The sequence below is a fragment of the Lathyrus oleraceus genome, chromosome 1 (genome assembly GCF_024323335.1).
Source record: "Lathyrus oleraceus cultivar Zhongwan6 chromosome 1, CAAS_Psat_ZW6_1.0, whole genome shotgun sequence".
NCBI lineage: Eukaryota > Viridiplantae > Streptophyta > Magnoliopsida > Fabales > Fabaceae > Lathyrus > Lathyrus oleraceus.
Genome location: NC_066579.1, coordinates 185,901,588 through 185,973,676, shown reverse-complemented (window position 1 = coordinate 185,973,676; position 72,089 = coordinate 185,901,588). Strand labels below are relative to the sequence as shown.

General features: G+C 38.2%; 3 protein-coding genes across 3 annotated transcripts; 2 read left to right on the top strand and 1 right to left on the bottom strand.

Moving 5' to 3' along the window:
- Positions 1-32,715: 32,715 nt before the first annotated feature.
- On the top strand, positions 32,716-35,079 carry LOC127126654 (uncharacterized). Its single transcript, XM_051055617.1, has 2 exons — positions 32,716-33,086; positions 34,816-35,079. The coding sequence occupies exons 1-2, from the start codon at positions 32,837-32,839 to the stop codon at positions 34,833-34,835; spliced, it is 270 nt and encodes an 89-aa protein (XP_050911574.1). The 5' UTR covers positions 32,716-32,836; the 3' UTR covers positions 34,836-35,079.
- Positions 35,080-39,238: 4,159 nt separating this feature from the next.
- Positions 39,239-41,224, top strand: LOC127126638 (pentatricopeptide repeat-containing protein At3g42630). Its single transcript, XM_051055597.1, has one exon. The coding sequence runs from the start codon at positions 39,366-39,368 to the stop codon at positions 40,572-40,574; it is 1,209 nt and encodes a 402-aa protein (XP_050911554.1). The 5' UTR covers positions 39,239-39,365; the 3' UTR covers positions 40,575-41,224.
- A 1,756-nt stretch (positions 41,225-42,980) lies between these two features.
- LOC127126645 (low temperature-induced protein lt101.2) lies at positions 42,981-43,600 on the bottom strand. Its single transcript, XM_051055609.1, has 2 exons — positions 43,412-43,600; positions 42,981-43,197 (listed from the first exon to the last, which is right to left on the bottom strand). Exons 1-2 carry the CDS (start codon positions 43,490-43,492, stop codon positions 43,114-43,116), a joined length of 165 nt encoding a protein of 54 aa, XP_050911566.1. The 5' UTR covers positions 43,493-43,600; the 3' UTR covers positions 42,981-43,113.
- Between the last annotated feature and the right edge of the window lie 28,489 nt (positions 43,601-72,089).

Here is a 72,089-nt window from a genome sequence, read left to right as displayed (position 1 = left end):
AAATGATGTCTCTCTTGAGAAATCTGGCCACAACCTGCTTCGTCACGTTCGTATAAGAGGCTGCTTCTACCCACTTAGTGAAGTAATCAATAGCCACTAATATGAACCGGTGCCCGTTCGAAGCCGTAGGCTCTATCTTTCCAATCATATCAATGCCCCACATAGCAAACGGCCACGGAGACGACATTAAGCTCAATGGATTTGGAGGCACGTGCACCTTATCAGCATAAATCTGGCATTTATGACACTTCCGCACGAAATTAAAACATTGGGCCTCCATTGTCATCCAATAATAACCTGCTCTCAGCAGCTTCTTTACCATGGCATTCCCACTGGCATGGGTACCGAACGATCCCTCATGAACCTCTTTCATCAATTGGCTTGCTTCTGCATCATCAACACATCTGAGCAAGACCCAATCAAAATTCCGCTTATACAAAACCCCATCCTTATTCAGGTAGAATACCATGGCTAACCTCCGCAGAGTCTTTCGATCTTTCTTTGATGCTCCCTCAGGATATTCTTGGGTCTCAAGATAGCGTTTGATATCATAATACCACGGCTTCTCATCATCAGGCGCTGCATCAACAGCAAACACATAAGCCGGTCTATCCAGACGTCCAACCTCCACACTGGGGACCTGATTCCACCTCTGCACCTTAATCAAGGCAGCCAGAGTAGCCAAAGCATCTGCCAAAGGATTCTCCTCTCTGGGCACATGATGCATCTTCACCTTGGTGAAAAACGTCAACAATCTCCTCGTATAATCTCGATACGGAACCAAATGAGATTGATGCGTATACCATTTTCCGTTAACCTGATTCACAACTAGAGCTGAATCTCCATATATAACAAGGTTCTTGATCCTCAAATCAATCGCCTCTTCAATACCCAAGATACAAGCTTCATATTCAGCTACGTTGTTGGTACATTCGAATGTTAGCCGGGCAGCAAAAGGAATGTGAGATCCTTTCGGCGTAACCAAAACAGCACCAACACCGCTTCCATTCACGTTAACGGCCCCATCAAACATCAGAATCCATTCGGATTCAGGGTCAGGCCCCTCCTCCGGGATTGGTTCCTCGCAATCTTTCGATTTGAGAAACATGATGTCCTCATCAGGGAATTCAAACTTCATCGGTTGATAATCATCAATGGGTTGCTGGGCGAGGTAATCAGACAATACACTCCCCTTGATCGCTTTCTGAGAGGTATACTGTATATCATATTCTGTCAAAATCATTTGCCACCTCGCAACCCGCCCGGTCAATGCTGGCTTCTCAAAAATGTACTTGATCGGATCCATCTTGGAAATCAATAAAGTGGTATGAACCAACATGTACTGCCTTAGTCGGCGAGCAGCCCAGACCAAAGCACAGCAAGTTTTCTCGAGCAGTGAATATCTTGTTTCACAGTCGGTAAACTTTTTGCTAAGGTAGTATATGGCATGCTCTTTTCGACCAGACTCGTCATGCTGCCCCAATACACACCCCATAGACCCCTCGAGGACTGTCAGGTACAGAATTAACGGTCTTCCCTCCACAGGAGGCATCAGAATCGGAGGCTCCTGCAAATACTCTTTTATTTTTCAAACGCCGCTTGGCAATCATCATTCCACCTAACCGTTTGATCTTTTCTCAACAATTTGAATATCGGTTCGCACGTGGCTGTTAAGTGAGATATGAACCGTGAAATGTAGTTCAATCTACCTAAGAAACCACGAACCTCCTTCTCTGTTCTCGGTTCAGGCATTTCTTTTATTGCTTTTACTTTTGCAGGATCAACCTCAATTCCTTTCTCACTTACAATGAACCCCAGCAGTTTACCGGACCGCACTCCGAACGTGCACTTATTCGGATTCAACCTCAGTCTGAATTGTCTCAGCCGGTCAAACAACTTAGCCAAATCAACCAAATGCCCCTCTTCTGTTTGGGACTTTGCTATCATGTCATCAACATAGCATTCAATTTCATGATGAATCATATCATGAAACAAAGTCACCATAGCTCTCTGATAAGTAGCACCGGCGTTCTTGAGACCGAATGGCATCACCTTGTAACAAAAGGTGCCCCATGGTGTGATGAACGTTGTTTTCTCCATATCATCTGGCGACATCTTGATCTGATTATAGCCAGAAAAGCCATCCATGAAGGAAAACACCGAGAATTGAGCTGTATTGTCTACCAACACGTCAATGTGAGGTAATGGAAAATCATCTTTCGGACTAGCTCTATTCAGATCCCGGTAGTCCACACACATTCTTACTTTCCCATCTTTCTTCGGGACTGGCACAATGTTCGCAACCCATGGCGGATAGTTAGTGACAGCAAGGAAACCAGCATCCCACTGCTTCTGCACTTCCTCTTTAATTTTCATTGCCATGTCAGGTCGAGTTCTGCGCAACTTCTGCTTCACTGGAGGACAATCTGTTCTCAACGGTAGCTTGTGCACAACGATATCGGTATCCAACCCTGGCATATCTTGATAAGACCAGGCAAAGATATCGACATACTCTTTCAATAGCACACCAATCTGCCTTAACACTTTCCTCCAAAGCAGCCCCGATTTTCACCTCTCTTTTGACCTCGTCGGTACCCAAGTTCACGACCTCAATCGGCTCTTCATGCGGCTGAATCACCTTCTCCTCTTGTCTTAACAACCTGGCTAATTCCTCCGGCAATTCACAATCTTCTTCGTCTTTTTCTTCAGCAAGATAGATCGGATTGTCGAAATCATATAGAGGCGTAACAGGATTGTTATCAATGAGATCCGGAGAGGAATCGCATCTGCATGAATGTTGATTCATGCATTGCTTTAGAACCGGTGTGAGAAATTTAAAAAAAGGAAAAATGAAAACATTGCCATTTTTATTTGTTTTTATTTTTAAACTGCAAAAATAAATGAAAAACAGGGAACACCGCTTTTGACTGAAAAACATCCTTTTATTAATGATGCAGATTTTGCAAATTATGACATGAGGTGGCCCTTACAATGAACCATTACGTGTCGGGCAACACGTAAGGTTTGCATGCAAATAAGAAAGAAACAAGAAAAATATTACTCTTCGAGGAGAGTGACCCGGATGATTTCTCCGGCCTTCCAGTTGTGGATTTCCATCCCTGGTTCGCACGACGTTATCCATCGGTCCATGTCACAGTCGCTGTCAATATCTTCACCCATCATGCAGATGTGGTCCGGATCCAGCATTCCGGCACTCGTGAAAGTTACAGACGTACGACCCCCCTCTTCCTCGTCCCAAGCCTCGGCTTGGTTGATATCCAACCCCAAAACGGTCCTTCTTCTCAGGGACCTCCATCATTTTGCCCCAACCAGGAGCCTCACCGCTCTTGACCACCTCAGCAGCCTGCTTGTAGGAAGCGATGGATGGTTTCTCCTCTTCTTGCTTAGCGAACAGAGCATTCTCCACCTTAACGGTTTCAAATGCCTGGCTAGGCGTTTCCCATATTTCACCATCCATCTCCACGTACTTAAACGAGGACAGGTGGCTGACGAAGATATCCTCCTCTCCGCAGACGGTGACGACCTGACCTTCCCAGACATACTTCAGCTTCTGGTGCAAAGTCGAAGTAACTGCTCCCGCAGCATGAATCCAGGGCCTACCCAACAAACAACTGTAGGCTGGCTGGATGTCCATGACGTAGAAAGTCGACTTGAACACCTCTGGTCCGATCTTCACCGGCAATTCAACTTCCCCGAACACGGCCCTTTTAGACCCATCAAATGCCCGCACAATCAGATCAGTCGGGGTCAAAATCAGCCCATCACAGTTCAGCTTTGCCAAAGGCTTTCTTGGGCAACACATTCAATGAGGAGCCGGTATCAACCAGCACATGCGAAAGCACGGCTCCTTTGCACTCCATTGCAATGTGTAAAGCCCGGTTATGATTCCTTCCATCTACGGTCAAATCCATATCAGTAAAGCCCAACCCATGGCTAGCATGCACGTTGGATACGACCGTCTCCAATTGGTTGATTGTGATTTCCTGAGGCACATAGGCTTTCTTCAGAATTTTCAATAAAGCCTCCCTATGACCCTCAGAACTCAACAGCAGTGAAAGAATCGAGATCTTAGAAGGTGTTTGCTGCAAGTGATCCACCAATTTATACTCCGACTTTTTGATGATTCTCAGAAACTCTTCAGCCTCATCATCAAATTTGTTATCCGACCCCGCAGGCGCCGGTGTCATCACAGGAGTATTACCGCTATCTGCCACAGCCTTCCCTTTTCCCTGGCTAAAGCCTCGGCCTTTTCCTTTTTATCTTTTTCTTCCTCCCCCTCCTCAAAGCATCGGGAGCAAATAACCTTCCACTGCGAGTGAAACCGCTGGGACCGGCATTATCCACCTTTAGCACGGTGGTTTCACTAGCAGATTGTTCTTCCACCTCTCACCATTACAATATACCTCTCCCCCATAATGCCATGGCACGGCATCCTCTTTGTCGTATGGAATCGGCCCAGGTACCGTGATGGTAACTGGAGCCTCCTCCACCAGGTTAGACAAATCAACCGGGTCATAGAAAATGGTTATGGTGGAGACCTCCTCCTTCTTCCCTTCAGACTTCTCGATCACAATCTCCCCATCGTCCATCAGCCCCTGGACATGCTTCCTCAGAAGCTCACAACCATTTGCAGAAATAGTGCACTCAGCACACTCAAACCCGCAGCCCGGGTAAACCCCATTTCTTAACAACTGCCTCTTGACCTCAGCCAAAGGCGTCTTCAGCTGATCAACATCAAATAGCCCAACTCGACTTTCCTCAGAAATTGCATTCACCCCCTCTGACCATGCGCAGGCATGGGATTTGCGTTGACATTGGGAGATGGCGCAAAATTAATGGCTTTGGAATCCACCAGGTCTTGAACTGTGTGCTTAAAAGCTTTACAGTTCTCAATGTTGTGCCCGGGCGCACCCGAGTGGAATTCACATTTAGCATTCTCATCATAACTGGCTGGCCTTTGATCAGGTCTCAAAGGTGCCAGAGTTCTGGTCTGCACAAGGCCCAAATCCTGCAGCTTCTTAAACAAGAAAGCATAACTCACTGGAGGCCTATCAAATTGACGATCCTGCGCTCTGCCTCGGATCTGATAACCAGCCCTTTGTTGTCTCTGTTGAAAGGGTTGTTGTCTTTGTTGCTGTTGCTGCTGTTGTTGTTGTTGTTGCGGTTGTGCTGAATGAGACTCAGCAGGAATTGTTACTGCAGCATTGTGCTGGAAGTAACGGTCCCTACTGGGTCCGCGTTGAGCGTACACTGCACTGGTATCTCCCTCTTTCTTCCTCTGTCCACCATTGTTACCAAACGGCTTTTTCGACCCTGAAGAAGAAGAAGACGCACCCTGAATTTTGCCCAGCTTTAACCAACTCTCTATTCTTTCTCCAGCTACCACGATATCAGAGAAGTTGGTAACAGGACACCCCACCATTCGTTCTGCAAACGGCCCCTGCAGGGTCCCCATAAACAAATCCGACATCTCCCTGTCCACCAGAGGAGGTTGCACCCTCGCAGCCAGTTCTCTCCATCGCTGAGCATACTCCTTGAATCCTTCGTTATGCTTTTGAGACATACCCTGCAGCTGGGTACGACTCGGAGCCATATCAGCATTAAATTGGTATTGCTTAAAGAAAGCATCTCCCAAATCTTGCCAGCTTTTGATATCGGACGATCTCAACTTGGTGTACCATTCCAAGGAGCCTCCAGACAGGCTGTCCTGGAAAAAGTACATCCACAGTTTTTGATCCGCGGTGTATGCTGAGATTTTGCGGACAAATGCCTGGAGATGAGTTTCCGGGCAGGAACTACCGTTGTATTTATCGAACGCAGGCGCCTTGAACTTCTGAGGAATCACAATTCCCTCCACCAATCCCATGTTGGACATGTTTACCACCCCAGGCGTGGCATAGCTCTCAAGCACTTTTATCTTCTCAGCCAGCAGCTGAATTTCCTTGTTCTGAGGAGGAATGTCATAAGGCACAAAAGGCTCATTTCGCATAGAGAACTGGTCAGCCTCTCTATCTTCCTCCTGATCTTCGTCAAAACCATAAAACGGAGGCACAAAGTTGTCTTTCGTATTCTGACTAGGCCCAGGTTGACCAGCAGCACCAGCATTATTCACCAGACCAACTGTTGTCCTCTTCCCGCCGTCTCTGGATCCCTGCCCCTGGTTGGAGACTCCATCCAGGTTGACCCCACTGTTCTGAGCAGAAACCCGCTCGAGTTTCTCAACTTTGTCCGCCAGAGCCTTCTGACCAATTGCAAAGCCTTGCATTATATTGATCAGCTCGGTCATCTTTTCCTTCAATTCAAGCATATCAGCACTGGGAAGCTCCATGAGTCTGGGAGTATTCCTTCTGGTATAATATCTGTGAGGGCGTGTTGAGCGCAAAGGTACTGTCCTTCGAGCGCGAGCAATGATTCCTGTCACAAGCAAGCACGTTAATAACAAACACCTGCAAAATAAAGCACAGTCATTATGATCAATGCATGGATGCAGTGTCTATTCATATGAAGGACACTTTGTCTCTCGATCCTGGCATCACTGAGACAAATAATAATCCGGCATCAATATTCTGATATTCAGCGTCTGATTTCATCGTGCAGATCGGAGATATGTGATTTAGCATGATACCCCCAACCATGTGTGTGCCTGTGTGAGTGCATACGGCAAAGCAAATAAAGCTTGAAGATTAATCACTGACTGAAAATAACCATCACATAACCAAAGAGTGCACAAACAGTGCCATAGTCATACATCAACCAGATAAAATCAAATACAATCCTCCAGAATAGGAAAGAAATACAGACAAGTGAATTCCGTCAACAAGCCTGACGGTAATCCAACACAAATGAAAGATCTAGCTAGATGAGGGTCCCACAGATGGCCCTATCTCATCTTCCATCCTCGCGAACTCTGCGGCGAACCTGAGCTCGGTGTTCTCCTGTTGTAGTCTCCCAACTTCCTTCTGATGAATCTTCATCTGCCTGAAGTAGTAGTCTCTCTCTGCCATATAGTGGTCTCTCTCTGCAATGATCTTTAGCTTCTCTGACTCCTTGACTTACAGCTTTGCCTCCCACTCAGCAATGAGACCCCTGACTCTGTCATCTCTCTGATCCCGGACAATGATCTGCCTCCTCTTTTCATCTTCAATCACCTTCGATGCTCTGAACAGCTTCTCCTTGGTGATATCGTGCTCCCTGTTGGACGATGCTAAAGCTTGGCTGATCTTCCCATAGTAGGCTGTATCCATCTCGAAGCGTTTGGCCTCCAGAGCATGTCGCTTGTCTTGATCTTCCATCTTCACTTTGATTTCCTGATTAGCTGCCTGAAAATGAGCAACACTTCTCTCCAACTCCGCTTTCTCTGCAAGTAACCGATCTCTGGCCCTCTTCATCTCAAGGAACTCCTCCATGCTGACAGAAGAACTTGGACCCTCAATCCTAGGACACACTGAGTCACCTCCAGGGAACGGTAGAAATGTAGACTCAATCCTCTTCCGCAACCAATCCTCAAATAGTGGAAAATACCGGCAGTTGACTTTGCCATAAGGAACCTTACCCCTCCTCTGGATATCTCGCCATTCGTCCAATACCTGCCTCAGCTTGGTCTGGTTACCATCAATCGGGAAATAGAAGGACTCCTGAATCTCTCGCCCGAGAGGAGGACCCTCTATAGCAAACCCCATCTGTCTCCGGAGAAGCATCGGGTTGTAATTAATGCAACCCTGAACTCCCACCAAAGGCACATTAGGTAAACTCCCACAACTGCATATGAAGTCCTGACCAGCTAAACCATTATGAGTCCAAGCAATGTCATCAGCCCGCAGACCCATCAATCGGAAGGACCACTTGACACTAGGGTCAATCTGAACAAAAGCACCTCGGGAAGGCAAATACCCCATGAACCATCTAAAGAGCAACTGAGAGCAGCATCTGACCAGACCCCCACGCCTCTTCTCATTCCTGTTATGCACTGAATAGTAAACATCTCCAATCAGGGTAGGAATAGGGTTTCTCTGCATAAACAATCTGATAGCATTATGGTCCACAAAATTCTTCTGGTTAGGAAACAGCACAATCCCATAAATGCTCACAGCAATCAGAGCACAGACCATCTTCCAGTTACCCACAGCAGCATGTTCCTTGGCATTGGCCTCCAAGAAACTCAAATGAAACCCGGGTAGCTTTCCTTTTTCCTTTAAACCTTCCTTGACCATTTCCGGACTCAAATAAAGAGCACGTGAAATTCCAAGGACATCTGGCTCTGCTCTGGTGACATGAAAAGGAATCTGATCACGGATCTGAATACCCAGGATGCTGACATAATCCTCCATCAGAGGTCCCAACAGATAGTCTGGAAAAACGAAACACCTCAACCCAGGGTCATAGAACTGAAGAAGAGTGTGGATGGCGCTCCTGTCGCAGTCAGTGAGTCTGAAAACCATCTTCAGAATACCGCCGTATGACTCTCTAAACATTCCCACATGGTCAGGAGTAATCAATGCTATCATATCCTTGAGCACACCAATCTCTGGATCAAAGAAACTGTAAGCAATGTTGTTCTTCAAACCGGTCCTCATATTGGAGCAGAAAATCTCTCAACCAAATCTCGATCAAAAGTGTCCCTGCATATGGGTAAACATGGGTTAGATGCAATTAATGCAAAATGTAATGATGCTGATGAATGAATGCAATGCGTTGCCATCCTCCAAGCCATCTGATCATTTGCACTGAATCTGGGCTCTGAACTGATCATAACCATCTGAGGAATGTACAATCCCAATTCTGACCCACGGGTTCCGAAATAAACGGAAGACAGATACATCATCATCACCATCATCACCAAACCATATCCGAGTAGACACATCACCCTTATCTGAATCGGCCCGGGGAACCCGAAATAAACGGATCCCCACTGATAAAATATCTCGGCCCGGGGAATCCGAAATAAACGGATCCCCACTGATAAGTCACGGACAGCACTCCGGCGTCACGGCAATACATGACCATAAATCCGACTTATAATCATGTCTCTGAATCACAGATCAAAAGTCACCATCTGAAGGCTATCTGAACAAACATCTGACAGAACAACCCTCCCCTCACAGGTAAGTTCTAATCAAGTCATCCTAAGGCGGATAATGGTCTCGACAATCGGGCAGAGATACTCAATGGGTTTGCCCTTTCGGGTGTGCCATTGTAGCTCCCTTAAGATCGTCTAAACCAAAAAATCCGGGAAAAGATCGGTCACCAGAGTCAACAACTCAAATGGAGTGACTCAAACAAAGCGGAATATCCACAGAGATGAGCACTATCAAGTGAGCCTCGTCCGGCTTGTGGCACATCACGCCGCCAGGCACATGTTGACTTAACATGAAAGAGGCAACGTGAGACCACACTAGTCCTAGGTGTATACTCGGGCCTGGGTTTTAGCCCCACTCAGAACACCCACCCCACACAACAGAACCACCTGCAGAGGACAACAACAACATGATAGTATGATGCATGCAAACATTTAATGCAAATATATACACACTGGTTAGAATAATAAATGCAATAAATAATACAAAATAAGCAACCCAAACCAATCCTAAAACGCTAGGAGAGACTCGCTTAGGGACGATGGACCAGCATAGGTCTACATCAGAATGTCCCCAGCAGAGTCGCCAGCTGTCGCATCCTGCGAAAAATCAACCGGCGAGCCTAAAAATAAAAACACACAGAGCCGCCACTAAACGTTATTTATCCCAAGATAGGGAAAGGAAACGCTCAGAGAAACCTGGAAAGACATGGTCTCGCGACCAGAGAGAAAAGGTTCGGGAGTCGGTTACGCAAGGGGAAGGTATTAGCACCCCTCACGTCCGTCGTACTCGACGGGATCCACGTCCTAGAATAAAGAAAAGGTTGCTAAACATCACACACACACACAGGGAACGCAGGTGGGGTTAAGAGAAACGGGCTCGATAAGGCGTCGCACCTTATGCCTACATATCTTGTCTGGAACAAGAATCAGAGCCACTGTAGTTCGGCTTACGCACGCCAAATAACACAAAACAACACAAACATGCAAGGGTGGCAAACATGGAGCCCGACAACCACTGGATGGAATTACGTCGGCATCCGAACCAAAACGCACTCAAAGGGGCAAACGTGGAGCCCGACTGCCAATCACTGGGCTTACGTCGGCATCCGAGCCAAACACAATCAGATAACAAGTAAACACACGCAAAAAAAAGAAAAAGGTTGCCCGGAGTGGTCTCGCACGACCACCTGCCTACATACCTCGTCTGGCACGAGGATCAGGGCGATGTAGTTCCCCTAAACAGGGGAGAAACTCTCTCCTAACCAGAAACAGAGGGAAAAACACGACACTAGGGAGCTGAGACTCGAGCCTAATGTTGTCATGCAAAGTTAACCCTAAGTTCGGTTTTCTATCCTACTTGCATAAGCAAACTAACCTAACCAGGAAAGAAGCTAGCACACAAGCATACAATCATATATCATCAAATGAGAACAGGTATCTCAAACAAGCATGTCAATCAGATATCCACATAACACGCACTATAGCCAAACAAGGGGGCTCAATCAATCAGGTTTGACTGCCTAAGCAATCGTCTGTACAGGCTGTGTTTGCTCTTAACCTTGCCATTACGAGGCTAAGGTGAAGCAGATGAAAGGATGAAGTGAGGATCAGACCTCACAGCTCATATCCCTAACCAGGGAGAGCTGACAAATGAGCATGGGTCCAGAATAGGGGAACCCTTCTATACTCGATGACTCTGACACAACAGATCTTGGGCTTTTGATCTCAATGCTACAACCATGTAATGGGAGCAAGGAGAAGACTCAACTGAATAGTGGGGGACAGGTTGCTTGCCCCTACCTTCCACCAATTGCCTTACTTGAAGGACTTTCCTGCTTGGGCTTAAAAATAAACATACACAAGCATTGCCTCTTAAGGAGGACTTCAGACAATTTGCCCGGCCCGGTAACAGCCGGGTCTCCAGACTACATGAAGTAAGAAGGTTATACCTCAAATGCAAGTTGCTTAAGCAAAGCAAAGCAATGGTTCACAAGGAACTGAGCAACTAAAGTACCTGGAAACAATCAAACTCAGTCAGTATTCAATCAGACAAATTGTACAGCAAACAGTTAAACAGTCAAACTATACACAACACAAGGCCAGCTCAAGGCTTAAGCCCAAGCTCCAACACCTACAAAACAATGTTCTGTTAGTGTACAAACATCCACAACATCAATTAAAATGATTTGAATCATTCTCCATGTGCATTGCTTTTTAATCCTGAAAAATCAAGCAAATATTAGCAACTAGACCACTAGGCCAAGCCTAGGGTCCCAAAGCAAGAAAAAAGTTAAAACAGCAAGGTATCCACCATCCAACATCAAATTAACATCAAACAAGAGCAAACATCCTTGGTCTCATGTTTATATCATCCATCAAGTTCAATTTATGCACAAAACAATCCATATTGGTTCAAATGAAGCATCAAACACACAAACAGAAGTATTGCATTCAAAGCCATGCCAAAACACATCAAAAAAATCTCAAATTAAATACACCTAAACAGGGGTCAATCAAGGTCTACCATGTCAAATTTGAGCTCAATTGGGCAAATGGAACCATGTCAATGAAAATCAACAAAAACAGACACAATTTCATGCTCCAATTCACACCATCAATGCATACATCCACTTCAAAAATTCATATCTCATTGGAAACTAAAAAGAAATGGATGAGACCAAAACAGGGAGGTCCTAACATGTGTCTAGTTCATGCATATCAAATTTCATGGCCATACAATACAATATGAGGATTTCCCAATCAATCTACCAACATGTATCACATGAGCTTGCAATTTCAACAACCAGAAATGAAAAATCAAGATTAAATTGAAAATACAGTGAAAAATCCTACAAAAATTCATACAACATCCTAACATATCAACAATTCACCATGCCAAATTTCATTCAATTCTAACATGCATAGGTCATCCAATTAAATTCAACAAGTTGACATCAAGAGGTGTGACACAAATTGTCACACCTAAGTTCCAGAATTTGCTGCTCTCTAACCAGGTATCAAAAATTCATGAAATTTACATATAAATGACCATCAACCAGTCAGGAATCATCACAAAAAATTGGCACAAATTTATTTTATGATATGAGCATTTCATGGATCAATTACCAAAATGTATCAAAAATGGACATACATGAGAAAACCCTAGGCAATTTATTTTTCTACACGTGAAAAAAATATATTAAAAATCACCATAAAAAACTACACATCACAAGGAGAATAATGCAAAAAGTCTCATCAAATTTGGACAAAAAATGAAGAACTTATGAATTTTTGAAGTTTGGAAAACAATGCATATGGAAATTGTAGGGAAAAATAAAATGGATTTTAAGTTTGAAAACATGCTGCAGGTGATACGCGTATGGCGCACAGTGATACGCGTATGGCCAGTGGTGGCTCAGTGATACGCGTATGGCGCATAGTGATACGCGTATGACGCACAGTGATACGCGTATGGCGCATAGTGATACGCGTATGGCCAGCGGTGGTTTCCACCATCTTCTTCGCGAAGACGGCGGAGCTATGTTCAGAAAATTTTCCAGAATTTTGAGATGCATACATCAACAGAAAGCTCTTTCAATGTAGATTACAGATCAATCAATATCTAAACCTAACAATCCATGGATTAAGAGATCCGAGCAAAAACATTTTGACATGTCAAACTTTAAGCAAGCATAACTCATTCATTTTTTATCCATTTCACACGAATTTTATATCAGATTAATCAGCATGAAAAACTCTATCTAAACATGTTAATGGAATTAAGAATTGAGAGATTCGAAAACTGAACCTCTTGAAGAGCAGTCCCTAAATGTGCACGATCCAAGGCTTTAAATGATCCAAATCAGCTCCTGAGATGATAACTTGAAGCTTTATGTGTGAATTGAAGCTTGAAACGAACTAGATCTTGATTAATTTTCCACTTCCATCTTCATGAGTTTGCTTGAAATGTACACAAATTTTGCTCGAATTTGATGATCCAATGCTTGATTCTGCATCCACTACACTCAATAAACCAGAATATGGAAGAAAAATGCTATGCTATGTGGAGAATTTTCAAGTTTTGATTGAGAGAAAATTTGGAGGGAAAAAGTTTCAAGATCCAAAAATGGTGAAAAAATGATTAACCTCCCCAATTCTGTTATGATTAGAGTATATATATGCTCTACTAATCACTCTCTAATCACACTTAAGCCAAATGTTAATGAAATGAATGAATTAGGGAGTGTTTTGGCAAATTGAGTTTTCACCCTATGCATGAAAATGCATGGTGAATAGTGCATGAATTTTCCTTCAAATTTACTCAAAAAATATGTTTTGAAGCAAGTTTCAAATGATGTTTGTAAGCCAATGCAAGTGAAATTATGTGTAAACCATGAATATTTCTCAAAATCACTTTTTCCCTCCACTTTTTAAAATTAAATCACTTGAAAAATGGACTTTTTATGTGATGAGTTTTCATGAAATGTGATGATGGATTATGATAGTACATGTCAAATGGAGTTTGCTCAAAAAAAGAACCACATGAATTGGCCTTGTGAATCAAGAGTTATGCCACTTTGAAATTCAACTTTTTTGTGCTTAGATCAATCCATAACTTGTCAACCACAAATGAGAAATTCATGTTCTTGGACTTTTTGGAAAGGTGAGAGCAAGATCTACAACTTTCATGTTGGACAAATTTTCATTTGAAGCTTCCTTGGACACGTGGCTTTGAAGTCCAAAACTTTCCATTTTTGGAAACTTCAATTACAAGTCACTTGCTATTTTTGGCAGTTTTTGTCCTGACTTGATTTTCTTCAGTTTTAAGCTTTGAGATGTCATTCAACACTTGTTCCAACATGAATGAAATGTATCCAACTCATTTCCACCTCCAAATCCATCAGATCATGTACAGTTGACCACAGTTGACTTTTTCATCTGACAGATGAATCTGGCAATGCACAGATCAATCTGAGCCCCAATCTTCAACTGAAATGGCTCAAGGGTGACACCCTAGCCTCAATAATCATCATATAATCACAAAATGAACCTCATAACCATCAGAAACCTCATCTCCTGATCCAGCCCTGATTGGCCCAATGCAGCTGATTAGGGTTGACCAGTGGTCAAAACCCTAATCTCAAGGAATCTTCTTCAACCACTTGATGACATCCAACCCTGATGATGATGATGTACCACTTCAATCAACATGAGGACCAATACCCTTGGGAATCATGCAACCCTAATTCACAGCCCAATCCTCAGATGGCCAATGATCAACCAGTAAAACCCTAGCTTGCACTTGACTTCCTCCTCTTCTGATCAAGACTTGGGAAGATGGCTTGCATAATGTAACCACATGATATGCAACATGAAATGCCTAATGTCCTAAAATGAAATGCAAATATGTTAATGCTAGTCCCAAGAGAGGAGGGCAAATTTTGAGGTGTTACACTAAGTAACCATCCTCACACTGAGAGGGGGGTTGAACCCTAACTGCTCGATCTCTAAAGATACGATCAAAGCTGATGAAGTTACTCTGAAACCACAAATCAATGCCCCCGTAAATGGTATATCTGGAACTAGTCGTGGAATACTCGAAACATAAGCATACTGTCACAGACATCTCTCAGACAAGTGTCTAACAATCATGGTCTCCACCGCATATAACTTGAATATAATAAAGACTCATCGAACTCATAGTGGACTCTATGATCAATGTTTAGTGTTCAGATGACATCATCCACAATCAACATATTGAGCCTCCTCCTGTACTCAACAACACCATTGGGATGTGACTGCCTGGCCCTCCATCTCATCACCCGTGGGGACCCCACTAGGGAATGCCACACTCGCCTATCACAAATGGTGGGAAAATGTTCGTATGTCCAACACTGATATCAAAACACAGACGCAACAAATAATAAATAAGAAATATTATTCGTAACAATTAAATAAGAAATCAACAACAAATAATAATTTCAAGTATACCGTAACAAACTCAAATAACCAGTAAGTTGTCTAGTCTCAAATATTATCGTCACTCCAAGTGTTGTATAGAGAATGGTCAATGCAACACACCCCCAAGCCCAACTGGTAACCTCGAGGCTACTAAACAAGTACACGTACCAGTCATCGATATAAATATTTTACTTGTCTGTAAAGAGAGTACATACTACTAGATATAACATATACACCCTAGTGGCAGCCTCATAACTCCCGGCCGCTACAAGTTCGTCGTACATCTTCCGAAGTCAAGACATACGAAGGTGAGCTCCCCTGTTGAAGCCAAACTCCTCTTGACGTCCGTCTCAGAAACTCCCAAATCTCGTGCAACATTCATACATGCCAGCGGTGGGCTAAGAACAAGATTCGTTCAAAATTTGTCGCTGATGGGGAGATGGAATAATGAGAATATATCATCCAGAGTGATAGTCATCTCTCCAAATGAAAGATGAAATGAAGATACTTCCTTATGCCATCTCTCAACAAACGCAATAAGTAGTGGATCGTCGAGCATGGTGTGAGAGCAGTGGACAAAATCAAAGAGCTCGAAGTCCCGTACAATTCGTCTGACCTGATCATGCATCAGAATCTTCAGGAAGTCCTTCAGCTTAGACCCGTGCGATGTGACCTTCAGTGGGATACAGTCCTTTAACAACGAAATTAAAAAAATAGCAATTAGTTTTCATGGCACAATAATAAACAAATTAAAGTTAAACATAAAACACATATACCTCTCTCTGCCATAGTCGTAACACCACATGGTCAGCATACTCAGCAAGCACCGACTGGTCAATGGGTTCTCTAGAGAATCCTCTAGTGTGCACAACGGGCTCGGTTGAAGGAGTTGTAACCTCTGTGTCAGTATTAACAGAGGGGACCAGATCAACAACAACATCATCTGACTGGACCATCGTAGCAACCACCTCAGGCACAACCACCGTAACAACCACCTCCTCGGCAACAACCTCATATGCAACAACAACATCTGGCTGAACCTGTAACACCCCAAATATTGTTAGAGTAATTTAAATATTATTTAATATGATTATTGGAAGGTAAAAGGAATTATTAAATAATATCGGGAATTATTATTATTATTATTATTATAGGTGTTATTTATTTTAATAATAATTAAATAATAAAATAAATGGAATATGAAGAGTGGAAGGGTAAAAGTGGAAATTTGATAAGAGGCCAAAGGGAGAACTCAGAGTGTTTTCACGTATTTTGCCTCAGAGTCAGAGAAAGGGGGAAACGCTGAAGAGGAAGAGAAGAAAGAGGAAAAAGGCCAAAGATTGCTCAGAACTTCCTTCAATCCAAAGAGGTAAGGGGTCTGAACCTTATTAAACAATAATATGCTGAAAATGGTGAAATATTGGATGAACGAAATTAGGATTTTAATCGAAGGAATTCGTAGAAATTATATGCAATGATGTTAGGATTTGTGAAATCGAATAGGGGACTATTGTATTAGATGATATGAGTGATTTTGTGTGAAATTTGGACTGTGGAAGGATGAATTTGGATAGATCTCGTAGCAGAGAAAGCCATTGCAGATCTGGAAATCTGGTTTCTGGTCATACGCGTATGGCACTAGGCAATACGCGTATGAGGTGGCTGGTACGCGTATGGCACTAGGCAATACGCGTATGGATGAGGAAGATGATGTTTTGAACGTGTTTTGGTCTCTGTTGGTACGCGTATGGGAATGTGATACGCGTAGCATACGCGTATGGACATGGGCCATACGCGTATGGATTTGGTCAGGCGTGGGCAATACGCGTATGGGCATAGGCAATACGCGTATGGGCAGAATTGTGGTCTTTCCTGGGCTGTTGTTGTGCAGTTTTGGTTGTTTAGGCTGAGCGAGGTAACTTAGCTGATGCATAGTATACGAGGGATCATTTCCCGTTGCTTTGAGTGGTATAGATATTAGTAGAGTGTGATAATACTGTGTTTGATTATGTGGCATGATGTGATATGCTTTGTGATAGAATGTGTTAATGATGATGATAACATGACTATATGATGTTGTTGTTGCTATGTTGATTATGATGCATGCTTGGTGTGCATGCATTCATGAAAGGCCGATGCCTAGTGATGAACGGACTGAGTTCCAATGATGTTGTTGACTCCGGGCTTGTTGAGAGGCTTGGTTCCTTGCGGGGAACTCGGATTCTATGGTGATGAATCTGGGAGTGGTGATCCTGTAGTTGGTCACAAATGGGTATACCGAGTCGTGTTGAGTCATGCATGGGTGTGTGCATTGCATTTGATATGTTTGTTGTTGATGTTCATGAATATGTTGATTATGATGATTATGATGAGCTGTGTTGGCATATGTGAAATATATTTATGTTTATATTTCTGTCGTTATATTATTATTTAATAATGTAATTCTCACCCCTTCTGCATGTGTTTATGTTCATCTATGATGAGCAATGTGCAGATAAAGAGGAGTAGCTATTGTTGAGGTTTAAAGAATAAGTGTAGAGTTATTCTACAGAGTCGAGTCAAATGCTCTGGTCATGTGACACCGGGGTTATGGGATTCGATAGATAATTGATTATTATTTACGTTGTTTATGATGACTAACATGTTGAGATGTTTTGTTGAGATAATGTTGAACCTTTATTATGAATTGTTATATAATGAATGATAATGTTAATGTTGTTGTCCGCTGCGAAGTTTTAATAAAATAAATAATATGTTTTATGTTGTGATGCGATAATTGTTATGTTGTAAGAAATGTAAACTCTTCTACATGTTGTACTCTGATAATCTATTTAAATATGTCGTTTGGGTAGAAGGGTGTTACATTAGTGGTATCAGAGCATGGTCAGTCCAGTCGAGTCATAATGTGATGTTTCCCTGTTGGTCGATTAGTGTAAATGACACTGTCGATATTTAACGGTTGTGGTTGTGTTGTGCAGAGTATGGCTGGAGAAAATGACCGTGCGATTGCTGAGGCTTTGGCTGCTATGGCGCAGGCTATGCAGGCGCAGCAGAATCCGCCGGTCGACGAGTTTAGGAATTTGGGAAGGTTTCTGAAGAATAACCCTCCTACATTCAAGGGGCGCTATGATCCAGATGGTGCTCAGATTTGGCTGAAGGAAATTGAGAAGATTTCCGGGTGATGACGTGTACTGAAGCACAGAAGGTGCAGTTTGGTACGCATATGTTATCTGAAGAGGCTGAAAACTGGTGGGATAACACTCGACAGAGGATTGCGGTACCAGGTGCTGAGATGACTTGGGAAAGGTTCAAGACGGCCTTTCTGGAGAAATATTTTCCTGCTGATGTGCGATGTAAGAAGGAGATGGAATTTCTGGGACTGAAGCAGGGTAACATGTCTGTTGCTGATTACGCTTCAAAGTTTGAGGAGCTGGTACAGTATTGTCCTCATTATAATAATGCGGATGCTGAGGAATCCAAGTGTGTCAAGTTTGAGAACGGGTTGCGTCCCGAGATCAAACAAGGTATTGGGTACCAGGAGATTCGTAGGTTTCCTACACTGGTTAACAAGTGCAGGATATTTGATGAAGATAGCAAGGCTAAGACTGCTCACTACAAGAGTCTTAGTGAGAAGAAGAATAAGGATCGTGGTAGTCCTTATGCATCTCCGAATGGTAAAGGTAAGCAGAAAGTGGTAGATGCGAAGAAGCCAAGTGGGGGAGGATCTCCCATAGCTGGTAAATGTTTCAAGTGTGGCGAGCCAGGCCACCGTGCTGATAACTGTACCAAGAAAGTGCTGAGATGTTTCCGATGCGGTCAGGCTGGTCATAGAGTTACGGAATGTAAGGATGCTGGTCCGACATGTTTTAATTGTGGCGAGAAAGGCCATATCAGTTTGCAGTGCTCGAAACGAAGAAGGCGGCTACTGCAGCTCATACTACTGGTAGGGTGTTTGCTCTGAGTGGGGCTGAAGCTCCTAAAGAAGATAATCTGATTAAAGGTACTTGCTTGATTAATAATGTTGAATTGCTTGCTATTGTTGACACTGGTGCTACCCATTCGTTTATTTCGTATGAGTGTGCGACCAGGATTGGTGTGATTATGTCGTCCCTAGGCGGAAGTATGGTGATAGATACTCCTGCTAATGGTTCTGTGAAGACTTCTGTTGTCTGTCGAGGTTGTCGTTTGACGATCTTTGAGAGAGAGTTCGTAGTTGATTTGGTGTGCTTACCCTTGCACCAAATTGATATTATTCTGGAATGAATTGGCTAGAATGCTATGGCGTGTTTATCAACTGCTATAGTAAGACGGTGCGGTTTTCTGAAGTTGGTGAGAATGATGAGGCAAGATTTCTATCTGCTAGGCAGGGGGGGAATTTGTGAAAGATGAAGCTCAGATATTCGCTTTATTTGCGTCTCTGCAAGCGAATAAGAAAGTGGTGAGTGTAGATTTACCTGTTGTCTGTGAATTTCAGGATGTGTTTCCGGAGGATGTAAGTGAATTACCTCCAGAACGTGAAGTCGAATTTGCCATTGACTTAGTACCAGGTACGAGTCCAGTGTCGATGTCTCCTTATAGAATGTCGGCAACTGAATTAGTTGAATTGAAGAAGCAACTTGAAGAATTGCTTGAGAAGAAGTTTGTGCGTCCAAGTGTTTCTCCTTGGGTGCACCAGTATTGTTAGTGAAGAAGAAAGAAGGTACGATGAGGTTGTGTGTCGATTATCGGCAGTTGAATAAGGTGACTATCAAGAATCGGTATCCATTGCCGAGGATTGATGATTTGATGGACCAGTTGGTTGGAGCTCATGTTTTCAGTAAGATTGATTTGAGGTCGGGTTATCATCAGATCCGAGTGAAGTCAGACGATATTGCGAAGACTGCTTTCCGTACGAGGTATGGTCATTATGAATACACTGTGATGCCGTTCGGTGTGTCTAACGCTCCAGGTGTGTTTATGGAATATATGAATCGTATATTTCATCCGTACCTTGATAATTTTGTTGTGGTGTTCATAGATGATATATTGATATATTCTAAGACGGAAGAAGAGCATGCAGGACATCTGAGAATTGTTTTGCAGGTGTTAAGAGAAAAGAAATTATATGCAAAGTTATCTAAATGTGAGTTCTGGTTGAAGGAAGTGAGTTTCCTTGGCCATGTGATTTCGAGTGGTGGGATTTCTGTTGATCCTGCTAAAGTTGTTGCCGTATTGCAGTGGGAGACTCCGAAGTCTGCTACTGAGATACGCAGTTTTCTGGGGTTAGCTGGTTATTATCGCAGATTTATTGAAGGCTTCTCTAAGTTGGCAGAGTTGTATATTGAGGAGATAGTGAGGCTGCATGGTATTCCATCCAGTATTGTGTCTGATAGAGATCCCAGATTTACTTCTAGATTTTGGGAAAGTTTGCAGAAAGCGTTGGGCACTAAGTTGAGGTTGAGTTCAGCTTATCATCCTCAGACTGATGGTCAGACCGAAAGAACTATCCAATCCTTGGAGGATTTGTTGAGAGCTTGTGTGTTGGAGCAGAGTGGTTCTTGGGATAGTTATTTGCCGTTGGTGGAGTTTACTTATAATAATAGTTTTCATGCTAGTATCGGTATGGCTCCATATGAAGCATTGTATGGTAGGAGGTGTAGAACTCCATTGTGTTGGTATGAATCAGGTGAGAGTGTTGTACTCGGACCTGAGATTGTGCAGCAGACGACTGAAAGGGTTAAGATGATTCAGGAGAAAATGAAGATTTCTCAGAGTCGTCAGAAGAGTTATCATGATAACAGGAGAAAGGCACTTGAGTTCCAAGAGGGAGATCATGTGTTCTTGAGAGTTACTCCGACGACAGGTGTGGGTAGAGCTTTAAAGTCTAAAAAGCTTACTCCGAGGTTTGTGGGTCCGTATCAGATTTTGAAGAGGGTTGGGGAAGTGGCGTATCGGATAGCTTTACCGCCGTCGCTTTCTAATCTGCATGATGTGTTTCATGTATCTCAGTTGAGAAAGTATATTGCGGATCCTTCGCATGTTGTTCTGTTGGATGATATCCAGGTGAGGGATAATTTGACCGTTGAGGTGTTACCAATTCGGATAGATGACCGAGAAGAGAAGACCCTGAGAGGTAAGAAGATTGCTCTAGTGAAAGTTGTTTGGGGAGGTCCAGCTGGTGAGAGCTTGACTTGGGAGCGTGAAGATCAGATGAAGGAGTCGTATCCGGCTCTATTTGCTTGAGGTATGTTTTCAGGGACGAAAACTTCTAAAGTGGGGGAGAGTTGTAACACCCCAAATATTGTTAGAGTAATTTAAATATTATTTAATATGATTATTGGAAGGTAAAAGGAATTATTAAATAATATCGGGAATTATTATTATTATTATTATTATTATAGGTGTTATTTATTTTAATAATAATTAAATAATAAAATAAATGGAATATGAAGAGTGGAAGGGTAAAAGTGGAAATTTGATAAGAGGCCAAAGGGAGAACTCAGAGTGTTTTCACGTATTTTGCCTCAGAGTCAGAGAAAGGGGGAAACGCTGAAGAGGAAGAGAAGAAAGAGGAAAAAGGCCAAAGATTGCTCAGAACTTCCTTCAATCCAAAGAGGTAAGGGGTCTGAACCTTATTAAACAATAATATGCTGAAAATGGTGAAATATTGGATGAACGAAATTAGGATTTTAATCGAAGGAATTCGTAGAAATTATATGCAATGATGTTAGGATTTGTGAAATCGAATAGGGGACTATTGTATTAGATGATATGAGTGATTTTGTGTGAAATTTGGACTGTGGAAGGATGAATTTGGATAGATCTCGTAGCAGAGAAAGCCATTGCAGATCTGGAAATCTGGTTTCTGGTCATACACGTATGGCACTAGGCAATACGCGTATGAGATGGCTGGTACGCGTATGGCACTAGGCAATACGCGTATGGATGAGGAAGATGATGTTTTGAACGTGTTTTGGTCTCTGTTGGTACGCGTATGGGAATGTGATACGCGTAGCATACGCGTATGGACATGGGCCATACGCGTATGGATTTGGTCAGGCGTGGGCAATACGCGTATGGGCATAGGCAATACGCGTATGGGCAGAATTGTGGTCTTTCCTGGGCTGTTGTTGTGCAGTTTTGGTTGTTTAGGCTGAGCGAGGTAACTTAGCTGATGCATAGTATACGAGGGATCATTTCCCGTTGCTTTGAGTGGTATAGATATTAGTAGAGTGTGATAATACTGTGTTTGATTATGTGGCATGATGTGATATGCTTTGTGATAGAATGTGTTAATGATGATGATAACATGACTATATGATGTTGTTGTTGCTATGTTGATTATGATGCATGCTTGGTGTGCATGCATTCATGAAAGGCCGATGCCTAGTGATGAACGGACTGAGTTCCAATGATGTTGTTGACTCCGGGCTTGTTGAGAGGCTTGGTTCCTTGCGGGGAACTCGGATTCTATGGTGATGAATCTGGGAGTGGTGATCCTGTAGTTGGTCACAAAATGGGTATACCGAGTCGTGTTGAGTCATGCATGGGGTGTGCATTGCATTTGATATGTTGTTTTGTTGATGTTCATGAATATGTTGATTATGATGATTATGATGAGCTGTGTTGGCATATGTGAAATATATTTATGTTTATATTTCTGTCGTTATATTATTATTTAATAATGTAATTCTCACCCCTTCTGCATGTGTTTATGTTCATCTATGATGAGCAATGTGCAGATAAAGAGGAGTAGCTATTGTTGAGGTTTAAAGAATAAGTGTAGAGTTATTCTACAGAGTCGAGTCAAATGCTCTGGTCATGTGACACCGGGGTTATGGGATTCGATAGATAATTGATTATTATTTACGTTGTTTATGATGACTAACATGTTGAGATGTTTTGTTGAGATAATGTTGAACCTTTATTATGAATTGTTATATAATGAATGATAATGTTAATGTTGTTGTCCGCTGCGAAGTTTTAATAAAATAAATAATATGTTTTATGTTGTGATGCGATAATTGTTATGTTGTAAGAAATGTAAACTCTTCTACATGTTGTACTCTGATAATCTATTTAAATATGTCGTTTGGGTAGAAGGGTGTTACATTAGTGGTATCAGAGCATGGTCAGTCCAGTCGAGTCATAATGTGATGTTTTCCCTGTTGGTCGATTAGTGTAAATGACACTGTCGATATTTAACGGTTGTGGTTGTGTTGTGCAGAGTATGGCTGGAGAAAATGACCGTGCGATTGCTGAGGCTTTGGCTGCTATGGCGCAGGCTATGCAGGCGCAGCAGAATCCGCCGGTCGACGAGTTTAGGAATTTGGGAAGGTTTCTGAAGAATAACCCTCCTACATTCAAGGGGCGCTATGATCCAGATGGTGCTCAGATTTGGCTGAAGGAAATTGAGAAGATTTTCCGGGTGATGACGTGTACTGAAGCACAGAAGGTGCAGTTTGGTACGCATATGTTATCTGAAGAGGCTGAAAACTGGTGGGATAACACTCGACAGAGGATTGCGGTACCAGGTGCTGAGATGACTTGGGAAAGGTTCAAGACGGCCTTTCTGGAGAAATATTTTCCTGCTGATGTGCGATGTAAGAAGGAGATGGAATTTCTGGGACTGAAGCAGGGTAACATGTCTGTTGCTGATTACGCTTCAAAGTTTGAGGAGCTGGTACAGTATTGTCCTCATTATAATAATGCGGATGCTGAGGAATCCAAGTGTGTCAAGTTTGAGAACGGGTTGCGTCCCGAGATCAAACAAGGTATTGGGTACCAGGAGATTCGTAGGTTTCCTACACTGGTTAACAAGTGCAGGATATTTGATGAAGATAGCAAGGCTAAGACTGCTCACTACAAGAGTCTTAGTGAGAAGAAGAATAAGGATCGTGGTAGTCCTTATGCATCTCCGAATGGTAAAGGTAAGCAGAAAGTGGTAGATGCGAAGAAGCCAAGTGGGGGAGGATCTCCCATAGCTGGTAAATGTTTCAAGTGTGGCGAGCCAGGCCACCGTGCTGATAACTGTACCAAGAAAGTGCTGAGATGTTTCCGATGCGGTCAGGCTGGTCATAGAGTTACGGAATGTAAGGATGCTGGTCCGACATGTTTTAATTGTGGCGAGAAAGGCCATATCAGTTTGCAGTGCTCGAAACCGAAGAAGGCGGCTACTGCAGCTCATACTACTGGTAGGGTGTTTGCTCTGAGTGGGGCTGAAGCTCCTAAAGAAGATAATCTGATTAAAGGTACTTGCTTGATTAATAATGTTGAATTGCTTGCTATTGTTGACACTGGTGCTACCCATTCGTTTATTTCGTATGAGTGTGCGACCAGGATTGGTGTGATTATGTCGTCCCTAGGCGGAAGTATGGTGATAGATACTCCTGCTAATGGTTCTGTGAAGACTTCTGTTGTCTGTCGAGGTTGTCGTTTGACGATCTTTGAGAGAGAGTTCGTAGTTGATTTGGTGTGCTTACCCTTGCACCAAATTGATATTATTCTGGGAATGAATTGGCTAGCATTCTATGGCGTGTTTATCAACTGCTATAGTAAGACGGTGCGGTTTTCTGAAGTTGGTGAGAATGATGAGGCAAGATTTCTATCTGCTAGGCAGGTGGGGGAATTTGTGAAAGATGAAGCTCAGATATTCGCTTTATTTGCGTCTCTGCAAGCGAATAAGAAAGTGGTGAGTGTAGATTTACCTGTTGTCTGTGAATTTCAGGATGTGTTTCCGGAGGATGTAAGTGAATTACCTCCAGAACGTGAAGTCGAATTTGCCATTGACTTAGTACCAGGTACGAGTCCAGTGTCGATGTCTCCTTATAGAATGTCGGCAACTGAATTAGTTGAATTGAAGAAGCAACTTGAAGAATTGCTTGAGAAGAAGTTTGTGCGTCCAAGTGTTTCTCCTTGGGGTGCACCAGTATTGTTAGTGAAGAAGAAAGAAGGTACGATGAGGTTGTGTGTCGATTATCGGCAGTTGAATAAGGTGACTATCAAGAATCGGTATCCATTGCCGAGGATTGATGATTTGATGGACCAGTTGGTTGGAGCTCATGTTTTCAGTAAGATTGATTTGAGGTCGGGTTATCATCAGATCCGAGTGAAGTCAGACGATATTGCGAAGACTGCTTTCCGTACGAGGTATGGTCATTATGAATACACTGTGATGCCGTTCGGTGTGTCTAACGCTCCAGGTGTGTTTATGGAATATATGAATCGTATATTTCATCCGTACCTTGATAATTTTGTTGTGGTGTTCATAGATGATATATTGATATATTCTAAGACGGAAGAAGAGCATGCAGGACATCTGAGAATTGTTTTGCAGGTGTTAAGAGAAAAGAAATTATATGCAAAGTTATCTAAATGTGAGTTCTGGTTGAAGGAAGTGAGTTTCCTTGGCCATGTGATTTCGAGTGGTGGGATTTCTGTTGATCCTGCTAAAGTTGTTGCCGTATTGCAGTGGGAGACTCCGAAGTCTGCTACTGAGATACGCAGTTTTCTGGGGTTAGCTGGTTATTATCGCAGATTTATTGAAGGCTTCTCTAAGTTGGCAGAGTTGTATATTGAGGAGATAGTGAGGCTGCATGGTATTCCATCCAGTATTGTGTCTGATAGAGATCCCAGATTTACTTCTAGATTTTGGGAAAGTTTGCAGAAAGCGTTGGGCACTAAGTTGAGGTTGAGTTCAGCTTATCATCCTCAGACTGATGGTCAGACCGAAAGAACTATCCAATCCTTGGAGGATTTGTTGAGAGCTTGTGTGTTGGAGCAGAGTGGTTCTTGGGATAGTTATTTGCCGTTGGTGGAGTTTACTTATAATAATAGTTTTCATGCTAGTATCGGTATGGCTCCATATGAAGCATTGTATGGTAGGAGGTGTAGAACTCCATTGTGTTGGTATGAATCAGGTGAGAGTGTTGTACTCGGACCTGAGATTGTGCAGCAGACGACTGAAAGGGTTAAGATGATTCAGGAGAAAATGAAGATTTCTCAGAGTCGTCAGAAGAGTTATCATGATAACAGGAGAAAGGCACTTGAGTTCCAAGAGGGAGATCATGTGTTCTTGAGAGTTACTCCGACGACAGGTGTGGGTAGAGCTTTAAAGTCTAAAAAGCTTACTCCGAGGTTTGTGGGTCCGTATCAGATTTTGAAGAGGGTTGGGGAAGTGGCGTATCGGATAGCTTTACCGCCGTCGCTTTCTAATCTGCATGATGTGTTTCATGTATCTCAGTTGAGAAAGTATATTGCGGATCCTTCGCATGTTGTTCTGTTGGATGATATCCAGGTGAGGGATAATTTGACCGTTGAGGTGTTACCAATTCGGATAGATGACCGAGAAGAGAAGACCCTGAGAGGTAAGAAGATTGCTCTAGTGAAAGTTGTTTGGGGAGGTCCAGCTGGTGAGAGCTTGACTTGGGAGCGTGAAGATCAGATGAAGGAGTCGTATCCGGCTCTATTTGCTTGAGGTATGTTTTCGAGGACGAAAACTTCTAAAGTGGGGGAGAGTTGTAACACCCCAAATATTGTTAGAGTAATTTAAATATTATTTAATATGATTATTGGAAGGTAAAAGGAATTATTAAATAATATCGGGAATTATTATTATTATTATTATTATAGGTGTTATTTATTTTAATAATAATTAAATAATAAAATAAATGGAATATGAAGAGTGGAAGGGTAAAAGTGGAAATTTGATAAGAGGCCAAAGGGAGAACTCAGAGTGTTTTCACGTATTTTGCCTCAGAGTCAGAGAAAGGGGGAAACGCTGAAGAGGAAGAGAAGAAAGAGGAAAAAGGCCAAAGATTGCTCAGAACTTCCTTCAATCCAAAGAGGTAAGGGGTCTGAACCTTATTAAACAATAATATGCTGAAAATGGTGAAATATTGGATGAACGAAATTAGGATTTTAATCGAAGGAATTCGTAGAAATTATATGCAATGATGTTAGGATTTGTGAAATCGAATAGGGGACTATTGTATTAGATGATATGAGTGATTTTGTGTGAAATTTGGACTGTGGAAGGATGAATTTGGATAGATCTCGTAGCAGAGAAAGCCATTGCAGATCTGGAAATCTGGTTTCTGGTCATACGCGTATGGTACTAGGCAATACGCGTATGAGATGGCTGGTACGCGTATGGCACTAGGCAATACGCGTATGGATGAGGAAGATGATGTTTTGAACGTGTTTTGGTCTCTGTTGGTACGCGTATGGGAATGTGATACGCGTAGCATACGCGTATGGACATGGGCCATACGCGTATGGATTTGGTCAGGCGTGGGCAATACGCGTATGGGCATAGGCAATACGCGTATGGGCAGAATTGTGGTCTTTCCTGGGCTGTTGTTGTGCAGTTTTGGTTGTTTAGGCTGAGCGAGGTAACTTAGCTGATGCATAGTATACGAGGGATCATTTCCCGTTGCTTTGAGTGGTATAGATATTAGTAGAGTGTGATAATACTGTGTTTGATTATGTGGCATGATGTGATATGCTTTGTGATAGAATGTGTTAATGATGATGATAACATGACTATATGATGTTGTTGTTGCTATGTTGATTATGATGCATGCTTGGTGTGCATGCATTCATGAAAGGCCGATGCCTAGTGATGAACGGACTGAGTTCCAATGATGTTGTTGACTCCGGGCTTGTTGAGAGGCTTGGTTCCTTGCGGGGAACTCGGATTCTATGGTGATGAATCTGGGAGTGGTGATCCTGTAGTTGGTCACAAAATGGGTATACCGAGTCGTGTTGAGTCATGCATGGGTGTGTGCATTGCATTTGATATGTTGTTTTGTTGATGTTCATGAATATGTTGATTATGATGATTATGATGAGCTGTGTTGGCATATGTGAAATATATTTATGTTTATATTTCTGTCGTTATATTATTATTTAATAATGTAATTCTCACCCCTTCTGCATGTGTTTATGTTCATCTATGATGAGCAATGTGCAGATAAAGAGGAGTAGCTATTGTTGAGGTTTAAAGAATAAGTGTAGAGTTATTCTACAGAGTCGAGTCAAATGCTCTGGTCATGTGACACCGGGGTTATGGGATTCGATAGATAATTGATTATTATTTACGTTGTTTATGATGACTAACATGTTGAGATGTTTTGTTGAGATAATGTTGAACCTTTATTATGAATTGTTATATAATGAATGATAATGTTAATGTTGTTGTCCGCTGCGAAGTTTTAATAAAATAAATAATATGTTTTATGTTGTGATGCGATAATTGTTATGTTGTAAGAAATGTAAACTCTTCTACATGTTGTACTTGATAATCTATTTAAATATGTCGTTTGGGTAGAAGGGTGTTACAGAACCACCATAGCAACCACCTCATATTTAGGCTGCTTAATTGATCGTACATGTCGACGTCGAGTGCTACGAGGTATGCGAAACTGACCCTACTCAGCCAATCGTTTCCATTATGAACCGGTTGGAACCACTCGTTCAACCTGTATATGGGAAAACTAAGTCTCAACAACCCTAGCCTAGTATGCCGCTCTATCAATAGCTCTGTCTGCAATGATGTCGTCCATGCCTCTGTATTTCACTACAAAAGAAGTAAAAGTTTTAAAAAAAATTATTAACTATCGAAAATTTCAAAATATACGGTAAAAAATAAAGTTTTTATAACTATCGGAAAATCTGAAATTTCCAGTAAAAAACAAAGTTTTTATAACTACCGGAAAATTCAGAATTTCAGGTAAAAAATAAAGTTTTTATAACTACCGGAAAATCTAAAATTTCCAGGAATTTCCATGGGATTTTGTACCGGAAATTTTAAAATTTCCGATTAAAATATTAGAATTAGTATCATAAGTTTTGAAATTTCCAGTACAAAGTCCCGAAAATGATGACATTTGCGATAATAAACGTATTGATTTTGAAATTTTTGATAGTGTTTTTAAAATTTTCGGTATTGCACCAGACTTTTGAGATTCGCGCGTGGATCCTATAAATTTCAAAAATGAGTGCAATAATTTTGTAAGGGCAATGTTGTCTTTTCATACGCCATGATGGGTGTCAGGTTCAAGTGGGGGATGACAAGTTAAATGCTCACAATGTTGTGATCATTTGACTTTTGACCCAAAATGCTAAAACCAATTGGGTAGAATGATGTAACATATGGTAGACTGCAAAAGAAGGACTATCACAAGGTTACCTTATTGGGGATTGATCACGAAAATCATGTGTCATGTTGGAATCAAATTAGAAGGAGAATAATCTGATTCGTTATGTTTAATGATTGGAAGGAACTCTCTAAACATATATAATTGAGAGACATTAATCGAATCTTGGAATATAATCATGTTGTTTTTATGATTTTGACAAATTTGTCATTGAAAAAATTATCGGGTTGAGTCGTAGACTAGGTCGTTCTCTTTTAAACATTTAGCGGCACTGTTTAAAGTTGTGCTAAATATTCACTTGACCACGACACTTTCAGGATAAAATAACTCAGTTCTATGTTGTACGATTACTACTTGCGTTGTAGATAATCGGTCTAGAAATACACCCTTTGATGGTACAAAGTCCAGTCGAATATGGTATAAATATAACTCGTAATATCTGGTATAAAAACCAATCATAATAATTTCTCAAACTGAGAGAAATTCAAATAATTCTCCAAAGAGAATTCAATAATGATAATTTGACAAATCAAAATAATTTCTCAAATAAAGAGAAATTCAAGTAATTTTCCAAAGAGAATTAAAAAATAATACTTGATAATTTCTCAACTCAAATGAGGAGAAATTAAAATAATTCTCTAAAAAGAATTCAAGAAAGTAATCGAAAAATTCAACGAGTAGAAAGAAAGGGGGAGAAATTGGCGCTTCGACAATTCGAAAGACACAGAGTTATGAGAGTGAGAAAGAGAAAACTCAATAGAAGTTTTTGGTGTGTTTTGGAATAAGGGAAGTGATTTAAAAAAGTGTTTCAGAAGTAACGTCAAACGTTTCTAAGATTGCGCAGAAACAAACGTGTCTATAACTTGAACCTTTGCGTATCAAGTAGGATTACGATTCAACAAGAGTGACACAATTGTCTTGAACTCTATCTTAGACATTAAACTCACACACAACCTTTTCTTAAGGTGTATTCTAAAAAGTATGTGCTTTAATGATCCTGCACATCTATCCCAATTTAGTGAAGGCTCTAGGAATTCTGCATGAAAATTCCATAGGATCCGACCTAAGTTCCACAATCACATAGGTGAGCCCATCAAAAGCACTTATGTAGCTATGCGCTCCCTCATATATATAATATAGGTCTCATTAAGAGTTTATATCATCTCACCCAACTTTCACTTCAGGATTCATTCTTCTCTTATTTATATTAGCATGATTACCTCATATTACTCCCAACTTGTTATTACTCATTAAACCCATTTTTTGGGATCTCCAATCTAGTAGGTCGGGTTACCATCATGAACAACTCATTTTAGGTATTAGTCTCATTTTATTAGAAGTATTATGGACTTTCTATCTATATTTCATCAAAGGACCTGCTAAATTTGCATAAGTGTGTACATGATCCACTCTTACAACTCCTTTAGATATACATTCTATAACAATGTTGTGCTTCCTCTTTATTTGACGTTTCCTACCCTTGTACTAATGGTTCTCAATTTTTGTAATAGTCGTGGTACTATCACATTGGATCAACACATATGGCATATGTTTTTTTCTTCATAAAATGATATCATCTTGCAAGCATCTCAACCAACTTACTTCTTCATTATCAGTCACTAATTCTCTCATTTCAGACTTCATCGCGAACTGAGCCAATATAGTTTATTTCTTTGATTTCCAAGATATAACTCCTCCAGCTATACTAAATATATAGTCACTAGTTGCTTTAGAATCATCTGATAAGATGTTCTAATCCGTACCATTGTATCCTTCATGTACTACATGAAATCAATGATAATGTAAATCGAGATTTATGGTCCTCTTAAGGTATCACATGCCTCTCTCAATGGCATTCTAATGCTCACTGCTTGATCTACTTGTAAACATGCACAACAATTCTATGACACATGAAATGTCGAGTCTAATACAAGCAGTGACATACTTATGACTACCAATGACCCTCTCATACTCAGTTTGTCTAACACTATCAACATTATTCTTAAATAGTTTAACACTAGGATTGTGTACAAGCAAGTTTATAGTCAAAATAAATATATTTTAATAAGATCTTCTCCACATAGTGAGAATGATCCAACTATATTTCCTTTTAGGACCTAGTGATCTTGGTTCCAAGAATCACATTTAAGAACATGGTTTAAGCCTATAATAAGACCAGGCTTAAATTTCCGCTAAAACCCAAGATCAGAAAGAGTTGTTATGGGTAATCATTTGATACCAAGGTACGACATCTTTGTCGAGATGCACCGCAACAATGATAAGGCATTGATTGTTCGGTGTAGAGTAATATTAAAAAAATTGTTGAACCTAAAAGATCCAGTTCAATACCTCTGTATCGTCGAATCGGGGAAAATCAAGCTTCACGTTGCGTATCTGAAAAGGCTGTCATGGGGTTCCTTTTGAGTTCCCGCTACCATTCAAGGAGGAAGAGAGTTGTAAAGAGCCCAATTGTGTTTTAACCCGTTCGAGATGCACCATATTGGTGTGTCGGTGTTGCATGTAATTGTTATGTCGTGCGTCAGCATCTTCCATCATCTTCTGCATCGTGGTGTTGATTCCATTGACGACAACTTCCAAACCTTTCATACGCGTATTTTTCGCCATGGTAAGTTGATGAAAGCACCAAATGTAAGGTGTTATGCTGTGCAACAGAAAATTGTAACAAATGGAAAATTATGCAGACAAGGTTTATTCCCAAAGATCGTCGTAATAAAAGTTAGTACGATAAAGAATCTAAGAAATACTAGAATGAGAATGATTATTTAATCCTTCTTGGGATGAAACAGTATAAAACTTAATGCAACCGAAAAAGAAGAGAGAGAAGTCATTCACAAGGAATGCCACTAGAAGAGGAGAGAACAATGTCACTTAGCCTTTTCACTGCATCGTTTTTGTTATATATACGGACACATAATATTTTTTGTTTGAAGTTTTCACCCTCTTGCCTCTCCTTGGTTCCACAATGTTAGAATCATTTGTCATTTGTCATTGATCGCTTCTAATTTATCCTTTTCCTCCAAAAGCATTACTCTCTCCGTTCCACAATGAGTGACCTATTTGAAATAAAAGAGTGTTAAAAATAAATGATCCATTTCAATTTTCAATACACTTTTTTCAATTTTATCTTCTAATTAATATTACTTTCATCATTTCTAATACATGTTAAGAGTAGTTTAATAAAAATATTATTCTCCCATTCATTTATTATTTTTTATTAATATATATGAAATAGTCTGAAAACCTCATCGTGGGACACAAGAGAGTATTTTGTACTTTCTCCGTTTCTTTTTAAGTGTCACTTTCTTGAAAAAAAATTATTTTTTTTTAATTGTCACTTGCAAAGTTCAAGTAGTATTAAATGTATTTTTGTCAAAATTATTCTTAAATAATTATTACAAAAGAAAGAAAAAGTAAAATAAATATAATAAATAATTAAAATAACAATAATGATTAGATTAGATAAAAAGTGAAAAAATGGGAACGGTGGGAGTATCATTTATGTTAGATTATCTGAGAATTTTTCTTGAATATATGGTTTTCCACAAAAACACATTCGAGTTTGAACTCTAGCTATTTCATTGTTTAGGTTTATTATTGAGAGTGAAGAGAATCGAGAGAGATGCATCTTTGGCCAACAAAGAATCTCAGAGATTCATTCAAGTTATCTTACCTTAAAAACCTCGAATGGAACTACCAACGAATGAAAAAAGACCAACAACGTCAATCATCAACCGAACAAAAACTGTTGGAAGACAACAACAACAACAAGGTTGTTGACACTGCCCAAACTGGAGCGGGAGGTGCAGCTTCCATATGCCATGAGCTTCTATTGATTCTTTCTTGCTGTTACTGTTGTTTCTGCTGCGGCGGTAACCCTTTTACCCCCTTAACTTTTTTTTCTTTTACAATTGTGTAATTGCATGCACCCTCTATTAGGGTTTTGGTGAATTTTGATTAGTTAATGAACATGTTATTATTTTGACTTTTTTTTTTCTTGGCTTATGTATGATTGTTCATGAGATGCTTTATCAATTGACTGTGATTTTTGGTGGGGTTAATCGGAGTTGAAATTGATGACCAAGTTTTAAATTGCCGCCGCAGTTAAACCTATTTATTGTGTAAAAATGCATAAAGTGTGACCTATGTGGTCGAAATTGCAGTTGTAATCTATGAACCACCGACATAAGAAACAGCGATACCCGGTAATAATTTGAAAAGAGATGAATAAATAAAATATAATCACAAATGTCGGTGTCGAGATTGGGTTTGGAACAACGCCACTCTAACGTAGCCGCTCCGGCCGCGTCAGCCGTATATGATATTACCCTTAAACAAAGTATGGTTCTAGATAATGGTCTTTTGTGTTAGACTACATTATACATGATATTGCATATGTTTAGGAAACAAAAACAGTATCATACACAGGCAGGTTTGTGCTTGTGTTCAACAAAATTCCATAAGGAAAGTAGTATGTTGTTATCCGAGCAATATAAGACACGGTTCTACTACTTGTTTGTGGTGTGTTCAACAAAGTTTTAGGGATGGGAAGATGTAATTTACTATGCTTCGAGCAGTTTTATAAAATATTTTCCATGGCGGCGCTATGGCGGATATACATGGCGATTTTTAGGCTCGCCGCAATGGTAAGTATCGGCCGATATTGCAGATTTTTCGGCCATAATCCGCTATGACGGTGCCGCAAAATGGCTACTATGGCAGGATTTTGGCTCTCCGTCATGCCGCCATCCACCATCAACAACACTAGCTTCGAGGGTTGAGATGATATGATGGATATGATGGATCAAACGAATTTCTCATTTCGTGATGATTTCATCAGCCATAGAAGATTATATAGCAGTATGAAATAAGATGATTAGTAGCAGAGTAATAATAGAATGTAGTGTTGTTAAAATAGAAGCCATGGCGAAATGGCGTGTCAGATTTTTTGACAATCGTCAGACTGTCAGATTCAATTTGTAAAGGGATGCCCGCCGTGGCGTCACCATAAGCCGCAGTGGCTTGTTTAAATGGCAGACTTTTGGCTTTCCACCATATTCCGCTGTTCGCCATGGATTACTCTAATAGAATGCAAACAAACTTAATTTAGAATGTAGCCGACCTTGCGTTTGGCCAGGGTTTGGGTCTCCAATGTCGTGTCATTACTTACCTCGTCAAAACCAACATTGTTCTCAGAGTTGTAAAAAAGCTTGCTATTGGACAAGTCTCTCTGGATCCCATTGTGTACACGTTACGGTGACCACTTAGTTGCTGTAGAACTGTAGAAGTAACCGAGTCATTACAATTAAACAGTTTTGATGCAAATGAGTAAGCCCCTCAGCGACATCTATAACAATTGTTTGACACATCTTTAACAACATTAAAATGTATATGATTTTGTTTGTTTGATCACTATTGAATCTTTTGAACTCTAACTTTTTTATACAGCATTGTAAATTTTCTCTTGTTCCCTTCATTTCTTTCTTGAGGCGGGGTCATACTCATGCTAGTTTGAAGGAATTTCAAGTGCATTTTGAACATGATTTTCTTTTGGACCTCTTTTGTAATCTTCTGAACTTTATTTTTTTTTCTCTCTTGAAGCTTGTGTCGAAGAGAAATAAGGAACAAATAGCTGGCTTGACTTCAACTGTGTCATCAAGGTCATGGTTAGAAAACTTGTGCTACAAGGACCAAACTGTGTGCATATAATTATTTAGATTTTATAATTGTCATATAATTATTCTACTCTGTGATTTGTAATGCTCATGTCAAACAGAGTTACTATCATACAAGAACCAAATTTTGTACAGCTGGTTATTGGATCTCATTATTCCTAGATTTTAATGCTAGACAATAATTGTCCTAGTGCTTGTTAAGGTGACAATTTTCTAACCTGAATTTGTGTGTTAACAGTTCTAGAAAAAAGGCTGTCTTGATAATCCGGAGTTTGAGTTGAAGATAATTAAAATTTGATTAAAAAAATCCAGACTCAGATTTTTCTAAGTTTATTGTCATGCAAAGAAAACAAAGTTCTTTGTTTAGAGCTTTAACGTGTAATCTCTCCAATTGTCGGCAAGTGATAATTGGTTTCTTAAAAAAATAAAAATAAATAACTATGTCATATAGAACTTTGGAATCCACCGGAGAGAAAAAAAGAATTTTTTGAATTCTATTATAATCAAATCAAAGATAACTTTGACGGTCGCATTTAAAAGTTTATAAATACATAAAAAGAAATTTTAATAGGCTTTTAATTCAAAACAAAAATAAAATTGAAAAAGAAACTCTAATAGGCTTTTAGTTCAAAACAAAAATAAAATAGAAAATATGGAAATTATTAAATGTTTTCGGCCTTCCTATTAGTCTCCTTCACTTTCGAAGAACTCAACACCGTTTTTTTTGATAAAGTATTATCATATAAGCATTGAAAGTATTTTATATATTCATGAAATTTGGAAAAGTTATAATATAAGCATTATCATTGATCTTTCGAATCACTTTGAACGGGTCATACTTACGTTGTTGAAACTTGCTGTAAGTACCAACTTTATTGTAAGTACCAAAAACCTTTTCTTACGTAGAAACACCATCATATCGTCTCCCACATTGAAAATTTTAACTTTCACGCCTTTATCTCGCATAGGATACAAGTTGTTTGGTAGTTCATCTGCATTCAATTCCTTAAAATCCTCTGGGATCCCTTTAATTCTTGTTGTTTCCTCTGAAATTGTTGTTTCCTCGTTTAAGGTACTCATCAACCCTTTAATTACCACTGGACAGAAAAATTCAGTTTCTTTAACAACCTCAAGCTCCTTTTTACTCTGCGTCATTACCAAGAAATTAGACTTCTTTTCTCTTGGATTCTTATCAAAGTGCAAAATATGAGCCATGTAAATTTTATAAGTGCTCCATGTAAACATCATCACGTTATCCCGCCCTCAATAAGTGATATCATTATCAAACTGTCAATGCCTATCAAGTAAAATATGACAAACTTTCATATCGAAAACATCACAGAATACCTCTTCTAAATAATGCTTTCCGATGGAGATAGGAACTATGCAGACTAGTATTACTCGAACTTGGGAGCCCTTACGCACCCAATCGAGGGTGTATGGCTTCTCATGAGGTTCGGTGCACAACTTCAAATAATCTACCAATTTTTGCGACACTAGATTCTCTGTGTCGCACTATCCACAATTAGATTACACACGTTGTTCTTGATAGAACAATGTGTTCTATATAATTTCTTGTGCTGCCTTTCATCTTAGAATGCTAGTAAAACTCTATGCAACAGAAAGTTTACCCTCTCATCAGATTCTTCCTCTGCAAACTCAACCCCTGCATATTTACCGTTCTCAAGTTCATGTCATTCTCTTTCCTCTTCCTCTTCCATTTCTTCCGCAACAACAATGACTCTCCTTGTTAGACAAACATTTGATCTGTGACCTCTTCCATTACAATGATTACACATGTCTCCAGTGGATTTAGCATTTGGATTATTTTTCCTATAGACTAGTGCTTTACCCTGCTGGATATTGCTAGGGATGTTGATCCCATTATTCTTAAGGTTGGAATCTCTGGTTGCTAAACTCTTTTCCTTCTCACCTACTTATTCAAAGTTATTCCGGGGAGACTACCTAAAATATGAGAATTTTTGAGGGAATTTCTCCATTAATTCTGCCTTCAAAGCTAGATTGGATGCCTCAGCCATGATCCATACAGTTTGTAAACCCATATTATTCTGCAAAGATTCTTTGAAGCCACTGAGGTATCGAGCTACCTTCTGGATCTCTGATTCTCCCAATTCATTATGCTCAGAGAAACGCATAAACTCATATGTGTATCCAATCACAGTTCTCTTTTCCTGAACACACTCAATATATATCTTATAAATAATTTGTTCATAATCCTCCCGTAAAAACTGCTTCAACATCAATAGTTTCATTCTTCGCCAAGTTCTGACTAACCCCTTCCTTTTCCTTTGCCTTTGAATAACAAGTTTATCCAACCAAACAACAACAATACTCTTGTCTGATTGCTGCATTTTAAATTGCTTATTCTCAGGGACACCCATAACGTCGAAGAACCTATTGACGTCATTCTACCAATCCAAAATCCCCCAACTCTCATTGTTTCATAGAATAATGAAATATCAATCTTCACTCGATAATCATGGCTATGTCGATTCTCATGATCAACTACCTTTTTCTCGTATGGTTCTTCTTCTTCAGAACTCAAATTCTCAACAATAACAACACGATGGTTGTTTCCACCCCGCAGAACCCTAACATGTTCTCCTCCCATGTCTCTTCCTGATTCCCGTTGTTGTTGGCGTTGTTCACATGATTTGCTAAATTCACAGTCAAAGTAGTTATAGCCAGAGAAAATATGCTCTGACCCAAAGAAACAGGAGAAAACCTGCTCTGACACAGTCAGAAACACTATGGATTAACAAACGCTAAACCTAGAATGAAAATATATGCTTGCAAGCGACAACCCTGTCAGAAAAAACTCTGAAATTCACCGGAAAGAGAAAAAAACTCTTGAATTTTATTATGATCAAAGATAAACTTAACAGCTGCACCCAAAGGTGTTTAAATACATAAGAAGAAACTCTAATGAGTTTTTAATCCAAAACAAAAATAAAATAGAAAAAAAATATATTGAACTTTTAGTCCAAAACCGAAAAAAAAATTACAAAAATTATTAAAATGTTGTTGACCTTCCTACATCACACAACTACAAATTATTGTTCATACACATATTTAGTCACCTTATTCAAAAATAAAAATATTTGGCCACATATTAATATAAAAATAAAACAATATTTTATCTAAAAATCCAAAAAAAAATTAACATGTGTGTATTCTCGATGTAAAAGGGCATTTCATTTAATGCGAATGTTTCCATGTCAACTACTCTCACTAAACATCGTCACATAGTGTCTTCTCCAAGAAGAACATTTTCAATGGTTACGATTTTTTTCATGTGGCCTCGTTGATTTTTACATCAACAATCCTTGCTTCAAAATTGTTAGCAAGGTTTTGGAGACAACTGTTCCAGGTAGGTCAACATCCCATAAAGATCGATTCAATTCATAAGCTCAATCCAGTAAAGCCGCGTTAGTTAGTGACGTACATGTGGACATGCATCCATGAGTGTCACTTAAAAGCATACCCCTCCTTTCTTTAGAATTGTTAATTTACATCTAACGACTACTTGCTACGTCTGACAATTCAAAGATGATTGTAGCCACTATTTCTTTACAAATGTGATTTTTGAGTACAATTCAACTCTTCAACTCATATTTGCACAATTTCATCTCTATTTCACGCTTACTTGAGCATTATAACATTAACCTTTTTACATGTTCCATCTCCAATAATCATAGAATTGTAACACTATGTTAGAGTCTTTTCATGGTGATCACCATCAACGTATCATTAATTCTCTATTTTATTATAAAATAATTTCCAAAATAACAAGATGGATGAAAGAAGAAAAATTCACCCTCATATCTCTATAGCAATCCTCAAAAATCCTGCAAATGTCAGAGTTTGGATTGCTTTGTCAAACTCTCGTATAGCATCATCCGTTAAGATATGATTAATTATTTTTAATATATGTCTATAGAGTCAAATCAAAGCTAAAAAACATGAAAGTCAAAGTTACAAAGACATAGAAATTAAAAAGTACTTGATATATAGAGTGTTATGAGAGTATACTCCTTTTAAAGTCTTAGCTTCGAATTCTACTATGTGCTAACCATTCTTGTATTGGGACAATCTATACAAAATTTTATTTTGTCTTTAAATAAGGTCCCGTTGGTGGAAGGTGAAATTAATCTTCTTTAATTAGTCAACCATAAGACCAAATACCAAGATAATAAAAAAAACACTAGATCCCTTCCCATCACCCACTTCTATGAAACAACTATTTTAGTATGAAGAAATAAACACATGATTTCAATGAAAGATGTCTAATAATTCTAATCTACTTGAAGGGATAATATAAATTATTTTTTAAGCTAACCTATATATATAAATAATATTTTATCTCGGTTCTTGTAGGTATATGCTATTTTTTCAGCACATAGCCTATGTAATCTCATCTCTTTGCTTGCTTCTCCAATCTTTAATCCATTCTTAATGGAAACCGTTTCTCTCTCTTCTCACAATCTTCTTCTTCTTTTTAAACACTCTACTTCATCATCAACATCTCCACTACAACACCATCACCATCATAACCTAATTTACCACCGCAATAAAACCAAATCCTTTCAAAACCCCACTACAAAAAAACCATTTTTTCACCAACCCAATTCCTTAGTTTCTCACAATGATACCAAACACTCTTCTCTACCTTCATTGATGTTATACTATGCCGAAAATGCCCTCTTTCATCAATCCCAAACCACATGGGAACAACTCCTAAACAGCTCCTTCAACCCCTCTCTCAATTTCATTTCAAAATTATTCACATCCTACACAAAATATCACAACTTTGATCTAATCATCAACGTTCTCCATTCTCTAAATTCAAAAAATTCAACTTTATTACCTCAATTCTACTCATTAGCAATCTCCTGTTTTGGAAGTGCAGGAAACCTAAAATTGATGGAAGAAACAACCAACGAAATGGTTTCAAAGGGTTTTCTAATGGATTCCAAAACAGGTAATGAATTTCTCTTATGTTATGCTGTTTATGGTAGTTTGAAAGAATTGGAGAGTGCTTATGGAAGGTTCAAGAGATCTAGGTTTTTGATTGAGGTAAATGTGATTAGGGCTATGGCTTATGGTTATATAAAGAAGAGAAGATTCTATGAATTGGGTGAGTTTGTTAGAGATGTTGGTTTAGGTAGGAGAAATGTAGGGAATCTCTTGTGGAATCTTTTGTTGCTTTCTTATGCTGCTAATTTTAAAATGAAGAGTTTGCAGAAGGAGTTTGTTAGCATGGTTGAATTAGGGTTTCGTCCCGATGTTACGACGTTTAATATTCGCTCATTGGCGTTTTCGAGGATGTCGTTGTTTTGGGATCTTCATCTTAGTATTGAACATATGAGAAGTGAAAAGGTTGTTCCTGATTTGGTTACTTATGGTTGTGTTGTGGATGCTTACTTGGATAGGAAGCTTGGAAGGAATTTGGAGTTTGTTTTGAATAAAATGGATGTTGATGACCGGCCGAGATTGGCGACGGATCCGATTGTGTTTGAGGTTTTAGGTAAAGGCGACTTTCAGTTGTTTTCGGAGGCGTTTTTGGAGTATAAGAGAGAAGAAGAGAAATGGAGTTATAGGGTTTTGATAGAGAAATGTGTTAAGAAACATTATAGGAGGGACCAGATATTTTGGAACTACTAATACTTGTGTGCAGAGAAGATGAAAAGAGACTAGAATCTAAGGAGAGAATGGTAAAAATTTGCCGATTTTCGGTCGAGGGTGTAATGATATATGGCAGATTGAGCAGAGCAGAAAGGTATGTTGATGCAGAAAGAGTGCAACCTGTGATGGTGGCATTGGATGGAAAGGTACTTAGTTGGTATCAATAATGAGAATTTCTTGCAAATCACATCCTTGTTGGGGAGGTTATAGGTTGCTGTTGTGTAGAGACTTCAACTTTCAATGACCGAATTCATTTGAGGTGTTGTTAAGTTTGAAACAAACAGAATCTGTAGAAGATTTAATTGAAAGTTGATGAGGTATGGAGAAGATTATGGTTTAAATAAATCTACTATGGTGTATGGAAGTGTTCATCATGAAATACGGATCTCTCAGCTTAACTAGAGAGGTTCTTGGTTCGAACTAAATATTGAGCACGCAACAATATTAAATTCTTTTTGCCGTCTCGAACAATTAGTCTCTGCAAGAGGATACTCGATTTCTCAGCATTAAAAATGTTGCTTAATATTGAGAAACTGTTGTTTCAAGGTTGAAGTAGTATAAAATGAGTAATTGAATCGAGTATATCATGTTACTAGTTGGGTACTCCAATGATTATGTAATTTATCCACTGTTTTTTTCTTCTTTCAAAATAGTGTCTGGAAAACACCTACATTTTTTATAAAAAATTATAGTGCACATTTTAAAAGATGAAACGATGAAAGAGGAGAGAAAGGTGATGGGAGGAAGAAATTATATGAGAAAAGATACATGTGTTCTCATATTTAACTCTTACTCATCTAAGTTTTTAATAACTTCTATAATCAATCTAAGGGTCTATAAGAGTGTTCAACGGGTGAACCGTTAATCGTAGAAGAAGCCACGTTATAAAACTGATAAAAAATGGAAATCTTATGAATTTGAGTTCAATCTTTATACACACAAAAATATCTAAAAAGGAATTTAAGAGATACCAAAAATAGACTTAATCTATAATAATTTTGTATATTTTTTTAATATCATGGTTCTTTTAACATTTTTAAAGAGTATAACATGTGGTTCAATTTAATTTAATACCAATACAATTATTTTATCGAAAAATTAGGTTATCTGACCAAGTTATTTAATTTAATGAGTCTGCCGTATAAACTTTCTGATTCAGTTATTGACTTTTTGAATTTTTTAATTAAATATCCGTATATTTATTCACACGGATAAATTTATTAGATAACTTTATTTAATAATAAAATAAATAATGATCATATAAATTTAATTATATTAAAAATTTAACTGTAAAATAAAAAATTGGTTATCTTATAAAATAAAATTTTAATTATAAGAATTAAAAAATAAATAAATTAATATTTTTCAGTGATAATAAATAAATAAAATTAAATATAAAGTACTTTTAGATTCACTTTTTATTGATAATAAATAAATAAAATTGATTAAATATGTCATAAAAATTAAATATAAAGTAATTTCAGATTCACATTTATATAAACTAAAAATTTAACAATATATAATTAAAAACAATTTTTATAATAAAATTTTATTAAAATAAATAATAATTTGAAAGTGTGAAAAAAGATAGAGAAAAATTGATTTTCAAAAGTGTGATAAAAATTAAAGATTAATTATTATATATTATCAATGTAAACAGTTTTACACCGTCGATTCATCACCATCATCCGGTTGTATTATTTTATAGATTTTTAAAATAAAAATTAAATTTCTTTTAATATCCGACGTCTATGATTAATTGACATAGAAGAAAATAATAATTATAATAATAATAATAATAATAATAATAATAATAGAATTTAATGATGATGCTCTGATAATGTAAAATAATTTTACAGTGTCATACAATAAAAATATATCATTTCGCTATGTCTTTGCGGGATATATGATCGTCATTGACATCCCCGTTATATTAAAAAAATGTGAACTTGATACATTTGATTAAAGAATAGTAAATTAATTTCTATTTATTATTTTAATCTCTAAAAAATATAATATTTTAAATAAAAAATAATACTTCCTCATGTTTAAAAAAAATTCTTATCTCAAAAAAAATAAATCATTTTTCACCTACGTATATCAATTAAATTCTAAAATTAAATATAAATTCTTTCATAGTAAAAAATCATTTAGAATTGTTTTTACTATTCTTTAAAAAATTATCTTAAAATATGTATTTTTCTGCATACAAGTAGAAAGACTAATCTCTTAAGTATTTATCATTTGTAAAAAAACATTTTAAAGAATGATAAATCATGAAATATACTAATATAAATATTAAGTGACAAAATCTATTGCGATCCATAACCACAACTTTTTGGCTACTAATCTTTGCTGTGAGCTTGATCATCGCACACACTTAAATGTTCACAACTCTAATTGCATATCCATTAATCTCATAAAATTTAGAAACAGAAACAGTCTTCAAAGAAAAACTAATGCATATAAAATAATAAAAGGAAAATGTACATAAAATAAAATCTAAACAATTTAAATATCATCCAACCAATACATAAATGGCATATATAATCCCTGGAATGTATCCCAATAATGTAAGCACTAGATCTATCCAGAACTCCACCTGCATTACAATTTCCAAACCACCAAAAAATGTAAATCAAATAAATCACAAAATCAACCAGCATAATCTATCAGCATTAACATCTGATACGAACACAGACACATGTTAATATTTAATATTAATATGGTGTTTGTGTCTGGATATATGTTAGTGTTTCATTTTAAGATTGAAATTGAGAAGAAGAAGAAGAATAAATAGAAAGGGAGATACTTACTCCACAACCATAACGAAGGAAAACACCAACAGGAGGTAAGAGTATTGCTAGTATAATTTCAACAAATGTTTCGGAACCCATTTTCTTCTTCTTTTACTCTCTTGTTCTCAATCAAAATTGAAATGATAGTGTTGTTGTTGTGGTTATTTTTAGAACCAAATGAAAACGGTTACACTGAGGTTCTCATTCACTATGGCAGCCACATTTAAAGACACGTCTGTTACACAGATTACACGTGTCACTTCAATCTGAGTTAAGTGATTTGGTTTGTCTAAAAATAGAAGGTAGAGATAGACATGAGTGAGTGACCATAGGGATTGTGCATCTGTCGAGTAACTTCTTAATGATTTGTGAGATTACAATCCTAGATTAGTTTAACCTTAAAACATTAAGTTTGATAAATTAATATCAAATTTTATTGGAAAATAATTAAATATATATAATTAACTAAAATATCGAAACAACATACTTAATTTTTTTTTTCCGAGGATGTTTACTCAATTCCATTCTTTTTTAATGAAATTGCTCAATCATGTTTGTTTTCTTTACGTAATTAATCATCTTTGTTACAATAAAGTCTTTATTATCATATCTAAACTATGAATCTTTTCAAGTGAAAATGACATCATCTTTAATAAATCTTAAATCTAATGATACCGCACCTTAGTATGCTTTGACATGCTTTGACCTGGAATGAAACTTCGGATTTTTTATCAAATGAATATGCACTATAACTATCACAGAAAAACATAAATTTATGTTGCTCAACACCCAACTCTTGTATAAATTTCTCTGTCCATAAAAGTTCTTTAGCCATTTCACTTGTTACAATATACTTAACTTCGGTAATAGATAAAGTAACACACATTTGAAATTTTAATTGTCAATACACAACTTTCCTTACAAACGTCATCATGTATTTAGAAATAGATTTTATGAAATTTATATCACCGACCATATATGCATACGTGTAACCATCTAATACAGGATCACCACTCCATAAGAATAACACATTAAGGAAGTACCTATAAGATATCTAAGAATCCAATTCATTACTTGTCAATGATCTTTAACAGAACTGAAGAGACACTGACTAACAACACTAACAACATGAGTAATATTTGGCCTTATGCATATTGCAACATACATCAAACTACCAATTAAGGATGCCTGAGGTGAACAGAAGTAGTGATTAAAATATGCAGAGAAAAACACAATTTTTTTAAGTTGATCTTTACGAATGTACATGATTAGTGATAAGATGATTACCTCTTGTGACGATTAACCGATGAGGCAGAATCCTAAGAACAATCACGGGCGTTAAACAAACAACGACACCTCTACTTAGTCCACACGAATAAAGTGTCTTCAATATCAATACTAGATATTCTGAATGAAGACTTAGAGAGAGAGAGAGAGAGAGAGAGAGAGAGAGAGAGAGAGAGAGAGAAGAGAGAGAGAGAGAGAGAGAGAGAGAGAGAGAGAGAGAGAGAGAGACTAGGGTTTCAAAAACGAAAATTGGTCAAATTTAAATACTTCAACACAAGGGTTCTATTTATAGAACTCATTATGTGTGACGCAAGCTGAAAAAGTCTAGTTAAACACATTATATTTTAACTCGTACCATATTTCACTTAACTAAATTATACATCATGGTGTACTGTATTTTACTTAAATGCACTGTACCTTACGGTGTTTTGTATTTCACTTAAGTACACTCTATTTTACTGTGTTTCATATTTCACTTAAGCACATTGTATCTTACCATGTAATACATTTTTCTAATTAACACTAATGCATTGCAAGACCTCACAATCAAATAAGCTTCACTTATTCATTTTATCTCTCATTAATTGTTCCTTATGTGTGTGATCGTGTAGGTTCTCATGAAGTTGACAATTATACTAAATCTCAAATTAAATATAATAAATAATGAATGTTATCTAGTAACACATCAGTAATACACAAGTTATAAAAATGTCATATGACCAGATAAAACCTTTATGTAATAATACTTATGTGTACGATTATCCTTTCCCCGCCGTGTCTATATTAAAGACAAGGCATAAACTGTATTACCCTTATTCAGTTCAATATTGGGCTCATAGACATTTATCATGTTACGCAAGATGAACAATTTCTATATAGGTCACTCATGTCCTTCATCATGATTTATGGAGTACCCATCAATCATATTTAGAGTAATTTTGTTACACACAACGTTTAAACAAAAATAAAGTACTTGACTCTGCATCTAGAGTTTGTAGTGGTTTCAGATTAAAGGATGGTGTATACACCACTATCACCTTGAGAATAACTTATGATACTTGCATAATATTCTATGTAGTATTCTCATGATGGGGAAATCGAATATAAATATTACTCTTAATATGTATATTCATTTGAAGACTTGATACCTCTTTATCCATGATTCATAAAATGTGATCATTAGTCTATCCACATAATAGTCTCATTATTTTAATGTTATCTCACTTCACAATAAAGATTGACTACAAATAGTTTAAGACTATTATCCTTATTTTTAATAGGGTTTGACGATTAAGTCACACTTAATGCTTTATCAAACAAACTAATTATTCTAAGAACTTTATTACTTTGGAAAAACCAACATAATAAAAAGTGCCTTATTATTATTATTATTAAATAATTCAATACAAGTACCAAGTTCTAATAAAATTATTGGCATCTAGGACTCACATCAACATGAGGAACCTTGTTTATATCTTCTTTGTCTTCTTCACTTGAAGGACGTTATTCAAATTTTAATTTGACATGACTAGCAAGTGTGGTACTCACGGGTTTGAATTTCTCATGTTAAACCTCTCTAACACCTTCCCAATGTAATTGTATTGAGAGAGCCATAACTTACCTTTCTTCTTGTCATGAGAAATTTTCATGCCAATTATTTATTGTGTAGGACCTAAGTCCTTCATTTCAAAAGACTTGCTTGACTCTTTCTTTAATATTTTAATTTTCTTAGTATCGTGACCAAAAATCAATATGTCATCAACATATAACAAGAGAACAAAAGACTTGTTTTTAAACTCTTTATTAAATACATATAATATTTATAAATTCTTAATGATATGTGAGATTGGAATCCTAAATTATTTTAACCTTAAAACATAAAGTTTGATAAATTGATATTAAACTTTATTGGAAAATAACTAAATAAATATAATTATCTAAAATATCGAAATAACATACTTAATTTTATGAGAAAATGGGTGATGTATTGACAATGTAAATTTATTTTACACTGTCAACCAATGACGATCATGAATCCCGCCAAGTCAGACTGAAATTTTTAAAATACTTGTATGACATGGCAGAATGATATATTTTTATTGGACGATAGTGTAAAATTTTTTTACACTGTCAGAGCATCACCATTAAACTCTAATTTTTTCCTTTTATATAAAGAAAAAGTGGGTTTTATTCTAAGAGTATGTTTAGTCAATTCCATTCTTTTATTCTAAGAGCAATTCTAAGATGATTAATAACATAAAGAAGATGAAAATGATGAAATTCACCATATGAATCTTCTTTCACGACTCAAATGGAATGAAATTGCTCAATCATGTTCGTTCTGCAATTTAATCATCTTTGTTACAAATAAAATCTTTATTATCATATTTGAACCATTCTCACTAGTATAAATCTTTTCAAGTGAAATTGACATCATCTCTAATGCATCTTGTATCTAATGATACTGCACCTTAGTATGCTTTAATCTGGAATGAAACTTCCAGTTTTTACCAAAATGAATTGTCTTATAACTATCACAGAAAAACACAAACTTATGTTTCTCAACATCTAACTTTTGTATAAATTTCTTTGTCCACAAATGATCTTTAGCCATTTCACTTGTTACAATTTACTCAAATTCGGTAGTAGATAAAGCATCACACTTTTGTAACTTTGATTGTCAATACACAACTCCCCTTGCAAAAATCATCATGTATCTAGAAGTAGATCGTATGAAATTTATAGCACCGACCATATATGCATATGTGTAGCCATCTAACACAGGATCACCACTCCATAAGAGTAATACACTAAGGAAGTACCTATAAGATATCTAAGAATCCATTTCACTACTTGTCAATAATCTTTAGCAGAACTAAAGAGAAACTGACTAACAACACCAACAACAGGAGTAATATCTGGCCTTATGCATATCGTAACATACATCTAACTACCAATTAAAGATGCATGAGGTGAAGGGGAATAATGATAAAAATACGCAGGGGAAAACACAAATTTCCCTTAAGTTGATCTTTAGGAATGTACATAATTAGTGATATGATGGTGCCACACCCCGATTTTGACCCTGAATCACCGATTAGATACATTCATCATAGTTGTTACATCTCTGCATATCATAACATTCATTCAATATCACATAATGCCTAGAATGTCAGTCGAAATAAATTTTCGGATCTACAGGCAGACCAGTTAAATCAATTTTCAAATGTGTGTCAAAACAGTGGGCAAAAAATGTTCAAATCAAGCTTGCAAACATCATTTTTTGTTAATCTACGTTTCACGTAGTTTAACCTGGTGTGCTCAATTTATTTTTCAACTACTTTTTCGGTCACATTTTGATACTTTTGAGTGTTTTAACCTGACATTTTTCATTTCAAAACTTGACAAAACCTGTATGTTTTCAAAAAGTTTATTTCGCACTGATCATTACGATGTAGTCATTTTAGTTTTTCGGACCCTTTTGCGCTCGATTTTTATTTATTTTGAATCATTTTATTTTTATTTTTTAGTCAAAATGTTCATAAAAAATAAATAGATTTAAGTGTAATGTTTTTTTGATTTTATTGTGATTGTTTCTAAGTGTTAAATTTTATTTTGTTTATTTTGTTTTATTTTATTTTATCATTAAATAACATCCAAGAGGCCATTTTAGTCATTTGATGTAACCCTAAAATACCTTATATATTGCATTGTATTGTATTAGACAACAGACCAACCAAAACACCAACACACGACGCTCACTTTTGAGAAGGGATCATTTTCTTTGTTTTTTTTCCGATCCACCAATAAATGCCCATCTCTTTCTCAGTGTTTAAAAAAATAGTGAGCTCTCTCTTAAAAAATATGGGTTGTGAGTTTTATCAGAAGAAAAAAAAACTTTGAAAAGTCATCAATTTCATTTGGGGGAGGGATTTCAAACGCACACAGTAATAGAGGGAGATGGATTTTCATTTCTTCCTCATAATTTGAGAACTCACTCACTACACCTCATTATCCACACAATAAACCTAATTTTCCTTCTTCACATAATTTAGATACTAACTAAATCCAAATGATAACCACATCAAACCTCAAACTGCTCATTCACTATCAACGTCATAAAACCAACCGCATAACTTACCCCTCACCGACCCATTTTCTTCTTCATGTAAACCACTCTTCAACCTATCAGATCCACGTTACTCCTTCATCATGTTTCTTCATTTTGGATGCATAACAACAATGTCCACCTCACCCACAAATCATGTAAAACAATCACCAATACGCCACCTAACAACCCTTTAAAACTCCTTCAATCAACCACGAGAAACACACCAGAAGCAACTCTGACGAGCTTGCAACAACAACTCCATATCACCGCCACACTTCCCTCACCTCAACCACACTGTGAAATAACCACGACTCAACAACACCATGAAACACCTCCATACCAAACCTTGAACCCCACATAACTTTCACAACACCACGCAAACCTTTTGAGATTTCAGTGTCGTTTCGGTATTTTTGTTCTCCTTTACTTGTTAATGTTATGGATTATGTGTTGTGTTGTTGCTATTGATTCGTTTCGATCTCAGTTGCATTGATTTTTTTGGTTGATTTTTTTTTGTTGTTCATTTAAACTCACACGTTTTGCTCGTGATATGAGGAAGAAGATGGATGGTGATATTGTTCTTATTCATGAGCACTAATGTTGCTATTTGTTTTTCTTTATTTTGATTTTTCATTTTATCAAGTATTTTTATATTATATATTTGTGAATGCAATAAGTGGACATAAAGAGATTCATAAAGGAGTGATTGAGACCTCAGTCTCCCAACCTCCATGACCCCAGTTCAATCCTTGCGCGCCCCCTTCTTGTTATTTTCATGATTTTTCCTTTCTTTTCCATTTTGCAATGAATTTTCTATTAAATATTTATGGGTGTATTTGTTTATCAACAATCAAACCCTTGCTGTCATTTTTCTCATTTTTTCCATTTTTTTTTTCATTTTTCAACCTTTGTTTTTTATTTGTCTTTGAATTTTTTTAACCATCCAAATTGTTTTTCTTTCTAATTTTTGTGACACATATTTCTTATTTGTGACATTATATTTGCAATTTTATTTCTCATGTCGTTATTCCACCGATTATTTTATCGATACATTGATGGTATTTTGCCGCATTTTGACCATTTGCATACGGTGCTTCCATTGTCGTCAATATGCACGAACCAACTTTGAACACATTATCTAGGGTTTGCTTGCGTTTCCTAAATTTCATTTTGCCTTGCACGTCCTTGCGTTATGTGATCTTGATTCACATCCTTGCATCACGATTTTAATCCGTGCATGCTTTGATTTTACTTCTTTTAATTTAGTTACTATGAACGCGTGTTTGTACATATGATGTTTTGTTACTATCCCCGATTCACGTGGCTTACTCCTGTGCTTTCTTACAATGAGCTTTTGATCAAGATAAATTTAGTTTTTAAAATCCCATTAATTTCAAACCATTTTTTAAACCAAATCAACACATTATTAAAACTTTTTTTCTTCAAATAAGACCGTTGGAATCTAGCATTCCGGTGGGAACCCTGGAATGATCGTCCCCGAGCCACGCATTTTAGGTTAACCGTTAATTCTTTTCTTTTGTTCTAAAAACATTTAAATCAATTTGGACAAATAAGGGCCATTGGGATCAAGCATTTTGACGTAACTATTTGAACAGTTGATTACTATCAAGCATTCGTTGTCCATCAAACAATTTTCTCAATTAATCTTTAATGAAAAATGACAGTTGGAATCTAGCATTCTAGTGGAACCCTGATTGATTGATTCTAAGGCTTATGTCTCGTTCTCATCGAGCATTCGTCATTCACCTAAAACACATCCAACCAATCAAACTCTTTTCTCACCATCGTGCGGTTGATCTTAAAACCTTTTCATAAATGAGATACATATTTTCTTAAGATGATGCAAACCAATGCTTCATCCATAATTGTTTAGTTGAGATAAGTGACGTTTTCCCATGAATTTTGATAGCTAGAAATCCATTTGATATGATACAAACACCCGATCCTCACCTATTTTGGGTAAAATAATGTTTTTCCATCGATTAATATAATATAAATTTTGCTAAAATCGACCAACAAACAAACATATTCTACCCAGAACTACGTAAGTCTTGAATTCTCTATTGCACCCGGAGATAAGTAGGAGTAGGATTGCAAAATCTTGTCAGGCCCATTAATAAAAATTGGTTTAGTTCCTTTCTTCTTTGCCCCCTAATAATAAAAACCTTTTTAGGTCCCTTCTTATTAATAAAAGTTCAAAAACATTTCTCTTATCTTTTTTTCTATCCCAAATAAGTAGAAGATCACAAACTAACATAAGCTAACATTCAAATTGAAACTAACTAAACGGTTCCCGTTGAATACAACAGACATGAGAAACCTTCCCCTTGCGTAAACGACTCTCGAACCCTGATATTGGTTGCGATGACCATATCTTATCCTTTCTTATAGGGGTTTTATCGATATTTTCCATTTCCCTCTTTAGGAATAAATAAAGTTTGGTGGCGAATTTGTTCAGTCCATTCCGTGAGCGTGCGATTACTCCCCACGAGCGACGTGTTCTCATTTTTCGAGGTACGATAGATGGTTACCTCTTGTGGCGATTAACTGATGAGTCAGAATCCTAAGAATGATCATGAGCGTTAAACAAACAATGACATCTCTACTCAGTTCACACGAATAAAGTGTCTTCAATCTCAATGTTAGATATTCTAAATGAAGACTGAGAGAGAGAGAGAGAGAGAGAGAGAGAGAGAGAGAGAGAGAGAGAGAGAGAGAGACTAGGGTTTCAAAAATGGAAATTAGTCAAGTTTAAATACTCAAACACAAGGGTTCTATTTGTAGAACTCATTATGTGTGATGCAAGGTGAACAAGTCTAGTTAAACACATTATATCTTAAGTCGTATCGTATTTTACATCACTGTGTATTATATTCTACTTAAATACACCGTACCTTATGGTGTTTTGTATTTCACTTAAGTACACTCTTTTTACCATGTTTCATATTTCACTTGAGTACATTGTATCTTACTGTGTAACACATTTTTATAATTAACACTGATGCATTGCAAGACCTCACAATCAAATAAGTTTCACTTATTCATTTTATCTCTCATTAATTTTTTGTTATGTGTCTGTTCGTGTAGGTTTTCATGAAGTTGAAAATTATACTAAATCACATATTAAATATAATAAACAATGAGTGTTATCTAGTAACACATCAGTAATACACAAGTTACAAAAATGTCATGTGACCAGATAAAACCTTTATGTAATGATACTTATGTGTATAATTATCCTTGTGCCCCCGTGTCTATATTGAAGACAAATCATAAAATGTGTCACCCTTATCCAGTTCAATATTGGCCCATATACATTTATCATATTACGCGGGATGGACAAATTTCATCTAGATCACTCATGTCCTTCATCATGATTTATGGAGTACCCATCAAACATCTTTAGAGTAATTTTGTTACAGACAACATTTGAACAAAAATAAAGTATGTGGTTCTGCATCTAGAGTCTGTAGTGGTTTCAGGTTGAAGGGTGGTGTATACACCAATATTACCTTGAGAATAACTTAAGATACTTGCATAATATTCTATATAGTACTCTCATGGCGGGGAAATCAAATATAAATATTACTCTTAATATGTATATCCATTTGAAGACTTGAATCCTCTTTATCCATGATTCGTGAAATGTGATCATCGGTCTATCCACATAATAGTCTCATTGTTTTAATGTTATCTCACTTCACAATAAAGCTTAACTACAAATAATTTAAGACTATTATCCTTATGTTTAATAGGTCCTGACGATTAAGTCACACTTAATGCTTCATCAAACGGACTAACTATTTCAAGGACTTTATCATTTTGGAAAAATCAACATAATAAAAAATGTCTTATTATGAGATAATTCAATATAAGTACCAAGTTCTAATAAAATTATTGGCCTCTAGGGATTACACCAACACAAGGAACCTTCTTTATATCTTCTTTATCTTCTTCACTTGAAGGACATTGTTCAAATTTTAATTTGAAATGACTAGCAAATGGGGTACTCACAGGTTTGAATTTCTCATGTTAAACCTCTCTAACACCTTCTCTATGTAATTGTGTTAAGACAACCACAACTTACCATTCTTCCTGTTACGAGAAATTTTTATGCCAATGATTTATTATGTAGGACCCAAGTCCTTAGTTTCAAAAGACTTGCTTAACTCTTTCTTTGATATTTGAATTTTCTTAGTGTCGTGACCAAAAATCAATATGTCATCAACATATAACAAAAGAATAATAAAATCACCATCAGATAATTTCTTCACAAACACACCATGATCATCCATAATTTCACCATAACTAAAATATGGATTTGCTTTGGGCCGATCGAAAGAGCCAGTAGGTCCGTCCAAGAGAAAGCAATAACTTATCTAAACTGCTGCAACATAGGCGTACTACTATAGGGAATAGAATAAGAGATCCAAGGCCAAGATACATCCAACAATTGTCCATATTTCATACCTTAAAGATAGCGAGTGGTTATAGCTACCCCTATATATAAATTAAAATCGCTCCATTATCACGTACACAATTTTGAATTCAAAATTTATTCACTCGTCTCATTCATATACTGACTTGAGCATTGAAGTGCTAACCTTACAGGTAATCTCATCTTTCACCACACTAGAAGTTTAAGTATGTCATTGCATATTACAATCGCCATTCTCCTATCAATTCTTATTCTATAACTGAACAATGGCGTCATTTATGGAAATTGACTTCCAATTCCCATGTTTTCCATGATTTTACATTCTCACTTTGATTCATAGATTCGGTGCTCTCTCAACCTATCAGACAAGAGTTCTTGAGATTAGACTTCAAATTCATTATCCCCGACATATTTCAGTAGTGGATTAATTCTAATTTTTCATAATTTCCAAATCTCTAGTTTCCAAATTTTCCAACAATGGTTCGATCTAAATCCATTCGTTTTTCCGCTTTACGCAAAATGGATGCTGCTATTGTTGTTGCTCAAGCCGCAAGAAATCATTTGTCCCCTCATCCTCATGTCAATATGGATAAAGTGGTTGTTAACACTTTGTTTCATCCAGGTTTACTGCAGGCTTCTCAGGTCGCAGGATCTGCTCCGTAACTCCGACAAGGCGAGCCTTCACTCAGGCCTCTAGTACCACCACTAACCTCAAAGACCAAAAGTATTCACTGGTTTCCAAATGTTATAGGTTAACCTCAGAGTACAAGGTGTTAATTATTTGTTGAATAATATGTATAACATGGTTTGACAACAAAACTCGCAAGCGATAGAAGAAAGATTGCATCGTATGGAAGAAAATTACATAACGCGCCTCTGAAGGGGAACACTATGCAGGAAATCGCTTTGAAAAGAAGACGAGTTGTCGTTCCTGGGTCAGTCACATCATAGATAGACAAAGCTCCAAAATATATGAATTACCAAAAAAGTAAGAGATGGCAATCTCCTCCTCAAAGCCTCAAGGGAGACCGATGTAGCCATGTTCCTCCTTAGGAACATGTAGAGAAACCATTTGCGATGAATCCACAAAATCATTCTCTCTATGCCCGCATCTTAGAGAGTAAAATACCGAAGTCACTAGAGAAGCCTCCAAAGTTGAAGGAGTGAAAAGGGAAAGGAGATCCCAATAAGCACATATAACTCGTTGATGAATGTTTGAACTACTTCCACGCTTATGAAGCTTCCATGTGCGAAATATTTGTGAAGGTAAGAAAAATAAACAAGAAAGGTGGGTTGAATTGTGTATGTCAAAAATGTTTCGCTTCTTAAAAGAACAATGTTCAGAGTCTGGTGTCAGAGATGATAATAATAGCAGAAAGATTATGTATCAGAAACAATAAGTAAAGCAACACACGAAGATTTATCATGGTTCCTCTCCTCAACTGAGAGTAGTTCAATCCATTTGCCTCAACAAGAGATTTCTATTATAACCAATCATGATTACAACTATTCAATCAATCCAGAAAGAGAAGAGAATTATGGTCAATCACACTTGGCAGAGACTTCCCTTCTTAAGCCCCCAGGCAAGAAACTTCATTTTCTCAAGCAAACTAGCAAGAGACTTCATCTACTTTATATTATTTACTATTTTTTCCATGTGCATGGTTTTTTCCACAATTATATTCTGCTTATCCACAAATCTATTTTTTTATTGGTCACTCCCAACATGATCTCTTCCTTTTTATTTTCCCAACTTATCCTCATCTAGTATAAAAAATTGGGTTAGGGCTTAAGTTTTTGATGAATATGTTGCATCTGAGGAACTCAGACTTTTGGTAGAGAATAATAGTTCTTTGAAAGGAAAGAGTGGAGAAGAAGTGGATTTGGAGAAGTTTGAAGATGTAGAAATTAGATTAATTGTAATTGGTGTTGATGTTATCATCACTCAGAAGACAATTGCTAAACTTTTGAAGGCACTAAACTCATTAAGGTTTGTTGTAAACACTAAAGAGAACAGTTCTGAAGCAGATGCTATCAAAAGATGTTTGTTTGATAATGCTGGTAATTTTTTTTCTTCTGACTTTGGAAAGGTCAAGAACATGTATAATAATTTTAAGCTTCTATTCAAAACTCTTATTGGGTGTACGATCCCTAGAGAAGGGAGTACTGATCAGATCTTATTGGACCATAAACATTTTATATTCTACATGAAGAATGAAGATAACATAAATCTATCTACATACATATTCAATCATCTATGTGAGGATATCAAGGAAGGATAAAGCTTTACAAGGAGAATGTGCCATATAGTAAACTGTTGTTTGAACTATTTTATCAGGGTCGTCTAATCGATGCTCTTAAAACTTTGCCTGACAATGGGGATCTGGAGGAGATTCATGGAAACATCATGTATGCTTATGTTCCTGCAAACGTGAAGCTTTTAAAGAAATGTGATGTGGTAGATTCAAGGGTGCCTCTCTCAGTCATATGTATTAATCCTAACTATCTTGAGGATTTTCCTATCATCACTAAAATGGATAATCCTGAAGTAATCATCTTATACATTGAGCATGCATTCAAAGAGGAAATGGTTATTAGATTGAAATACTTACCTGATTAACTTGCTGAAGTGTTCAATCCTTCTAAAAAGAGGAAACAAGTTGCTTTAGTTGCTCAAAAGGATGTTTAGAATCACTTTAAGAAAATAAAGGAGATTGAGGAATAAATTGAAGAAGTTATTGCTTCCACTGTATTAATTCCATCCAAGATAAGAAGTGGAAGAACTCCTCCAAAGATGTATTTTTTCCTCTATCTCATCTGATGCACCTTTAAGAAGGAAGAAGTTGAGGAAGATATATGAAATAGAAGAGGACGAGGAAGAAGAGGATGTTAGTGAGTCACTGATCAGAAGAAATAAAGTTGCAGATGTTTTTGCTCTGGAGAGTGCGGTAAAGCCTATCTTCAGAAGTGCTTAACAGTTAGCATTTGTTATGTTGGATCAATCAGAGAACCATCCAAAAACCTTTGATGCTTTGATTGAAGAAGTTGTTACTGTTGTGATCTGGAGACTATAGAGGTTCAAGCTACTAAAGTAATTATTGGGATGAAGTTTGTTAAAACTGAAGCTTCTGGTTTTCCTGAAGAAGTAGTTTCAGAAGCTATTGTTGAAGAAAATCTGACTATTTCAGAAGCTCTGAATACTGGTATGACAAGTATTAATCTCAACCTTGTCTATGAAGATGATTTTCATTACTCCACCCTAAAACACAAATCTCCAACACCCTCACCGATTCCCCCACCCAATTCCTTTCCTAAACACCATTCCTCACCCACTTTTGAACCTAATGGTGATCAGAATTAGTTTACTCTTGTTTCTGTTTTTGATCAACCATCACCTTTGAACACCATGTTCGAACCACCCATATATATCTCTAGTGGAAAAGCCTCTTCTTCTAGTCCTGAATTAGAACATGATGAAGTAAGTTTCAAAGCTCACCTTAACCCAAAATCAGTAACCAATCTCTATTAAACCCATCCAAGCCATTCATATTCAAACCTTTTCTCCTTAAGACCAACCATTTAACCAACTATGTTCTGCTCATAAAACTGAGCATGTAACCCATATCCAACTAGAACCTACCACTCATTAAAAAATTACTTCCCCACCAGAACCTACCTCTCAATAGGAAATTACTTCCCAACCAGAACATGTAATCATTAACAAAACATGTTCTCCTCAACATTCACCTCAACCATTACCTTGTAAAGAACCTAGTCATATTCAGACTCAACTTCAAAGTCTAAATGCATCTAAACTTCATGGTTAGACTGAACAAATTGTTCAGGATCTATCTCTGGTTCAATTTGCATCCGAGCCTGTAATTGAATATGAACATATCTCTTTTGACTACCTTCACCCTAAAACCTCCTCAAACCTATCTATCCATAAAAACCAATCCTCCGGCCCTTCATAGACTAACATTACATCTCATCCACCTTTTATCCAAACCAACCTGGAAGTAATCAAATCAATCTATTTGGGTAAAATATTGAGTCTGGTCGAAGAAAAAACATCTGCCTCTGACCCAGTAGCCTTTGATGCTAAATGGGATTCTCTCCAGACATCTATTGTATCAGTCATTCAAAATTTGAAGGATGTCACTTAAGAATCTGTCATATCCTCCAGTAGAAGGCAAGAGCTTTTGGAAGAAAAATTGGTCTTTGTTACTGCTACTCAACATGCCATGATTTTCAAGCAAAATGATATGGATGAAAGGATGAAGTCAATGGATGTTAGACAAGACATTATGGGTTCAGATCTTCGAGCTATGTTGAATCTTCTGAAGAAACCATAGGCTTAGGATTTTAGAACCTTTTATCATGTGTGATTTTCATTCATTTTTTTGTTAAGCTATTTTTTTATTGTGAAAATCCTTTTTATCTTTTATCTTGTGTGATGTTCATTCATTTTTTTGTTCAACTATTTTCTTTATTGTGAAAATCTTTCTTGTCTTTCATCTGTTATGCTTGTTTTTTTTTTTAACTATTTGCTTGCTTATGTATTCTTACTCTAAGCTATATTTGTCTGGGAATTATTATTTTATCTGATAAAACTTAGAGCAGTTTTTGCTTTCTTTGAAATTCAATGGATGAATTGGTTCTACATTTTTTTAGACAATGATATTGGAAATTCATATTTCATTGATAAAAAAGAAGGAGTACAAGATCATTGGTTTACATGATTTTGTCCAAACTCGAGTAATATCCTCGTGCATTACAAGATGTATCCCAATATACATCTCACTCCTCACTACCCTCATCATAGTCAAAATAAACTATTTTCCTTTACACCTTATTTTTATTCTTTTTTAGCATCTTCTTGTTCTTCTTATTTTCCTTTCTCACCCTAAGTGCATCTCTGGCAGTGGTCGACCTAAATGGCTAGGCCTCTTCAGTTGATTGTTGTTGGTGTTGTACCAAGGTGATGGACTTGTTCTCAACAATGGTTTATGTTGAGATGATGCGCATAATCATATCAGAAGGAATAGTTATTATGTTGGGAAGTGAGAAGAGTTGGTTGAAGATGTGGGAAATCATCAACCAAAACGTAGAACATAATGAAGAGGTCACATCACCATTCCTCGAGCCTTGTAAAACGAAACCCTAGTTGACTCTCTCCATAAATCTGGGGCTTTAACAAGGCTAGTCTGCTTTTGGTACATAGTACGAATCAGAGACACCTTTGACCTTCATAGTCTGAGCTGTCACCAGAGGCTGGAACACTATGATCAGAGTTTAAACCTTTAGATGCAGAACTACCTCGCCCAAAGCATGATCCTTCAGAGTCATTAGATTCTAATCTTCTAGAACCTGAGATACTTTACTTCTCCACACATGTTTTTAATAGGGTCTATTCAGATTTAATACTAAGCTTGTGATCCTGCACACTTGAACATATGTTAGTATACCCACTTGTCCTTTATGTACTTTGTTATCATCAAAATCCAAGGCATGTGAACAATTTTGTTCCAACAATCTCCCCCTTTTTTATGATGATAAACCGATGTATTTAAGAATAATGGTTGGTCAGTTTAACTAGTTTGACAACATGAGAGTCCGAGGTTTAGTAACTCACCTTGAGTCTAACAATCCATAGGTTGAGTTTTATAAGCTCCCCCTAAATCCTATCCAAGTTAATTAAAGTTATTTTGATAAGATAGTGCTTATATGAAAGCAATATCAGAATATTTCGGGTTCAGGTACATTAAAAGCATTCAATAAATACTTTTAATCCTCTTAAAATACTCCCATAAGGGTATCCCACAAATAAAGTGGAATACCTAGCAAGCTAGGTTCTTCGGGAGTATGTGAGCCCTTACAAAATTCCGCAAACAGGTCAGAACACCAAATGGGGTGCAATCAAGAGTTACACCAAAGCAATAATAGTATCAGGTAAACAAAGCATGGTTATAATAAAACAGGTCAGATGAGCAAAGATCAAAACAGAACAAAAAATAGCGACTATCATGTTCGCTACTGCCTCGCCTAGCGAAGGCTTAGCGAGCACTCGCTACATGTTCGCTTAGCGATATGCTAGCGAACGGCTGCGGGTTTTGAATTTAACAGCAGTACGGTTTCAGCAAGCTCCAAACCCTATGACATCCGTTACAGCAATTACATGGTGAAACATTCAAGATATCCAGGCATACTTAAGTCCACATGCAAAACCTCAAATATATTTATGAATTCAATTATGATATCACATGTGAATTAGGAACATAAAGCGGTAATAGTAATGCAAACCTGTTTGCAATTGAGTTGCAACCTTGAATTGGCAGAACGCTCTTAGGGTTGATGCCGGATTGAGTTGGGCGGAGGTAACCTTTGTGCAGATGAGTTTCCTTCAGGGTTTCCCTTAAGGTTGCTCTGAATTCTCTTGGTTAGCCTCCAGGGTTTGCTCCGATTGCCTCTGTTAGGGTTTGCTTGCTAGGGTTTTCCTTCCTCTCTGTCTGTCCCCTTTTCTGAATGAGGTCTTGGTATTTATAATAGTTTTTATTTTGACCTGATGGGCTCAAAATGAAGCCCAAAATTTCTGGTACCCGCAAGTTCGCTAGGTGAAGGATTTTGCTCGCCTAGCGAGCAAGCCATTTTAAGTCATTTTTTGGATTTGGCCACCTGTGTGTTGGGCCTTTGTTCCTTTAATATCAATGTCTTGAAAAAATGAGTTGGAGTGTCTTGAAAAATGTCTTGCACGGTTAACGGGCAAATTTTAGGGTATGACAGCTGCCCCTGTTCAATATTCTTGAATCGAGAGAGTTAGAATGGTATGTACGCCATTCGTGGTCTGGAGGTGGAAGATTATTGAACACTTAGAATGCCCCTAAAATTTGCACTTGTTAAAAGTTAGTCTTGATGGAGATGGGCTTAAAGATGCCATCCAGAATGTATAATGATGAGGGCTTCAGAGTGGGTCGTACGTTAGATCGTCTCTGAGTAGCAGAATGAGCCATCCGTTAGGCTGTCGACCTCACTGGGGAGAAAAGATCAGAATGGGTCATACGCTGCTGGGGATAACAGGTCAGAATGGATCATCCGCCAGATCATATCTGAGTTGCAGAATGAGCCGTACGTTAGGCTGTATCTGGGTTGCAGAATGAGCCGTACGTTAGGTTGTATCTGACAAAAAGTAGTCGTACGCTAGACTACACCTCGGAATGTACCGTATGCTAGGTAGTATCTGAGGAAAGAAGATCAGAATGGATCGTACGCTAGATCGTATCTGAGTTGCAGAATGAGCCGTACGTTAGGCGGTATCTGACAAAAAGTAGTCGTACGCTAGACTACACCTCGGGATGTACCATACTCTAGGTAGTATCTGAGGAAAAAAGATCAGAATGGATCGTATGCTAGATCGTATATGAGTTGCAGAATGAGCCGTACGTTGGGCTGTATCTGACAAAAAGTAGTCGTACGCTAGACTACACCTCGGGATGTACCGTACGCTAGGTAGTATCTGAGGGGATGAATATCCAAATGGGTCATACGCTAGACCGTATTGGCACAGTCGAAGGAATCATATGTTGTATATGTTGTATTTGCAATAAATGTCTGGGATGGGCTTAAAGATGCCACCATTAGGAGGATATTAGAGTGCTTATCAGAATGAATATTCATATGGATTATATCTGAAAGATGCATCTGAATCTCAAATGTAACCAATGAGGGTGTCCGTCTGGATGAACCTTTGTTTTGATTAGATCAGGTGGATAATTAACCTGAAAAGAGTTAGCCTCATGCCATGTCATGATGCATGAGATGTTTTATGCTTTTGAAAATAAATGTGAACGTTGCATGCATGTATATGATGCGAAATGATGCATGAATGAATTATGCGTCTGAAAATTTTGCCAGGGGAAAATAAATCCCCATATTCTGGTTGGAGATATTTGTATTGATGACCCTTTCTTAGCTGGGGGTATTTGATTTCTGTCTGATGGTAAAACATTCAACCGGACCTGGCTGGGGATAAACAGATGACCAGTTGTCTAGTAATGCCAATTTCTTCTGGGGAATAACTGGCTTTGCTGGGGAATAGAATCAGCAACCGGATTCATTGGAAAGCATGGTCAGACCTTCTCCTCGATCCTGAAGTCTTTTAGTAATTGCTATTTCTATTTTATGCATGTATTTTTGGTAAACATCGATCATATTCAAATGCACATATTAATTCAAATTAAATCAATGGACGTTTACGCAAACAAAACAGAGAAAGTAAAACGAAAGTATCTTTTTTGGGAATTGTATTGATTTTGGAATAGGGCCTATAAACAGGCAATTTGAGTACAAAGAGACAGAAATCCTAGTAAGAGGAAATTGTCGAGAAAACAAAGAAAAAGCTATGAAGAAAAAGTCATATTGATTTTAATTCTGCTACTGTCATTATGTCTTCAAGCATCTCATCTCCTACTGTCGGATAGAAGTGATTGGCTTGTTCAGTCCCTTTGACTTGGGTGAAGCTGACCGAGAACGGGACATAGTCATACGCTTTAATCCCTAATTTTTGCCTGGACCGCCTTTTCAGGTTTTCAGTCCACCAGGATACCCTTTTTTGCCCAAGCCGCCTTTTCAGGTTTTCGACTTGCCGGGTGTACCTTTTTATATGTTTATCCCTAATTTTTGCCCGAACCTTTTTGGTTCGCCGGGATGCCCTTATTTTTTCCTAGATACGTCGACATAGCGGGTCTCTTTTATGCATAGTATTTTTTAACTATGTCTGCGTTCACGGGATGTAGGAAGTCTTCGCCATCCATTGTAGCGAGCATCATGGCTCCACCAGAGAAGACCTTCTTAACTACAAATGGCCCTTCGTATGTGGGAATCCATTTGCCTCTAGGGTCACCTTGTGGTAGAATGATACGCTTCATCACCAAGTCGCCAATTTGGTACACCTGTCTCTTGACTTTCTTATTAAATGCCTGGGTCATGCGCTTCTGATATATCTGTCCATGACAAACAGCCGCAAGTCTCTTTTCATCAATCAAATTTATCTGATCGAGTCGAGTCTGAATCCATTCATCTTCATCTAAGCCTGCATCTTTCATAATTCTTAGAGAGGGAATCTGGACTTCCACTGGTAAAACGACTTCCATTCCGTAGACTAAAGAGAAAGGAGTTGCCCCTGTCGAAGTGCGCACTGAAGTGCGATAACCATGAAGAGCAAAGGGTAACATCTCATGCCAGTCTTTGTATGTCACTGTCATCTTTTGTATGATCTTCTTAATATTCTTATTAGCAGCTTATACGGCACCATTCATCTTTGGCCGGTACGGAGAAGAGTTATGGTGTTTTATGTTGAACTGCGTGCAGAGTTCAGTAATCATCTTGTTGTTCAAATTAGTACCATTGTCAGTGATAATTCTTTCAGGGATGCCATACCGACAAATGAGACTATTCTTGATGAACCGTGCCACCACATTCTTGGTGACAGAAGCAAATGAGGCTGCCTCTACCCACTTCGTAAAGTAATCAATAGCAACAAGAATGAAACGATGTCCATTAGAAGCAGTAGGTTTAATCTCCCCAATCATATCAATGCCCCACATTGCAAAGGGCCAAGGGGCTGTCAAGACGTTCAATGGAGCAGGAGGTACATGTACTTTGTCCGCATAGATCTGGCACTTGTGACAAGTTCTGGAGTGATGGTGGCAATCAGCTTCCATGGTAGACCAATAATACCCTGATCTCAGAATCCTCTTGGCCATCGTATGTCCACTAGAATGAGTCCTAAAAATATCGTCATGTATGTCTTCCATAATCTTTTCTGCTTCCTTTTTATCCACACAGCGAAGCAAAGTCGAATCATGATTACGTTTGTATAATACTCCATTACTCAAAAAGAATTTAGCGGAGAACCTCCTCAGAAATTTTCTGTCATTGATGGATGCCTCTTCAGGGTATTCCTGAGTTTCTAAATATCTTTTTACTTCGTGGAACCAAGGTTTCTCTTCCACTTCATCAGTATTAAGTTCATAACAATATGCTGGTTTATCTAATCGTTCAACGGTGATCATGGGAGCTTCATTATCCCATCTGACTCTGAACATAGATGACATGGTGGCCAATGCGTCTGCCAACTGATTCTCTTCTCGTGGAATATGTTCGAATGTAATCTCTTCAAAATAAGGGATTAATGTCAACACCCGCTCTCGATAAGGGATGAGATTCGGATGTTTAGTGTCCCATTCTCCTTTGATCTGACTGATTACTAAGGCTGAGTCTCCGTACACCCTCAAAAACTTGATTCTCAGGTCTATAGCAGCCTTGAGTCCCAAAATACATGCTTCATAATCAGCTATATTGTTGGTACAGTCAAAACATAGTCTAGCGGTGAAAGGCGTATGGTAACCCTTGGGGGAAATAATTACAACACCAACACCGTTGCCCAATGCATTAGAAGATCCGTCAAAAACCATAGTCCATCAGGATCCCAGTTCGGGTCCTTCATCTGATCCAGGTTCTTCATAATCAGTAACAAGCATGACATCTTCATCTGGGAACTCAAAATTCATAGATTGGTAGTCATCAACTGCTTGATGAGCCAAATGATCAGCTAACACGCTTCCTTTGATTGCTTTCTGGGTAGTATACTGGATATCATACTCTGTTAAGATCATTTGCCATCTTGCTATTCTTCCGGAGAGAGCAGGTTTCTCAAATATATATTTGATAGGATCCATCTTAGAAATCAATAAAGTGGTATGATTCAACATATACTATCTCAGTCGGCGAGCAGCCCAAGCCAAAGCACAGCAAGTTTTCTCGAGCAATGAGTATCTTGTTTCACAGTCGGTAAACTTTTTGCTAAGGTAGTATATGGCATGCTCTTTTCGACCAGACTCGTCATGTTGTCCCAACACACAACCCATTGAATTTTCTAACACGGTCAAATACATGATTAGAGGTCTTCCTTCAACTGGTGGCATCAAAATTGGAGGTTCTTGGAGATACTTCTTGATTTTGTCAAAAGCTGCTTGACATTCATCATTCCATATCATCTCTTGATTTTTCCTCAGTAATTTGAAGAGGGGTTTGCAGGTAGCAGTCAAATGGGAGATAAATCGGGCAATGTAATTCAAACGTCCCAAGAAACCTCTGACTTCTTTATCTGTACGGGGAACTGGCATTTCTTGAATAGCTCTCACCTTAGCCGGGTCAACCTCAATTCCTTTACCACTGACAATAAAGCCCAAGAGTTTACCGGACCTTACTCCAAAGGTGCATTTGTTCGGGTTCAATCTCAACTTGTATTTCTTCAACCTCTCAAACAGTTTGTATAAATGATCGAGATGTTCTTCTTCAGTATGAGATCTGGCTATCATGTCATCCACATATACCTCTATTTCATGATGGATCATATCATGGAACAAAACCACCATAGCACGCTGGTATGTTGCCCCTGCATTTTTTAAACCGAATGGCATTACTTTGTAACAGAAAGTGCCCCATTGCGTCACGAACGTCGTTTTCTCCATGTCTTCAGGTGCCATCTTAATCTGGTTATAACCCGAGAATCCATCCATGAATGAGAATACCTTGTGTTGAGCGGTATTCTCTACCAGAACATCAATGTGCGGAAGTGGAAAGTCGTATTTGGGACTCGCTTTATTCAAATCTCTGTAATCTACACACATTCGCACCTTACCATCCTTCTTTGGCACTGGTACCACATTAGCAACCCATTGAGGATAAGAAGTAACACCCAGAAAACCTGCATCAAATTGTTTCATAACCTCGGCTTTGATTTTCTCAAACATTTCAGGACGCATGCGACGAACTTTTTGCTTAACAGGATGACAATCCTCCTTCATTGGCAAACGATGCACTACTATATCAGTATCCAGTCCTGGCATGTCTTCATAAGACCAAGCAAAAATCTCTATATAGTCATGTAACATCTGAATCAATCTTTCTTTGACACTGTTTTCCAAGCCTGCTCCTATTTTGACTTCTTTCTTGTCTACTTCAGTACCCAGATTTATAGTTTCAATTGATTCCCCATGCGGCTGTATAGTCTTTTCTTCTTGCAGTAACAGTCTGGCAAGCTCTCCAGGTACCTCACAATCTTCCTCACTTCCATCCTCGGCTTGGTAGATCGGATTTTCAAAGTCATAATGAACAGTAGCAGAATTATTATCAACAGGATCCCGAGTGGATATGGATCTGCAGTTTGTTACGTGAGTGTGTGTAAGAGAGCATAGCTTGTTTAAAAGATGACAGGAAAGATAAAGAGCGCAATATTTGAATGCAAAAAGGTCCATTGATTTATTGAATATGAATATGCTTATGAAAATGACACAACCCTTAACAAATTAGTTATTGTGCCCCAGGCATAGACACAATGCTTTGAGAAGTTCAATTGTAAAATTAAAAAATTGCAACACTAAAATAGGCAATAACAATTACTCCTGACTAAAGGAAATCGGGATAGTGTCTTCAGCCTTCCGATTATTGAGTCTGTCACCAATTGTTGGGAAAATCCAACTATCCAAGTCGCAATCGCTGTCAGCATCTTCTACAACATTAATCTGATCCTTGACTATCCTTTCAGAGCTAAATCCCAGGCCAAATCTATCAGACTTGTACGGTACATCAATCAGTGGACCCCAGCCAGTACGACCACCATCTTCAACCACGGCTTGGGCATCTTTCAGAGAAATCATAGCAGGAGGAGCACGAATAACCTTGGGCACACAGGAAGTTGGCTTAAGGACAGGACTGGTCGGAGGAATTACTTCAAATGACTGAGAAGGAGTCTCGAAGAATTCACCATCCATCTCGACGTATCTGAAGGTATGCACACTACTGACAATATACTCTTCTTCCCCACACACAGTGACAATCTTACCCTCTATTGGATACCTCAGCTTTTGATGGAGAGACGAAGCTACAACACTTGCCCCATGAATCCAAGGGCGTCCCAGCAAGCAGGAATAGGCAGGACGAATATTCATTACGTGAAAGGTAGTGTTGAAGACTTGAGGTCCTATCTTGATAGGGAGAACTACTTCACCATGGACAACACTCTTCGCACCATCGTAAGCACGTACCACAACGTCACTAGGTTTCAGTTTGATGCTTTTACAGTCAAGTTTATCGAGCACAGCTTTCGGTAGCACATTCAAAGAAGAGCCATTATCGATCAGTACATGAGACAAGGTGATCCCCTTACACTCAATGGAGATATGCAGGGCTTTATTGTGATTCTTTCCTGCTGGTGTCAGGTCAGCATCGGAAAAGCCTAGGCCATTGTCAACAGCCAAGTTAGCAACATAATTTTCGAACTGATCGACAGATGTCTCCTGAGGTACATGAGCGGTCTTCAAGAATTTTATCAACGCATTGGCATGCGATTCAGAAGATAACAACAAGGATAACATCGAAACTTTAGACGGAGTATGGCCCAACTGTTCTACCACGTCAAAATCGCTCTTGCGAATGATTTTCAGCATTTCTTCCATTTCCTGCTTGGCAACATCTTCGGTAGTAACTTCGACAGGTGTCCTTGACTGAGAAGGATTGATTACCGGTTCCTCTCCTCGAGTTTCAGAGACGGGAAGTGAGATGGGAGAGAAGATCCTTCCGCTTCGAGTAATTTTACTAGTCCCAACAATATCAACGTCATTAGGATTAGCAGAATTATCATCTTGCTTTAGGCCGTGGATGTAAACATCACCTCCATAATTCCACGGAATGGCTTTGCTTGAGGAATACGGTATTGGGCCAGGTGTAGTAATAATTAGGGGAGCTACCTTGGGCTCAGCAGTAATCTTCACAGGCATTCTAGTAGCGGTAATCTTCACTGGAACTTTGGACTTAGCAATCACAGATATTTCTTCAATATGGTCTTCCACCTTAGGAATCTTTTCAAAGAGAATTGTACGATCATCCATCAGCCGTTGAATACCGTTCCTCAACTTCAAGCAATCATTGGGTTGTAGTATACAGAGATCGCAATTTTCAGCACAACCTGGAAATAAACCAGCTTGCAATAAATTCCTCTTGATGATCAGGAGGGGAGATGCCAAGTCAGCTACATTAGAAATGCGAGAATCGTCATCCACAACATTAACAGTCTTGTCATGATTAGGCATAGGAGCAGTGATGACATTAGGAGTCTCCGGAGGATCAAATTCAATTTCTCCAGCGTCGATCATGTCCTGAATCTTATTCTTCAACAACCAACAATCGTTCGTATCATGCCCGGGGCTATCAGAGTGATATGCACACCTGGCATTGGGATTATAACGAGGAGAAGTAGTGTTGGGATTTGCAGGAGGATCTCTGAGGGTAATTAAATTTGCTTTCAGCATACCCTGCAGTGCTTGTGCTAAAGTCATATTGATCTTTGTAAACTGTCTTCTTGGTCTGTCTTGTCGGTGTTGGAAGTTTTGAGATGGCGGTGCGGCAATCGTAACTGCTCCCATAGTACGGTCACGATTTTTCTTGTTATGACCCCTTTGACTGTACACAGCATTTGATTCATTCTTCCCCTGATAGGACTTTTTGGTGCTTGCAGAGGTAGCCACCTGTATCTTTCCACTTCGAATACCACTTTCAACACATTCACCTGTCAATACAAGTTCAGTGAAACCCGATGAGGAACTTCCCAATAGATGGCTGTAGAATGGGCCAGTCAGTGTACCCATGAACATGTCCACTAATTCTCGATCAGTCATAGGGGTTTTGACTCTGCCAGCCAAATCTCTCCATTTTTAAGCATATTCTTTGAAGCTTTCTTTAGATCGCATGGTCATATTCTGCAACTGTAGTCGAGTAGGTGCCAATTCAGAATTATACTGGTAGTGCTTGTAGAAAGTTGTCGCTAAATCAGTCCAGGTGTGGATGTTAGAGCTCTCGAGCTGATAATACCACTCTAACTGGGTGCCAGACAGACTCTCTTGAAAGAAATGGATCCATAGCTTCCTATCAGTGGTATACGGCTGAATCTTTCTCACATAAGCTCTCAGATGCATCTGAGGACAAGACGCACCATCGTACTTAGTGAAAGCGGGGACCTTGAATTTGCGGGGAATGACCACATCTGAGACCAGACCTAAGCTTTCGAAATCCAGACCGGGCGCCTTCTGACCCTCCATAGCTAGCATGCGTTCTTCCAGCAACTTATACTTATCATCTTTTGGAGAGTATTGTTCCTTTTCATAATCTTCATCGTCGTCTTCAGGGTTGAAGGGATCAACATCCTCCTCTTCCGAATCATTTTCTGTCTCCTCTTCTTGGTCCTTCGGCATTCTAATCTTGATTCCTGCGGCCTGTCCTTTAAGCCTTCTTCCCGGGTTAATGTAACTCACAGCTTTCTTGTCTTTCTTCTTCTCGAGCAAAAGAGCCTTCAATTCCTCCTGCCCTTTGGATAAGCTCAAGATCATCTCCTGGAATTGAGCATTCTGAGCCTGAAGATCCTTGACAGTTTGTTCGAGAGCCATCTGTTCTGTTTAGAAGGAAGACCGTGAGAACATTGATCCTTTAGAATACCTGTTATGCAATGTTATATTATGCTATGCAATGTATGAAATGTTTTCAAGGACTTTTGGAATTTAACTTTGCGTAAACCAACAAAAAGGAACTCTTATTAATAATTGTTTTAATCCATGTTTATTACAACAAATAATAATAAAAAGACAATGAAAGCTCAAGTCTCCCAGGGACAGCTTCTTTTTGGGCGAAGATATGCATTGAGTCTTCGTTCCTCATTAAGTTGGCTGGTGAGCTCTGACACTTTCTTCCTTTCAGCACAAAACTGGGCTTCAAAAGTATCCCTTTCCTCTCTCAACTGGATCCAGGATCTCTTCAATTCCTCAACATTGGTAGGCATATCTGGATAATGAATGATCTGAGGAGTACCTCATTCAACTCCTTGTTCAACAATCAGCGGTCCGACCGCAAGATATGGCATGACAAGTTCACGAGCTCTTGCGCGTACCCATCTGAGATAAGGTTCCATGGGAATAGAGTTTTTCTGTCCTAAAGTACTTTTTTTCACCATGCCCCAAGCTCGTACAAACCTTTGACGGAGACCTTGAGAATCGTTGTCATAGTCAAACACAGTGCCTTGGATAATTATCTCATGCGGACTATCTCTTCGAGCATAACCAAACTGACGTAGGGCTAAAGCAGGATTATAAGTAATACCTCCTCTTATCCCCAGGAGTGGTACGTTAGGGAACTCGCCACAACGATCAATGATGATAACGTTTTCTTTGGGTTGGGGACACCAATGGATGTCTGAATGGGAGAGCGACATTATCCTTTGAGACCATCTCAGATTTTGCTCGTTCTTCAGGACTGATTGAGGAAGGTGCGAAATAAACCACCTAGATAATAAAGGTATGCAGCACATGAGAGTTCCTTGCCTTTTCACAGTATGGGTGTGAAGGGAATGCAAAATGTCTCCAAGCAAGGTAGGCACAGGGTTATGAGTGAGAAATATCTTAATAGCATTCATGTCTATGAATTGATCCGGGTTAGGAAATAGCACCAAACCATAGATTAGTAGTGCTAGAACATCTTCGAAAGCATGGATATTCATAACCTTTAGGGATTCTCGGGCCTTATTTATCAGAAACTTGGCAAGTAAACCCTTAACTCCACTTCTTGTCACCCAATTAGTTTCAATGTCTGACTTTGTCATGTGTAAAGCCGCAACAACCTCTTCAGACTTCGGAATCTTTTCTAAGCCACTGAAAGGTATTTGATCAAGGATAGGTATCCCAAGCAGCCTGGAGAATTCTTCTAATGTGGGCACCAACTGATAATCTGGGAATGTGAAGCAATGGTGTTTAGGATCGAAGAACTGGAATAGAACTCTCATCATATCTTCTTTGAAACCGGTGGTAACTAAATTGAGGAGAGAACCATGTTTCTTGATGAACTGAGCATGATCGGGAAGTTCTGACACTAAATCCTTGAGTTGAGGAGAGATCGCTACAAGATTGATTCGGATGGTCTTCCTGGAAGCCATAGCCTGTTAAACAGAGCAAAGCTAAATCCCTAAGTCCTTGAAATGGTTAGTACAATGCCATATGTTATGATGTTATGATGTTATGATATTATGATGTCAAATAAATAACAGGCACAAGCAAGTCACACAACAATCATTCCTAAGTTTTAAGGCTTGCATGAGTTCCATAGGTAAGTACCCTTCCCACTGAAGTTTGGTTGGTTCAACCTGTCCTAGAATAGTAACCGGGTTCTAGAAGGATCTCCAATCATTGACCTTCTTTTAAGTCCACTTCAGTGCAACACCAAGTGGTTGACCAAAGCTTCCCTAAAGTCCAATCTCGAGGAGTGTAGTATCGAGTCTCAACCAACCCCAGTCGGAACCGAAGTCAGTTATCTCACTACTTTCTAATGGCTAGGATGAGTCAATTAGGGTTCTAAAGGTCTGGTTAATGCTTTAATGACACCACGCAGACGCCAAATTTTTCCTCAAGTAAACATGAAGAGGAACATCAGGACATCCAAAGTGTCACATTAACCGTAGCCATCATTTTAACCATTCCAGTATACGCCGGATAGTCGCGATGATCTCTTGCTACTTACCTAAGGTACACTAGATCCGGGTGTAGGATCTTTCACTCAAGCATAGGATACCCAAGCAATCCCTTAAAAGTAAATCAGACAATTCAAATAAGTGATCTTGTTTTTTTTTAAGGCAACCTCTCTTTTTAAGTCCCCAGCAGAGTCGCCAGTTCTGTCATACGGTGAATTGGACTTTTGTGTTTTGTTTTGAATCGCAATGTCGCAGATAGCAAGAGTCGCCACCGACTTTTCTTTTATCCAATAAGGAAAGGCGGAAAAGAACAGGAAAGACCTAGATTAGATTTTGGGTTCGGGAGGTATATTATACAAAGGGAAGGTGTTAGCACCCTTTGTATCCATGGTTATCCATGGGCTCTTAACTGCTGAATCACTTATGTTTTTCTTGTCTGAAAAAGTGTTTGTGAATTGCTTAGAAAATGTTTTGGAAAGAGAGTTTAACTTTGTAATGATTTTTGTACGAATGTATACAAAGTGTTTATCTCGTTTAATTTTGAAAGCTGTTTAGAAAACTGTTTAGAAAAATATAACTTGGCAATGATTCTAGTACGAATGTATACCAAGTGGTGATTTTCTAGTAGATGTTTTGCAAAGTGTGAGGTGTGAAAAGTATTTTGAGTTGTGATTCAACATTTAAGAGTTATACCTACCCAAGGTCTTTATGGGCATTTCCTATCCTTATGAGGGTAAAACTATCCTTACTATTGAGAAGTAAGTAGTTTTATCCTTTGGATGTAAAGGGACATCGTAGGGTCATCGATTGGTCATTGAAGGCAACATTTGCAAGGATACCTTAGCATTCGAAGGGACAATCATCATTTAACCGTAGGCTACAACGAAGGGTCATCGAGGGACAAAATCATATATTCGCAGGCAACATCTGAGGGACTATGATTTATCTTATAGGGACCTGATGATTTAATCGAAGGATCTTTGCTAAGTGTATCCCCACATTCGCGGGACATGACCGTAATACCGTAATACCGTAAGGCAACAAAGAGAGGTCCAAGATCACATATTCAAAGGCAATATTTTATAATCAATTAGGTAATTAGGATGAATCTCCATAAGGGTATCCCACAAATAAAGTGGAATACCTAGCAAGCTAGGTTCTTCGGGAGTATGTGAGCCCTTACAAAATTTCGCAAACAGGTCAGAACACCAAATGGGGTGCAATCAAGAGTTGCACCAAAGCAGTAATAGTATCAGGTAAACAAAGCATGGTT

Bases quoted from the DNA above. Each gene is read 5' to 3' on its own strand.
- LOC127126654 (XM_051055617.1), top strand. From the start codon at position 32,837: ATGCATCTTTGGCCAACAAAGAATCTCAGAGATTCATTCAAGTTATCT. The intron at 33,087-34,815 runs GTAACCCTTTTA...TCTCTCTTGAAG, and splicing joins CTGTTGTTTCTGCTGCGGCG to CTTGTGTCGAAGAGAAATAA.
- LOC127126638 (XM_051055597.1), top strand. From the start codon at position 39,366: ATGGAAACCGTTTCTCTCTCTTCTCACAATCTTCTTCTTCTTTTTAAA.
- LOC127126645 (XM_051055609.1), bottom strand. From the start codon at position 43,492: ATGGGTTCCGAAACATTTGTTGAAATTATACTAGCAATACTCTTACCT. The intron at 43,198-43,411 runs GTAAGTATCTCC...ATTGTAATGCAG, and splicing joins TCCTTCGTTATGGTTGTGGA to GTGGAGTTCTGGATAGATCT.